At 44.3% G+C, this 72,089-nt stretch overlaps 1 long non-coding RNA gene across 1 annotated transcript; it reads left to right on the forward strand.

The window, feature by feature from the left end:
- Positions 1–3,635: 3,635 nt before the first annotated feature.
- LOC146189029 (uncharacterized) lies at positions 3,636–36,327 on the forward strand. Its single transcript, XR_014707264.1, has 3 exons — positions 3,636–3,826; positions 32,787–32,947; positions 36,222–36,327. It is a non-coding gene; the product is annotated as an uncharacterized LOC146189029 (long non-coding RNA).
- Positions 36,328–72,089: the final 35,762 nt, after the last annotated feature.

Raw genomic sequence — 72,089 nt, forward strand, 5'->3', positions numbered from 1 at the left:
TGCTTGCTGGTCGCTGCTCTGTCGCCCTTAGGTGAGATTTAATATCTCCTTGCAGCCGTGTTCTTTTGGTTTCGTCCTCTTCGACGTACCGCCAGTGCGAAGTTTTTTTGCAGCATTGTATTGCGTTTCTTGGTCTTCGTATGAAGCGCTTAGCGCTTTATAGCAAGATGAGCCCGAAAAAAGAGAGGAAGCGATGCTCTGTGGTACATTGCGGCAGTGTCGACTCAACTGTCGATGTCTTATTACACCCCTTCCCGGCTGACTTTCACTGGTGAGCAGATCTGGAGGTTGCACAGAGACTCAATGTATGTTCTAATTCTCCTGTGTTAAGCATGTTTGTTGATGCTAAAACTGTCTTTACTGGTGCGACCTTGAAATTGTCTGGAAAAAGGGGAAGATTTTAGAAGCTCTTTGCTTGACCTAGGCTGCGAAAGCGAGCATGTGTGTTTAGGGCAAAAGCGGAATCGAACACAAAGAATCTGAAGCTCATTTTAACTGCGAAGACATCCTCATTTTCAATTAATTTTATACAGTTAAATATTATCGGGAGGTCGGGGTGAGTATTAGACAGTATTAGATCAATTACACGTGCGCTCATAATATAAAGAAGGCCTGTGCCTCCTTACATGTTGTCCCATGCACAGCTTCTCTCTGGCGTAAGCCTTCGGTCCAAACTGGGCTTCTTAAGCTTGAAAAAAATTTGTGGTTTCTTTTTCATCTGAGTAAAAAAAAAACACGCTCCAGTCGGTTGCGAATGCATGTGAATACTCGGAAGCAATAATGTACAAATATATGCCTCGTCTTGCCGCCTTTCCGCTAAATACCAGTGCTAGCGGCTGTGATAGGTGTAAGTGACCTCTGAACGTTCAAAATAAAGTGAATCAGGAATAGTGCTGAGCAAATGTAAATTTTACAGGCGTATCGGCAATGCTTTAGAATAGGTACATTTATGGCGTAATGGAGACAACCTGCCAAAGTTTTCCTTTCCGCGGTGCCGAAGTCATTAAGGAGAACACTCGACTACTAAAGTTGCGGCGGCATCAGACAAGGCGTGATGTAGCTTCGGCCAAAAACCCCTCCACGGCCCTCACTGCTACATATTTGCTTAGTCTAACGTTTGCTAAGCGCTTAAAGGCCTGCTCGCAGTGTCGTTTTATTCTACTTCTATTTACCCCTCAAGCAACAATGCTTGTAAAAGGACTTCCAGCAACATGAACAGTCTGGTCCTTCTTTCTTAGTTGTTCTTCCTCGCGTCGTAGCTTGGTCGCCAGCTTCGCCCTATGCCACTTGTTCGTATCTGAGTTGGTGTGTGCGACCGGGAGACCAAAGCCGGCGCTGTTGCCTCGCTAGCTTTCGAGAAAACCACAGAGCCTAAGCCGCTTCCTTCTTGCTTGTGTACTTTACACTCCGCTGTGGGCAACTTGCGAGGTGGAGTGTAGATTTCTGCTGTGACAAAGGCGTTGGGCGAGGATTGTTGAAGCAATACACCCGTCGTCCTTGGTCGGCCGTATCTCGGCTGTACTATTCGTTTTTCTTAAGTACTTGTGCTCTTCTTTCCTCACATTGGATCTTGCTTTTGCATTCCCAGAGTATGTCGGTCCTCCTTGGCTACTGAGCTCGTTTTCTGTTTGCGAAGCGCAGACCTCGCTTTAAGTTCTTTCGGCCTGAACCTTCGTGGATATCATCACCAACCTTGCACAGGTGCTCACTTCCCGTCAAATCCTGGCTCTTCTTTCTTAAAAAAGAAGATGCTTAGTGTACGTCTTTGTACCTTGGTCTTTTTGTAAGCCGTCCTCTCCGAGATAAGGCCGGGAAGAATATTGTACATCATCCAACGCTACTGTTATTGAAGTAGCTTATCACTGTTGTACAAATACACGAATGTACATACACGCTTTCAGGTGATAGGCGATCGCAGATCTCTTGGACCAAGCCACAGTGAGGTGAATCTGGGCAGCTGTTTGTGTTGCCCGCGAGATTCACCAACCCATATCGCGCAGAAAAGTTCGCAAGCGTGTAATTTTTGTTACCAACAAAGAAAAGCAGGCCAAGACGGGGAAGAATGCGGTCATACCGAAGGTCGCGATAAGGGATGCGAAGCGGAATAGAATGAAGTTATATAGGGTGCTGCTATGCGGGCTATACTTCTCCAAGGTCTGCACGAAAGCGCCCGCGCTGTTCCGTTCAGTGAAACTCGGTCCCATATACATAACGAAGTCATTTATCGGCTTCGATATCGGATCCCACCTCTTTTCGTGACTCACTATCCGGCCGGGGTATTTTACATGCACTGTTTACGGGATCCAACTTACAGCTTATGGAAGAAGATTGTTGTCTCCATCCGGCAAAATTCATGGCTTCCCTCTTGAAGGTCACCCACGCACGTCTTTCCGTTTCTGTGTCACAGCAGCCTGCGGGGCGCCCACAGCGAGCTTCCTCGTAGCCGCTGTGAGTCGAGTAATCACCAAGGACTCTGAAGCGTTGTTCTGAAAATATAAAAGCAAGAGCATTCTTTAGAAGAATGCCTAGCGTTGCTAGCCAACCAGTGAGAACTGTGATAGCTTGCAGGATAATAGCGCTCCGCATCTTTACCCGTACTCTCGACGTGCACTAGCGCAATCTTTAACCGAGGGGATGCATTCTTGTTCCACTTCCACTGCATCTTCATCAGATGCTTGTACAGTCTTCGAATCTAAGTTTCTCTTGCAGTGCTTCAAACTATGTCGCTACTTACCGCACCTAGAAGTAACGACCGTAGGGGTTGCGCCCGTAGTACACAGCATGCAACGTCATAGGTACGATCTGAGGTTAAACGTGCGCAGCTGCTATTTATAAACCACCATGATAAAGGTTCTTTCAAATCTTAGTTAAGTTTCCACGCTTTAAACAAAGCAAGCAATTACAAAACGCAAGTGTTCCTAGTACAACATTTCTGACCAATAATAACAATTCACCCCGCCGGGGTGGCGCAGTGGTTACGGCGCTCGACTACTGTTCCCAAGGACGCGGGATCGAATCCCGGCCTCGGCGGCAGCTTTTCAATGGAGACGAAAAGCAAGGCGCCCGTGTGCTGTGCGATGTCAGTGCATGTTAAAGAACCCCAGGTGGTCGAAATTTCCGGAGTCCTCTACTACGGCGTCTCTCATAGCCTGAGTTGCTTTGGGACGTTAAACCCTACAAACCAAACCAACCAATAATAACAATTCCATTACATTAACGCGTCATCGTTCACTTGACCCTATCGGGCACGTAAAATGAGGTCGAAGACTTTATGGTTGCAGCTTTGGCCGTATTAGACACGTCCCTCGTCCGCATCGTAAGTACGCTCCTACCAGCGCCATGAGACCCCTGGCGGTTTTGAATGTATCTCCAGCTCTATATTTAAGCGCGCCACTCGCGCGGCTTCTCAGCGCGAGCGCCGAGAAGAACCGGATGAGAAGGATATTGCTTAAGTCAGGGGAACAGTGCTATGATGAAGCGCGCATAGGCAGAATTTGCATAATGAATGCGGTACTATAAATTCAGATACGGGCATGAGGAAAAGCAGAGTGAAAATGTCACCGCGCGATTCATTTCATGCATAAAAGAGCGCGCACGCACGATGGAAAATATAGTGCGGAGGCACGTACAAAGAAACAATGACGTTTACCCTCCCTGAGTAAGGATGGTCACTCCAAGCTGTGACCCAGCTCTGAAAGCTTGAAAGGTTTACAGAAGAAGGTTTCATTATCTTCTCTAAAACAAAGGCAAGTTCTACAGTGGCAACAAATTTTTGAGTGGCAAGTGAGAGTGCAATGCGAAATGGGGCAGAACGAGAACAAGACAGGTGCGTGGTGCCACTTTTATTTGTCAGAACGGTTTCATCTACACGTTTAGGAAGAAAGAGAGGGGTCATGTGCTGGGCACCTCGTTTTTTATTCTAACACTCGCCGGTTTTGTAATTGCGTGCCCTATATGGACTGATCCTCTTTCTCTCTTTCCACTTTCACTCCCACCTTCCTCCCTTCCCTTACGGCGCGGTTGAGGTGTCCACAGAAAACAGGTGAGACAGTTACCGCGCCTTTCCCTTCCTGTAAATCAATCAGCTTCAATCAATCAGCTAAAGGACAGCGCGCGACAGTTCAACAAATTACGGTCGCAAGCAGCAGTGCATGCTTACCCTGTACCCTTAACCCCAAAACGCAACCTCGACGCTACTCAGAATTATTGAACACTCCGAGGGACGCCACTATTGCCTACCATATCAGGCTTAACAGTCGCGCAAAGGCACAACACCGCCAGGGAGAACTTTAGGCAATCACATTAAGCTTTTCATGGAAGAGTTCTGCACTTCGGCTTGAACTGCTGTGTAAGGCAGATGTATGTGCATCGCCGGTGAGCGCCGATGAGTGTTAGAGCTTGGCCGTCACTCCGTCGGTCACTATAGGGTTCGTTCTTAGTAATTTAGTGATTGTTTTTACTGCATACTGCAAGTTTTTCTCGGATAAAATAAGGAATGGAAGTAATAAATCCAGGCTAAAAACGAACACGCAGTGACGGGGACACACAATTTTTGTAAACAAGTTGTGTATATTAGAAAAATGCCATGGATCATTAGGCAGAGTCGCAAAACCTCATTAGATGCTAAAGGTACCACGTTAGATGGTATACGGTGCTATTTTCATTCGCAGTCAGAAGTGAAAATAAAATTTAAAGCAATCTTTAGCAAACACCTAATTCTTTGTCATGCCGCGATTGCATGCGCAATGTGCACTCTCTGATATACGTTGTTTACCAAAGTGAGCCATTTCATTCGTGATGCAAAGAAAAAAAAAAAGAAAAAAAAAAAAAAAAGCCTTGGAGCTTCAGCTCAACGCAAAGTAGCTGCAGGATGGCTGTAATTTATAACTTGTGTCAGTTAATATTGCCTTCTGAAGAGGGAAAATATCAATATATGCATGCCTCCGTAATTACTCTGATTCGTGCGCTAGCATTTAGTTTTCCGGTTCTCACGCTTTCCTCGCGTACTCCAGCAATGGGCGCACCGAACTTTTGTATGGAGTTTTTTGCTTTATTTGAAACAACCTTCAGTTCTTTCCTGAGGTAGTCAAGACATATTACTAGGCTCATCTATAATAAGCACAACATGTGGCCTACTGTTCATGTTTGAAGTAATAGTTACAATCAACAATGTAAAGAAATTTCATGTTCATTCATATTTATTATGAAAAGCAACCAAATTCTAGTGGTTGGTCTTTCTGGGATATAGTTATGTATGCGGCGTTATTTTGGTTTATTAAATTTTGATACATTTTATGTCAGTTATCCATTTTATCCCAGAAGCAATTTAAAATGAACTGATTCAGAACTGAGTAATCTGCAAGAAGTTCCTATTTAAGTCGACCTGTCAGTCACAATATCATTGTACAGCAGGAATAAAGGCACGAAAAAGGAACCTTACTGTACCGCTGACCCCACTTTGCATATGGCAGATATGATTTCTTCAAAGCATACAAACAATCAGCGATGACTGAGGAAGCTTCCGATTCTCTGTACTAGTGCCAAATTTCTAAGAATACGCATAAACTTCCAAATAAAATTTACCTGGTTTTCTTGATCGGAAGCCTAGTGCAACTAAGAAATATGCTGTCAACGGGCCCTTCCTGACAGGTTATCTTGCTGAATTCATTACTTTTCCCCTGACTGTCTAACTAGTCAGACGCCTTTGAAACTGATGTTAATGTAGATGTATTATAAGTTGTTACTAGTTAGGTTGCGATCCAGTATGCTTAGATATAGCGAGTTTAATGCCATGAAATAAGCTTTGGTAAGTTTGACAGGTCGATATTTACAAATCAGAATTTAATACCCCCTGAAAGAGTAGTATTAAATTCGTGGTTTTATAATATTGTGGAAAGCAACTTGTATAAACACCTTCTCAAAAATCTTGAATAGATGTTTTGCTGTTCAGTCCAGAACACTTTTCGGGAATTTACTTATGCTGTCTACGCCCAATAAAATTCCTTGCACTAACTATTTCAGGTTTTCTATTCCCCAGCTTTCTAAAGTCAACCGGACATCTTTAATAAACAGTAAAAAAGGTGGTCCTGTATACAGTGGCAATTTTAAACTGCCATAAATTCGACTTATACTGTGCTTAACTCTTTAAATGATCTCTTCTCTACTACCAGATACCACCAAACGTCTCTAGCGGAACGTCGAAGCCTAATTTCCAGCCTGACATTATTAATAGTCTATCGTCTATTTTTTTCGGCTAGAGCTTTCTTTTAAAGGTGCCCGCCGCTATCTGGAGTTCCACCCTCCTAACTTCCTTTTCGCTTGAAAAATTTGCACTGTAATCCAGACATCCATAAGGCGCTTTGTTCTTTTTTCTTGCTACAATATAGTGATATACATTTGCGAGCTGAATTTATAAAATCTTACCAAAGCACACTTCGATAAACAGTCTTTAGAGCTTAGTTTTTCATATGTGCAAACAGCTTTTCTGAAAAGTTATAAGCCTAAAGGTGCGTTCTTTTTCAGAACGGTTGTGAGGAGTACTTTCTTTTTAGAAAGAATATCAATTGATGTCTTAAAATGACGGGCCCGGGACCGATTCGAACGATGATCGGCGCTTGTGACTCAACATCCCACTTTTATCAAATACACTTTCACAAACGGCCGCGTTAAGTTCCTTTTGTCCCATCGCGGTCTTTTTTTTTTTTTTTTTTTTGCGAGAGCTACGTTGGCCAAAGTCTCGCCATTTCACCGTGCCTGTCCGTGCCTCTCCGTGCCTCTCCGAAGAGCGAAGAAAGAAGAAGAAAAAGAAAAAGGAAAAAAAGAAAGAAAAAAAAAGAGAAAGGAAAAGAAGAGGAAGAAGAACAAGACGTGGGGGGGGGGGGGGGGGGGCAGCTGGCAGCTGACATGAATTACCACTGACTGGATGTAGGCAGGCCTGGTTTTGACAGGAGCTGCTAACTCGGGCCTCTCCTTTCATATGGGAGGGTGATACCCCAATCAGCCTAGCAAAGCCCTTGCATTCACGTTATCCTTAGGCCACGCAGGCATGTTCATACGCCCCGGTTAAAGCGAGACTTTATATGTTGATTGGTAGGTCGGATATCGTGTCATCACGACGGTGGGAGTGAACACAGAGAAAAAGAGATGCTGTGGTGGAAGCCTTCGGATCCACTGGGCGACAGACCATTTCACCTCATCGCACTTTAGTAGTCAAAAGTGCTCCCTATATGACAAGCTCCCTATATATAAAGCTGGAGCCATGGAGTAAAATACTATGTGCAAATGCCATGTCCTTACTTTCAAGCTGAACCTAAGCGTAACCTAAGCGTAGAGATAGATCTCGTGTAACTACAGGTTTAATCACAAGCTAAACCACACCTAATGCTTTTAAATACACGAAGGACCAAATTATTTTAGCCCCTTCTATCTTTAACGTAATCGGCATCTTTTCTAAGAGCGCCAACACTTTAGTGAAGTTATAAAATTTTCTCCTCTCATTAAACTTTCTTTCCTAGTTCAGTCTACTTAAGGATGGCTAATATTACACTATTAAACTAGTTCTCCGTGTCAATAATGTTAGCTTAAATTTCATTCTAACTGCAGACAGTACTCCGCACCAATATTGCAGTGTCTGTACCAGAATTTATTCCAAGTCGTCAGAGCGGAGGAGCAAAAGGCAAATGCCATCACGACCTCGGGAGTAACTCGAATTAAACAAATTTTATTCAAATATATACAAATGTAATGTGTTTCTTCTCGTATCGCTTGTGGCTCTGATACAGAACGCTTTTATCTAATACTGTGCTCCTTACTTAGGTTGGAGGCGTCTCTCATAGCCTGAGTCGCTTTGGGACGTTAAATTCCACGAACCAAACCAAACTTACTTAGGTTGGAGGTCTCACTTTCAGCTCGGAGACTCGAGCGAGGCCGGACATCAGAAGTCAGACATTAAACAACTTGTGTTGTTCATACATCCTTGTTTGGAAAGTGTCTAACCAATTTCACTAATGGTTTTGCTAGAAACTGTGCCACACAGATTGCTTTCTACAGCAAGGCACCTACATCAAAACGTTCATCACACCGCCTACATTAATGGCAAAGTTTCCGAGACTGCCCACTGACCAGAAGACGCCGCTCATGCTCTGATCCTACCACTCGGCACCTTTCTAGCAGTTTAAGCCTGTTATAGCTTGGCCTTGCAATTACGTGTGTGTGTGTGGGGGGGGGGATTGATTTAATGAAAGGAAAGGTGCTTCCCTCAAGAACAGACGTGGGCGAATACGTGCTCGCTAGTACAGACATCAAGCTCCTCGGGATATCCTACAGGAGGGATATCTTACGGATATTCTACGGCAGCCTGTGCGAACACCATGCCTCATCGCTTACGTAATTTTCACAACAACACGCGTGCCGCGCGAACAGCGAGCATTCTAATCGAGCGCGCGTGACTGTGCATGCTAGCTGCCGTATTACTGTGAATCGCGCATTCATGGCAGCTTACCTTGAAGCCTTCTTTTCGTCATTTCTTTCCTCATTACGTGCTGCTGACCGGCGTCTTTCGTTCTAAGCAATTGTACTGCACCGACGTGCAGCATTTAAATCCGCGAATGCCGGGCCATGTGTTCCTTGTATTAAACGGCACTGAAGTCGAATTTGAATAGGAAGCTTGTGCATCAGCCGACACAGTGATAGGAAATTTTTTTTTATCCCGGGATGCTGTCCTGCTACCGCATTTTCTTTTATACAGGCTCGTCCCTGAGGGTACCGGAGCTTTGGCTGAAAGAACATCTTATACTCATCAAAGCCCAGAGGCACAGACGCAATTTAGGTCGGGTGCGGGTTTGGTTACGAATATATGTTCATATGATGTGAAAATAATGTCATTGTTCTCAAAGTATGGTGTCATTCTCTTCGACCGGGCATCAAAAGCGTAGCAATCTGAGGCAATAAATGCTTAATGTCGTTAAACACGAGGAAAACATCAATATTTTCTTTCTATTCTCGTCGCTCCCTTCCATCATCAAAATACTTTATTTCTAACACTGAAATCACCGCTTCATCAACATATAAATACCTAGTCATTTATTTAACCTGCGATCTGAATAGGTCCCATCATATAACGCAGGTAACAAACGAAGCTAGCGTACTCGGCCAATTTCGGCGAACACTGAGCGCAACTCCCCCATCAGTTAGGTTACTAGCTTATCTAATATTTATTCGTCCAAAATTACAGCACGTATTCGCTGTCGGGGATCCTTACCAAAATAATCGTTCCAACGTACGAGAACAAATATAAAATCGCGCGGCAAGATTCATATACTCGGCTTATTTCTATCATGTAAGTGTCACCGAGCTAAAACAAAATCCTCACCTTAATAGCTTAGTACACAGGCGCAAAACTGCTAGATTTTGCCTTTTTAACAAGCTTTACCATCAACCCACTGCTCAAGTCTGTCATCAGCCCCGACCACCATACCTCCAGCAGCACGCACCATGAAAAGACCTTTTACCCTGCCCCTGCCCGGACATCTGCGCATCTTTCAACTTTTTTTGTTCGCACTCCACGGGACTGGAATGGCTTGCCAAACGTCGTCGTGCTTCATTCCATCCCATCAACCTTAAGATCATCCATCGAATGATTCACGTGCTCGACAATCACTCCCTCCTGTAATACTTACCCTTTAAATTGGGCCTTTGAGGTATTGATAAATAAATAAATGCCCCCGACTGTCACCGCTTCGCATGTAGTTCTGGCGTTAGTTATATCTCATTAGGCTTATCAGCGAAGGTGCAGGCATATCTTTAGTTCAATGTGTGCATGCAAAAAACATGTCACTCTATCTCATCCCTCCTCTTTGTTTGCGATTGTTTAAGACTGCACAGACATTCTGGATGCTGTTCAACATTGACGGCAAGTACTATCGAACCATTCTTTTTCTCCTGCTTGTCCCACAGGCTTTCCATTAGGAAATTGAACCAAACTAGCCCAATACAAATCAGCTTAGCAAGAACTTGCTTGATTAAGAAAGGCCAAATTTAGTTGAAGTGAACTAAATTGATTTCATCAGAACAATTGGAGGGATTTCCGAGCAAAAGGCTGCTTTTTCAGCTTATCATCTAGCGTAGCAGGCGCGCGAAAAAACCTGTGGTCTATCTCGTATTCTGCCATGCGTGATAATGTTATCTAGATACGCTTAGCAGTTCACGCCGTTGTGATACGTTTAATTCCAGTTTATATATCGGTATAGCCAACAACAAATAAGTCTATCTTGCTTTACTAGCAGCAGCAGTTGCACTTCGCATCTGAGTGAAACCTCTGCTTGTAAAACCAAACAGAAGCGCCAAACACATGCAAACCCACCCCCAACCTGTTGAAGCTCGCTCAGCCGACGAACAAAATCGAACGATAGAATTTATATTCGGCACGCAGCAGGAAAATTATTTCCCATTAGAAAGCCAGGAAATGCATTGCAATGTATTAAATGAAATGAAGACAATATAATAATTAAAGAAGAAGCGAATTAAATGAAAGAAGCATAATGTTAACAGATAGCATTACAGATTGATGTGCGTTTCCGTAATTTTCATTTTCACATACTGTAACCTAGCATGAGCATATGGAAGTAAGGACAAAGAAATGCACGAACAATTTATAATCATGCCACATCTATCAAAGAAGACTTTGTATCCAAATAGGAGTGTAAGGAACCTGTGGGGATATGAGGGACGTCGCCATGGTCCGAGTCCTGTGATCTGGGTATATTAATACTTGCTCAAAATTCTACCCTACCTTCCTGATTTGAAGCTGCTTTGCCGATATCATATAGTAGACGACAGGAGCGGTTTAAACAATGTATTTTCATGACACAAAATGGGCCTAAATTAAACCTCTTTTTACTCGAAGTATACTGACGACATACAGGAACGACAAGCCAAAGACAGCTCCATGCGTTCCGTTACCTGACTATTTCTTCGGCCCATCAAACGTTGCTGCAATAGTGCCCGCTGTCGGACCGCTTTGTCCTTCCTTGCAAGAGCGGTGAATACATCGGGATTTCTGTTTTCTCCTCAAATGTCGCAAGTTTTTCCGTACACTGCAGAGGCAAAATTGCAGGAGGGGAAGAAAAGAAGCGCTGCAGAAGAAACTGCGTAGAATTGAATGAAAAGCCCAGAATAACGGTGATGATTTAGGACAACGGACTGCAATAAAAGTAAAAGTAATGGGAGCCACCAGAGGTCTCTGTGGGGAGATTAGTTTATATTTGCTAAGGCAGGATTGCAGTCACAGCCGAATTAGATGTGTGTTCGGAATCACTGGGATACATCTTTGTCTCGCAGAGGATGAAGAGTGGCCGTGATGATGACGTTGATCGCGGACCACTTAGTCGTTACAAGATCCGTCGCGCCACCCAGTGGCCGTTTCGGGAACCAAGAGATGAGGAACGGAGGCTGCCCTGCCATATGTGTTGTTGCTTGTCGCGTCTTTGTCTCGTTCTGCTCTTACATGGCCTCTGCGCCCGGCAGCGGTAATCTGGGACGACCCAGAACGGGTCGAGCAGCGTAGGCCATGCGAAACCGATTGCGAACGCGTGACTGAGGAAGATGACGAGCGTAAAGATAAAAAAAAACGCGCAAAAAGCATTAAGACGCCGTGAAACAAGACAAAACGAACAAAACAAGAAAGAATTTTTGATTCCAATCGCTTCATAGACTACTGCGTTCGGGCTGCCATTTGGCTTCTCGCGCGCCTGGCGAGAAAGGGCGTGATCTAATCGCGAGAGAAGAAAAAAGTAGCCACCGTCGAGAAAGGACCCGCGCTTTTACACTCCAGCGCACCTACGACGAAGAATGTCGTCTTCGGTTCTCCCTCTGCTGTTTGGCGCGTGCGGCTTTTAGCGCTGAGAGGTCGCTGATTTCTTTCTTTTTTTTTTCTGGTATCGACTTCGCTTTCGGGCGCTCCCTATAGGTTTCCTCGCAGCTCTTGTTTCGGTTTCACCAGTCGCCTTGAACACTGCGGGAAGTTGCTTATATTGTGTGCCTTGTATACAGCAACGTACGAAGCAAGACAAAAATTGGTCATGAGGCTTAGCCTTGAGGCGAATGTTGTCTGGCATCTGATATCTCTTAAATTCATTTCACTTCATTTCTTCCAGCGATGCTCTAAGAATTATCAATGCCCGCTTATTCCCTTCTGTGAGTGAGCAAAGCAGATAAGAGAGAGAGAGAAACGAAACGTGTCCTGAAGGCATCCAAAATAAAATGTTAACGAGAAGTCAACAGTGGCTCACTGAATGATTCTCTGCTTGCGAGCTTTGCTCAAATTCTCTTACAGTTAGTAACTGTGTTAACCGCCTGAGAAGGGAAGCCGGTATTCATGAGTTAAATCACAATCGTCATCCACCTCGGAATTTTTCATCATGTATCATATCAGAAGGAAGTTTCCCCATTAGCATAAAGCAGTAGTTAATGACAGGCTGGCGCATAAGCTCAAGCAAACGATCCATGTAGGCATTTGAGTCAGTCGCATATCCCTTTCAGTGTTATGCACAGTCTTAAAAGAGACAGCATCATAGCATTTCCAATTATTAGCTAAGTTGAAATGAATTATTTCATTGAAAACTGAAGCCGTTACAAGCTCCCTGCAACACAGATGGCAGAAACCACTCACACAATATTGGTGTTGTATCGGCAACGCATCAGTCCTATTTAGGATCGGCCATTACCAACCCAGTGCCAATACTGGACCAACGGTATGTGCTGCCTGGGAAAGAGTGTCAAAATTTGCAGAGCTATATAATGAGTCAGTAGAACAGTCTCTATGATCAGTCGGGAATGCTTCTTAATCCAAAATTTGAGCGCAGTTCATCAGCTGTTTCACCTTTTTGATAGATTGAGGTAAAGATTTTGAGCAAGACATGCATGTACAATTACAGGCAACGTTTTCATTTTCATACATTTCCTTCAAGAAACACTCCACTAACAGCTTTTTACTGTCATGATGGAAGCTTTGCGGTCGGAGAAATGAAAAGAGCAATTATATTATCGAGAGGTTGCGGGATTCAGCGCATAAGCCCATAGGAACGTTGCGCGGCGAAGAGGTAGCGGCGACTGACTGATGCCACTGACGCCGCTAGTTAGTCAAGACAACGTGGCTCTGCGTTGTGATGCAAGCACTGTGATCCGCTGATAGCGAGCCGGCGCTTCGGAAACCGAAGAACGCCGTAGTTGCCACGCAAAAATAAAGAAGGGGTGGAAGGGGGGGGGGGGGGGGGGGGGTACACGCAGCGATGAACGGCGGTGGCAGGAGCGCGCAGCAATCGGAGAACACGCGCGGTCGCCGCCACGGAGGAAGAGGGGGGCTGAGCTGGGGTGGCGGAGCTGCTTACGAGGCACGACGCCGACGCAAAATCCAGAATGGGCGCCAAAGCGCTGCGCTCTAAAATGAACAGATACCAGGACGCCTAAGAAAAAAGGCGGTAAAGTTTCTGAGCAAGCCATTGGGAGATTTAGATGGATCATGTAGATGCTACTGAGCCTTCAGTGTGGTAAACCTGTGCCATTTAGGAACACTGACGCGGGCTAACCAGATTAAGTCATTCACAGAAAGTTTCAACGCACGTCGTGTGATAATAAAGGCATAGATTAAGAGATAATAGTTTAATCGAGTGGAAAAGGGAATTTACGTGAACGGTCATTTGCAAAAGAAAACGCCAGACTTTATCAATTAAAACTGTGGAGCTTAAGCGTCGTCGAACATTTTATCTATCCAATCGGTTGTATATAGGTAAACGCATGTTTCGCTCGCCAGACCTTTCTAGCCTATAACAGCTGTGTTTCTGACGAGAGTGGTCTCCGGGTGTTTAAAATACGTTGTCTTAGTGATAAAGGCCCACTTCTGTTGATATTTAGTGTGCTTTTCAGAGCTTGCAACACAACAACGAAGCCCGAGATATCGCAATCAGATCGCATTCGACCACCAAATATCCTATGACGAAAAATACGGCCTAGAACCAACGAGTGAAACTGCACAGAAAACGAAGAATAGATTATTACGCGTATAACTTCTCTATCTCTTTCTCTCTCTCTGTCTCACTCTCATATGTGACGTTTGAAACGCCCATTCAGTTGTTGTTCAGGACCACATAGCAGCGGTGCAACTAAAGCATCCAGATTCTCCACGACGTTAAAGAACACTGCAAAACGACGTCGAAAGGGGCCGTAAAGCATGCCAGCTATGCAGGTTCAACGCATCGTAAGTACCTTTCGCTTCCGCATAAAAGGGCGAAACGCATTGTGTTGCACCCGCCGTCAATTGCTGAGACACGAACTTACTCGGCGAGGCGTTTTCACTTTTTACTCGGACGATCTTTTGGATTTCTCAACCGAGAGATTGCGTTTGGTAAGGAGCTAGGGGGGAGAGTGAGCCAGACGCGCGAAGCACAGTGAGTGAGGGCACGCTTTTATTTATTTCACGTGCAACTCGCTCGCTTCAAATCATGGCGCTCAGAAGTGTGGTGTAATGGCGGGTACGTGGGCGACCATCTTCTAGACAGACTTCCGCACTCAATAATACGCGTTCCGGCCTATCCGACACGCGCGGCTACGGTTGTTGTTTCATGATTTTTTTTTTCTCGGGGACCTTATAATCTTCCTGGCAAATACGAGCCTGCTGAGGAAGGGCATACTGCAGTTGGTCTGCGAATGTACGCACCAATTTGAGCAGACCAACTCATAATTTATTTCCTCGGAGGGGGGAGGGGGGGGACGACGACTCGAATTTCACTTTACTGTGCTCTGGCATATAAAAGGAAAAATTAGTCATTTGTTTAGTTTTTCCTTAACTGCTCAGGAAAAGCTGATTTCTTTGTATTTCGTTCTTACGGCATGCTATAAGGTGGTGAATGAGGAAGCATTGCGCGCTACGCATATGATATGATATGATATGCATATGATATGTCATATGCTTGTTTCAGGTAACGGAAAAGCGATGCAACCATGCTTACCAGCGAAAACTACAGAAATTTCGTAAAACATTAAAGACTTTGAGATTTGGATCCTTTTTCCTATTAGATTATTCATGCAATTGTGTCATGATTTTCACTGTCAGTCATTTAACTGGGAAAGTGCTCTTACGATCATAGAGATAAGCACAAGTTGTGCCTTGCTGATTACCATAGCAGCTGTGATGCTAGTTGATGAAGCGGCGAGTGGCAGCTTGTCATGCACAACAGATAGCTTTCCGACAGGGCACCTCTCTCCCCTAGCGTGTGACATGCTATTTGTGCTGGCATCATCACTAACGGGAGTCCACGCGGCGCGATATTTCCGTTATATGACATGAAATTTGGCATCAGGGTTGTGGCAGGTCAATTCGCTTACCCTTTAGCATCAATCAGCTAGTCAAGTTTGGAGGGTAGGTTGCGATACGAACTCTAACCCGACGAACTAGACGATATATGTACTTACAATCATCATGTGCCTCGCAGTAAAGAGGTGTGATAGCTTTCCAAACTTTGTGCTAGTCTCAATGCTGGACCGCCAGGTGAAATTATGACAAAACATGCCAGGTAGTGCTTTCGCCCATCTTAATCGCCTTAAGCGAAGTTAAACTTGGCGAATCTTTATCGCATATTGTGGCAAGATTTAGTTCCCTCTGTTTGTCTTCCTTGTAGTAGTAGATAGCTAGCTTCAGGCTGGTTAACACGTAATCTACTCTGAAACTGCTTGCCATGCAGGAGGAATGTACGGCAGAAACGGGCGAACAAGAAACCAGAGTGCTGCTGCCATGGGCACCGTTGCTGGGTGGTTACCTTGCCGTAAAACAAGTTATGTCAAGAGTCGAGGAATGAACAAGCGGAGAGTGACTCCCAAACGTTTGCAAATGGCAGCTAGGCAGGCTGGTGCCGACGTATTTTGGCCACATGCAGTGAAACGAATCAGCACGAACGAGCGTATAGAAGCCGCAACCATTGCATCAATAGTACATGGTTGTTCTTAGACGGCATAGTATAATAATTACACTTCACCCGCCGCTGTAGTCAGGGAATAGGTCGCTCGACTGCTGTGCCCAAGAATGCGGGTGCGAATCACGGTAGCAGCGGCCGCTTTTCGATGAAGGCGAATAGCTAGGCGCCCGTGTGCTATGCGATGTCAGTGCACGTGAAAGAACACTAGGTGGCCAAAACTTGCGGAGCCCTTATTACAGCATCTCTCATGGGCTCAGTCGCTTTGCTCACACTATTGTTATTACCAGTGATATAGAGCGGGAGAGCATTATCAGTATAGGATTGAAATACAATCATGCATTCTCGCAGTCACACGAAAACCAGCGATTGATTGATTCATATAGCTCAGCGGTTTGCCATGGTATACCTTACAAAACCATTCTCATTTTGGTTCATTTCCTGCTTCATAATCATCTCTGGAAGAAAGATAAACATTCCACACTAAAACAGATTGCTAGGCTAGATGGTGCATTGCTCATAAAATGAAAGATTAATAGCGCTAATAGGCACTCACAAATAGGCACAGAGGCCTATTTCAGACACTCCTGTGTGCCTATTTGTGAGTGTAAGCAGATAAATGAAGGGGAAATGAGGGTGCTCGGTATAATACATGAAGGAAAGAAGCCAACAGTCCGCGAGGCCAAGGAAAGCATCGGGGATTGTACTTTGTCTTTTTTTTAATTTTCACTTTGATAATCACATAAATTAGTAATGCAGTCTGTTTAGGGGAAAGGTAAATAAACACAAAGCAGAAGAAAAGACAACGTGCCGGTGGTGGGAACCGAACCCACGACCTCCGAATATCGCGTCTGGTGCTCTTCCAACTGAGCTGCATCGGCCGCTGTTCCTCCTGCTACTTTCTTACGTATTAATGTTGTCTGTATACGAACCTTGAGAGTGTTCACCAGCACCACCCTCAACCATAGCGGCGGATGTGGAACGTCCTGTGTTACCGCCAGCGTCACCTAGAACGTGATCAAGAGCGAGGGCGAAAGCTGTGCTAGAACCCCCTTACGCTACCTATGGCTTCAAGACTGCCAGAACCGAGCCCCCTAAGCTACAAGCAAATAAATGAAGTGTCTATTTTTTAGCGCTGTTAATCTTTCATTTTATGAGTTACACACCAAATGCTTTTGAGACCAGTCCTCGTCGAGCGTCATGAAACTTTCCAGGCCTTTGCCATGTGCTGCACTAGATAACAACGATGGCATGACAGGAAACTGTGTCATAGCCACTTTGATTCGCTCCTTGACGTTTATAGCTTTATTACTTGTTGTACTAGCTTTATTTTAATGGTCTAAATAAGGAAACGTTTAAACAATATCAGCTCGACTTTAAACCTGCTTTGAGGAAGGAGAGCAGCACGTGCAACCTTGCTCTGCTAAACGAAGAAAGAGCAAGAACACCGAAAAACAGACCATGCGCTTTACCGGTACTAGTAACGTTTATTAACCCTATGTGTGCTACCTGTGCATGTGTGTGTGTATGTATGTGTGTGTGTGCGCGTGTGTGTGTGTACGTGCGTGCGCGCGTGTGTGCGTGCGTGTGTGCGTGCGTGCGTGTGTGTGCGTGCGTGCGAAGCTGAAGAAGTGTGAAGTTTTTGAAGAAGTTGTAAAAAGCTCCATGGAAAAAAGAAAAAAACACGTTTGAAAATGAAGTATAGGAAGAGAACGTGCAGGCCAGCTGATTGGAAGAAGCGAGGAGCAAATCACGAGAAAGAGCGAACAACGGAGCAGTGTGTTACTGAGAACACACGGTGACGGAGCTCTGACGGATCGCTCTGCCACAAGGCCTACGACTCGGGTGGCCAGACCTGGTTCTGTCTGCTGTCTCCTGCCCTGGCCGTGCTACAGGTCCGGGGTGGTCAGACCTGGGAGGGTCCGACTCTTCCATTGCTCTCTGACTGGTGCACATAGTCGGCATGCGCGTTCGACGCCGTGCTGGGCTCAGACGCACCAGGAAGCCTCGCACTTTTGCTGTGTGACAGAAACCTGAGGTCTCTCGCCTCAAATGGGCCACTTCCAGTGGCCTAGCCACCGGCTGCAATTACTTAGGCTCACTTGGACACTGAGAGTACCTCGCCGACCCAGACAACCAGACCGGGGGCTTCTTCACCGACTCTACTCCCCTCCTCTAGCAACCGGTGACTTCTGACAATGTGTGCTTGTCTTCACTTTATTTGTTACTCCCACTCTCGTCTCGTGAATTCCGCTGTACATAATTATATGTGCTTCTAGCTTGGCCGGTCTGGTTGTGAGTTTTGTTTGGTCCCATCGAAGAAGAGCTTGGGTGGCAATTATGTCATAAAAGAACCTCCTAACACCCGAACTGCTTACTGGCCTAGCGCGACTAAGCACCATGCTAATTGCATCTTTACATGGTAGTCTTCTCCAGCTGAGGTTGTATTATATCTATCAACTGTAATACAGTGGGCGTGTAAAATATAATTAAAATAAATATTAAACTCTCCGCTGAAAAACAGCGTGCTTCTGTTACCGCGATCATTTTTCGTAAGCATAGACTAAAGAGAGACGCTGGTCCTTTCTTGTGCCCCCTTACAGAGCCAGAAGTCTACACGTGACGCTGGCTCCTCACAAAGCCTTCAAATACACAGGCTTCTACGAACACAGTTCGTGAGGCCCTGCGGCATTAAAGGCGAGGTAATCATATCCGCCCGCATTCCCAGCGCCAGCCTATTTATTCTTCCTTCCGCTTCGGGTTGCACGCGTAACGGGTCCGCAGCGGATGACACAACGGGTCAGCCGATTAGGCGTGGGCGAACCGGTCTGCACTAGCGCCGGTTACGCGTGCCATCAAACGCGGTTATATGCGGCACGCGCGGACCTCATTCATTGTTCTAGGTTCGTTCCAATTCGCTGCCGGCAGAGAAGGAGGAGCAGTGTCCGCAGGTGCTCGGCTGGAGATCTGTTGCTATGTTTAGCCCAACGAGCCGCAAGACAATAGCCGTTAGAAGGGCTGTATTTCTACCTGAGCTGGCTTGCCGAGGGCGAAATGGCCTCCGGAGATGTCCACCTGGGGTTCTCTTTGCCATCAGAGAGCTAAACACACAGTTAACATGGCAGTCTAAGGCATGGTCTTTTAGCGTTGAGGAGCTGCCTAAGAGAATACCTTCCCTCCTAAAACGTCCTGGGGACCCTCATGAACGACGAAATACGCAAAAACTGCATTGGTTTCACGTATGTGAAGGCGCCTAAATTAAATGTTTAGGTTACTGTTAAGTGTAAGAGGCACTGGGGCACAAAAGCACAAGTGAAGTACACGAAGAGAGAGACCATTTAGGTTCTATACACTTATTCAGTAGTTACAGGTAACTGGTCGGATATCCAGGCAGATCTTATTCCGGAACGAAAAATATTGTTACGTGGTTTATTTACACGGCGGGTGTTAGATGCGTTGGACGTTAGCACACTCATAGCAAACCAAACCAGCTTCCTCTTCCTCCTCAGCTTCTCCTGCAACAATTCATCTTCCTCCAATACAGGACCGCGGGACGTGCGTGACACTGCCCCCTTCGCTGACGAAGCCCGCCGGGTGAATCAAGGTTCGTCACGCTGATAGCAGTGCTTCATGCGGGCCGTGTGAACTACTTGAATCTTTCGAGAACGATGACCATGGGTGTTCAGGCAAGAGAATACAAAGTTGACTGCGCTGATGCGTTCCAGCACAACGAAAGGACCAGTATACTGATGCAACAGTTTCTGGTACAAGCCGCGCTTACGCAACGGCATCCGAAGCCACACCACGTCACCAGGGGCATAATTAACATCTTGGTGACGCTTGTCGTAGCGTCGCTTGTAGCGTTCTTGGGAGGCTAAAGTGCGAAGTCCAGCGAGTCGGCGAGCTTTTTCAGCTAAAGAGAGAGTATGCGCTAATGAAGTTTCAGCCGGGAGTGAGAAAGGTAAAAATGTGTCCAGAGTACTTCGTGGAAGTCGAGCGTAAAGAAAAAAAACGGACTATAGCCTGTCGTTTCGTGCTTAGCAGTGTTAAATTCGTATGTTATAAACGGAAGAACTTCATCCCAGTTTTTGTGGTGGGAGTCGACATACAATGCGAGCGTATTGCTAAGCGTACGATTGGTGCGTTCGGTACAGCCATTTGTTTGTGGGTGGTAAGGAGTTGAATGGTGAAAATGGCATGAGCAGAGACTAAGTTCTTCTACAACTTCTGCCGTAAACTGTCACCCCCATCACTTATTAGCACACCAGGAGGCCCATGTCGAAGAATGATGGACCGTAGAAGGAATGCCGACATCAGAAGCAGTGGATGACAGTATGGCAGCAGTTTCACAGTACCGCATAAGGTAGTCTACGCACATGATGATCCAGCGGTTCCCGTTGGTGGAACGGGGTAACGGTCTTAGAAGGTCAATTCCTGTTTGTTCGAATGGGGTTAGTGGCGGCGTTATAGGCTGAAGATGACCCGGCGGAGAGCAGGTTGGATGCGCTAAACGCTGGCACTAGAGGTAGCTGACCACATAACGTTGAGTAGTTTTACTCATGTTCGGCCAATAATAATGTTCCTCAGTCCTGTGCAATGTCCTGGCAAAACCCAAGTGTCCAGCCGTGGGATCGCCGGGCATTACCCGAAGAACCTGACACCGAAGACGTGTAGAAACTACCAGAAGAAACCGTGCGCCTACCGACGAGTAGTTCTTCTTCTATAGTAGACCGTCACGAATTCAGAATGAGGTCTCGCAGGGTTCAGGGAACTTGCGGCATCAAAAAGCGGCGCCATCTCCCTGTCATGTAATCTTGAATTCACCAACATCGGGGAAACTTAGAGAGATAGCAACTATGTATTCATCCAAGGTCTCATTCTCGCAATCAGTAGTTTTAAGAGGCAACCTTGATAGGCAATCAGCATCACCGTGCTTACGACCACTCTTAAAAGACACAGTAAAATTGAATTCTTGGAGGCGCAAAGTCCACCGCGCAAGGAGTCCACAGGGGTCACGGAGGTTTACAAGCCAATATAATGAATGATGGTTCATCACAATTTTAAATGCACATCCAAAAGATATGACTGAAACCGTTGCACACCGAAAACTACAGCTAAGCATTCCTGTTCAATTACTGTGTAATTGCGCTCAGCCTTGCTTAAAGAACGGCTTGCATATGCAACATGTTCATTGCCATTATGGCGCTATATGAGAACTGCACCAGCTTTGACTGTGCTGGCGTCAGTGTGAATTTCTTTTGGAGCTGATGGGCAGAAGTGGTGCAGTACAGGTCCTGATGTCAAAATAAATTTTAATTGACGAAAAGCGGAATCACAATCAGTAGTCCACTTGAAAGGCACATCTTTTTGTTGAAGACGAGTAAGTGGATGTGATAGGTCAACAGACTTCGGAACAAAACGCCGGAAGTAGGCGCAAAGCCCCCAAAAAACTCCTGAGTTTTACCAATTTCGGTGGTTTAAAACAAGTGACAGCTTCATTTTTTGGATCAGGCCTGACCCGATCCTTGACTACGAGATGTCCACGTACTACTGTTTGGCGTTCTCCAAAACGACCTTTCTTGGAATTGAGTACCAGACCAGCTTTCTCAACACACTCCAAGACAATCTCCTAATCAACTGTTGTGTTCGCGAAAGGTAGTTACAAATATTACTACATCGTCCAAATAACACTTACAAATGTTCCACTTCGGCCCGCGCAAAACTGTATCCATGAATCTTTCGAAGGTAGCTGGAGCGTTGCATAATCCAAACGGCATCGCATTAAATTCATATAGTCCGTCTGAGGTAATGAATGCCGTCTTTTATTTATATTTCGAGTGCATGAGAATCTGTCAATAGCCTGAATGCAGATCAACTGAGGAAAAATAGGAGGCAGAATACAAACAATCAATGGCGTCATCAATACGTTGCAGACGATACACGTCCTTCTTAGTAACGTAACGGTATTTAGCCTTCGATAATCGACACAAAATCGCCATGTGCCATCTTTCTTTTTGACTAATATCACAGGGGCATACCACGGTCTAGATGATTCTTGAATAATGCCCTTATGCAGCATATCACGAACTTGTTCAATCGCCTGGTGCTCTGGTGGGGATACACGATAAGGCTTCTGACGGATTGGATCAGCAGTCCCAGTATTGATTCTGTGCTGAGTACGGGAAATGGGAATCCGTGGTTGCGAGTACCGAAAGAAATCGAAAGCCGCAGCATGTTTCGACAGAACTTCCACTAAATTTTGACGGTCACTTGGTGGCAGGAATTTGTTAACCATGGCAAGAAATTTGGTCTTATCTGCTTCTGAGCGTGCGGCAGGCTGGGAATTGTCTGTGTTGAGCACTGCTACTGATTCAACAGCTTCTTCGTCAAAGTTGGCAAGTTTTAGGCTACTTGGTAATCGACAGGCTCCTTAGAGCAGTTAGCCATCCACAAAGAAGAATAGCAATTCCTGACAAATGATGCAACGGAGAATCAGATTATTTTTCTTCGTGCAGTTGAGAGTGAGTGGTTCAACTACAGCGTCGAACGCATCACTGGCATAGCTTGAACAAACAACTTTTTATAAACTCTGCTGACATTGCAGGAATGACTGTGTCGTCCGAAATCAAAAGCGTGCTAGGATTGGTCGGCGAATTTGCGCACAAAGCAGATTCACAGCAAGTATTCAGAGATGTGTCCCTAATAATAAATTGGTTCTCAGGAAGGGAAAGGCGCAGTAACTGTCACACTTGCTCTGTGGACACCCGACCCGCGCCGTAAGGGAAGGGAGGAAGGTGGGAATGAAAGTGGAAAGAGAGAAAGAGGAGCCGTAGTGGAGGGCTACGGAGTAATTTCGACCACCTGGGGATCTTTAACGTGCGCTGACATCGCACAGCACACGACGCCTCTTCGTTTCGCCTCCATCGAAACGCAGCCGCCGTGGTCGGGTTCGAACCCGGGAACTCCGGCACAGTAGTCGGGCGTCTTACCACTGCACCACCCCGGCGGGGCCAGAGATGTGTCCCTATTGCGAAAGTCAAGAGTGGCCCCACATTGTTCCAGAAAATCGTGACCAAGAATGACGTTATGCGTTGATCGACCAAGTACTGCGAATTCGGTTCGGAATGTGCAGCCGGCGATTACGAGGTTCACGGAACAGACTCCAGGTAGGTTAAGCGGTTCGCCACCAACACCACACAGTGTCGTCGTTCTATTCCAACCAAACATAACATTACGACCAAGCTAGTTTTGAGAACGAGGCTTAAAATAGAAATAGTTGCACCTGTGTCCACCAACGCCATAGCTCATACACCGTCAACAAAAACTTCAATTCTGTTCTTTAATATCAAAACGGGCAGAGGTATAGGCAAGCTAGAATCATTTGCGATCACACCTGTATCGGCTGCACTGACTAGTTTCCCGAAGGTAGCGACCTTCGTCGGGAAGAAAGTGAGCGTCGTAGGCGCCGAGATGGGGATGTCAGGCCGCGGTCAGAGGACAGGATTCATTTCGGTTCAGCGCCGTTCTGTGTTCTTGTCGGCTAGGTGTTGCTCTGTACTCATTACGGCCAGGTGTTCTTTTATATGGATCAGCATTGTCAGTGGAACACCTTGTACGGGAGTTCACTCACTCTCGGCGACACTGCTGGTATGGAAAGCGATTGCGGCAAAAATGCGAAATGTTGCCCATCATTCCACAGGCATAATACACGGGCAGCTCACATTCACGCTATGAGTAAGGCTCACCGTGGCTTGGTCGAATGCTTCATGGTCTGGATGTCGACGAGGAGGACCAGTGTTCTCGCGGTTGTAGGCGTTGATGGTGGGAGGTTGGATGTTCGGGCCATGAGCAGCAGACCATTGGATGTCCCAAAGAGATGTATCAGAGGGAGCATACCAGGCAGAAGATGGACGATTGTCTGCCGACGTGAGTGCACTGTAGACGGGTCTGACGTGGCCCCCAATATCGTAATGCCTCTGAAGCTCTTCGCGGACAATCTGTCGAATTGTATCTGCCATGCTCGTCGCTTCAGGCTCATCCACACTGGCGACAGTTGTGACAATCGACAACCGACGAAACTTCGGTATGATATGGCGTCTCTTCAAACTTTCAAACTTGCGGCAGTGTCGGTTACATTTAATCGTCCTGGGTGATGAGAGAGCTGTACACGCCTTCCGCTATTCCTTTGAGGAGGTGGCCCACTTTGTCTTCCTCAGTCATCCGAGCATCAACTATTTTGCTTAGCTTGAGGACTTCTTCTATGTAAGTTGTGCAGGTCGCCCCCGGTACTTGCGCTCGCTGAGCTCGAGTCTGTTCGGCGCACTTTTTTCGAGCATCGACATTGCCAAATCCCGCTGTCATTTCTTCCATGAAGCGATCCCAGGGGATAAGGGATGCTTCATGAGTGTCAAACCATGTTAGCGGCGTTTTTTCAAGAAAGAATACTACGTTCGCCAACTTGGTCTTCGCATCCCAGCGGTTGTATTTGCTCACCCGATTGTAGTGGATGAGCCAGTCATCCACGTCTTCCCCGGGCTTGCCATAGAAGTGCCGGGGTTCCCGATAGGGCTGTGTGGTGGTCAGTTGAGCTGCTCACATTGGCTGCATTAGGACATCTGCTTGTGCCATCTCCATCAGTAGAGGGAGTAGCCAAGCTATTCTTCTGCTTCGATGGGGTAGGAGAGGTTCCGTGGTGATCGACACCCCGCACCTCCACCACAGTTGTTACGTGGTTTATTTACACGGCGGGTGTTAGATGGGCTGGACGTTAGGACACCCAGAGCGAAACAAACCAGCTTCCTCTTCCTCCACAGGTTATCCTGCAACACCTCATCTTCTTCCAATACAGGACCGCGGGACGTGCGTGACAATATGACACTCCTGAACTGAATTCGTATTTTGGAATTGATACAATACAAAGAAGCCAAAAACACATACCAGCTTAATACGCATAACTCCCCGGTCACTTTTTGTCGATGCCGGTGTTATTTTCATGCCTTCTCATTACAAATATCAATGGGCGGTAGTGGCAACAGCGCCGTTACTATAAAGCTGGGTGTATCAGTTGTTACCAGTACTTGTAGCATACTTAGCGTATGAGCTCACCACTATGAACTTTTTATGCAGTTCTTGCAGATCTGCACACCTCTCACTAGGCCGTCTATCTGCTAGATCCCCCACAGACATGATGTGGACGTTGTGTCACCGTTGTTAACGTGACCTTTCGTTCTCATCAGAGCTTGCATAACAAGACGTGCCGCGGGAAATGCTTGGGGTGTAATGTATCCCGTGTCATGCATGCGTGAACTCGTGAGTTAATGAATGGGTAGTAGTGGCGAACATATTTATGCTAAAAATTTGCCAAATACAGATGGGGCCTTTGTCCTAATCTGTATTAATGTGCCAATAAAAAGGTCGCTATACATGAAATTCGACCACGTGTTTACCTTTCTCGGTAATGAAAATATGTGCGACATATGCACTTGGCAGCATATAGTCATCTGAGTAAGGGTATGGTTTATCATCCATTCATACCGCTTCGGTTGCATTACCGGCTGTGACAGCCTGTATAGCTTTTGCAAGTGGGTTTTTCTTAGAGGATTGAAAGAGCCTAGTGCAATAATTATGTATTGCGGGTGGAACTGACGAGGTTAAAATACTTGCGGTTCTTTTTTGTTATTTACATTAACATTAAATGAGGAAGTTGGTGCCACATAGCAGCTGCGGCTACTCCTTTTCGTCAATTTATAAAACGATTTGGTCTGAAAAAATACAGAGAAACATGAAATATACACCACTAAATAGAAAAACACAAACACAAACAATAAACAGCTTATATAACAAAGTACAAGCGTCAGTATAAGTAACACTAATAAGCAGTATAATTTTTTTAATGCGTGTAAATATGCAACTCAGTATTGGATAGTACATACTACAGTATACTATCCTATACTATCCTATACAGGTAAACAAGGACATAAGAACAAAAATAAGCTTCTTTGTGCTATAAGCTACAAAGTAAAAAACAAAGCTATTGAAGCGGTCACTAACATTAAAATAAAAAGTAATAATAATCTTGCGTGCACAAAAGCAGGATGAGCAAATTGCAAATATGTTAATACTGTTACAGGGTGGCAAGCCGATGAACACAGGAGAAAGAGAACCGAGAGAATATGACCGAAGACGGTGAAATAATTTTTAATGAATCGCGGCGGGCCTAGTGCAAGCACTCCTGCCCGCACCTCTGCTCGCTTCTTCCTTGTCCGCAACGTTACCGGGAGCCACCGAGCGATCGTCCCCATCATGGAAGACGAAATTTGTCAATGTCGATGAGATACATGGCATGACGATGGGCATGTCTGGATGGTTGAATCTAGAAGAGGAAGAAGAAAGAAGTCAACGGCTTTCCGCCACGATGATTCCTTGATGAAGCTTGGCCCTGGACCCTTTGGGCCACAGGTCGCCAAGATCCGGTGGCCGAGGCCCAAGTACGCCCCGTATGGCATAGGTAGGGGTGATGTGTTCGTGTGTGGTGGCGTCTTGGGTCGTTGGGGTCTTTGGTCGGCACATCAGGTCAGTGGGGTGACACGGTCGTTCGGCTCTCTCGTCATGTCGGGTCAGTCTCTCTTTCGTCGTGTCTTGTGGTCGGGGTGGGAGACGGTACAGTACGAAGAGGGCGCATCGGGTCCATCAGTCTAGAGAACAGCTAGGCGATGCGCTTCATGGAGCTCGCTGCCGTTGGCGCAAGAAGACGCAAGGCGCTGAAGCTCCGGGCCGGGATGAGGAGCGATGATGTAGCACCTCCATCCAAAAACCTTCTTTGTGGATTAAGTCTGGTTAACCCTAGTTGCGATAGCAACGGTGGAAGCTTCTTTTACCTGCTACATTATTCCCCTATCACGCCCTATCAGTGTAAGGTGCTACATTATTGGGGACATTTAAGCTCACCCTTTAAGTGTATGACGCGAGAGCTATTAGTTACCAGTCTTCTTCGTTTTCATCTGCTCCTCTTCCTCGGCTGTTCAAGGTCAAGCGTGGCCTCCGCCAGGACTACGTGACAGCTCAAAACCTGGCGCAGTATTGCTATCACAGTAATATTACGTGGTGGCAAGCCGGTGAGAACAGGATAAAGAGAATCGAGAGAAGACCGATGAAGATGAAATGGTTATTAATGAATCGCGGCGGGCATAGCACGAGCGCAACTGCCCGCACCAGTGCCCGCTTCTTCCACATCCGTAACACAATAGAGTCACTCAAAGGGAAGAGCTCTAACATTGACTGGGCCACACGTAATAAATTAGTAGTTCCCGTGGATCCACTGTCCTCAGAGAATAATATTCTTATCACGAAAATAGTAGTCTCATAATCGCATATAGCAGTGCCTCGTAGTTCATGGCGTACTCGATTGTGGTGTCATGCGCAGTGTACGCCGAGATCGAGTGGTGGGGGAATTATTGAATATTATAGGTGGGATTTGCCTTCATTATTCTGCCGGCAGCTGATCCACCGTAGCAGTATTAGGCACAAACCTAGCTATTACCTGGCGAATATACCCCCCATGAGCACAATCACTAACAGTACTAAGGTCACACCAGCTGTCACATTCGCCCCCCCCCCCCCCACACACAACAATTTCTTCGGTAGAGCGTGTGCTGCTTACATTTACAGTGCAAGTTGAGTCCTCCTCTAACACCAATCCCCGCCTGGCGGTCTTCCCCTACGCACTCTTCGAGTGTTTTACAGCCTCCTACATGACTCTAATGCGAATAAGAGCTTAAGTATTGTGCCACGATCGCTTTCGTGTAAATGTGCCCCCTGCTCGGAACCCAGTGATGAGTGGTACCTCGGGCAACTCGGGTCGTTGCGTGCATCTAAATATGGTAGTGTGACCGGGCAAGGCGAGAGGCGATAACGTGACGTGCTACGCTGAACATGCAAGAATCAAGAATGCTGGGAATTGAGACGTCAGCCCCAGACATCACAGAACGGAACAAAAGTGCCTCCTTTGCGAGCTGTTTCTTTACAGTACTCTCATTGTGTCTGTGGCCCAGTTTCGCTGCACAACTGGTCAATCATTTTGAAGAATTCTTTTTAATATTTGCATTTCCCTTCAGCCGGAAACAGCTGACAATTGTGCCGCGCGGGCTTTATCTTAACTATAAGCTTTGCTGCGTAAGTTACTACAGCTGGATCCTCTTTGGTCATCTTTAACGTCAGCGCCTACGATCAACATGGTTGTAATGCGTCATCTGTGCAAGGATGAATTTCTTGGCTGTTTGTTTCTTTTTCTGCATCTGGCATCCGAAAAAGTTACCATGGATCACGGTGAGTTGCCTGCTCTGTAACCCCTAAGTGTTTGAGCCAGCGTTAAGCATCTGCACCAAAAAGGGAAAGGGCGAGAAATTGGCGATGTGAGAGTTTGTGTCTTGGAAAGAACTCATGATAAGAAGACCACAGGGAAATGTATTCAGGTAGCCTCAGTATGAGTTGCCTTTACGATGGAGCGACGAAAGCTGAGAGAAGGCTGCGGCATCCTGGCGTACAAATAAAGGGGTAATTGAAAAGCAAGCATGTTCCCATGCACACCGGCTGCAGAACGTTCGAACTCCGCTTCAGAAGTGGCGCTCTTCGGAGTAAGCCGTGGGAACAGCAAAAACCTGGACCTCACAATTTCGACCCAACAGAATACCTATCTCACTCAATCTCAAACTCGCACGCACGGTCGAGGTTTGATTTCCTGACCTCATTCATAAACTTTTGTGCTGACAATGACCTCACATCAGCCTCGCCCTGAAAAAATATTATGAGGCAATAACCTCACATTTTCTCACACAGTCTCACTCTATTCACATAAGAAATCACATACAAGTCACATATAATTGCACAAGGTCTCATAGTTTCCTGTGCATTATCATAACTTATGTAAGATATTTTATGATAATGATGCGCACCGCATCAGAATTTATGTGAATTTATGAGATTTTACGAGGTTATTGCCCCGTAGAACTTTTGGTTTCTCAGTAGGAGTCAGTGAGGGTGGGGTCATTTTGAGGTCGAAATCAAACTTATGAGGTCGAAAACTCATTATGTTGCCCACCTCCGATGATGTCAATGAACGTTGAAGCACCTCAGGAGGTCGAAATGTCAGGAGCCATCCACTGCGGTGTCCCTCACAGGCTGAGCCACATTGAGATGATAAACCAATAAACCAAACCTATTACTCACTTTATGAGATTCTGTGTTAAAAACTACATTTTTTCTCCCCTCGTCCCTTCTGCTGGTATTTTTTTTTTTTGGTATTTCATGAATATCCTTCAAGTTCGATCAAAAAATGCCATGTGACTGCGCCCATGCTATGTTACTCTGCCACGCTCCCAATCATATTCCCAGCTAAAGAAGCGCCAATGGCTATAGCAAAATATGAGCGGGCAGCACTTACTTTGACGGACTACGCAAGGCTGCAAATAAACACAAGCTCCCTCTCTTCATTTTGTTGTTGCGTTGTCTATGTAACAGCTAAATAAACCTCCGCCTGAATTGGCAGTCGGAAGCCTGCACCTCATTTATCGCGCATCACGGCCGCGCTCTCCACGTCTCAATATTATGCACTCAACGCAAAATATACGCTGACAGCGGAACCGACTGCTCACTTTGAGCGTCACCCGCGATACTTCTGTGCATTAAACCTTAGATTTCATTAAAAGCGCGTTTGACTGCGCTACAACATTAATAACGCAAGCGCTTCATTCCGTGTTTTATTAAATATATTTCGTGAGCTCCCTTTTTTCGTGTATTAATAAAAGAAAACTTGTCAAGTGCAATTGGCGGGAAAAAATAAATGCGTTGTTCTGTACAGCGCATAACTTATTGAAACGCGTGGCGTTAGCTTATCGAAATCAAGCATGGCCATAATTTTTTCTCTATTAGCTTTATCACCAAATCTTTCCAATTTTGTTCTAACAATACGTCCAGCAAACACCCAATGGATACGAGTGGATAGACCATGTGACCCCGCATGACAGTATTCTCGCTCATAACAGCTAGTATTCTCGTTTGGTATTTTTCTAATTTTCCTGTGAAGAGCTGCAGGCCATATAACAGATATTTTCCGACATTCTTACGTTTCTTTTGCTTACAACTTGCTGAGGCATTTTTTCACGACAGTTCTTATTTCGCATAGATCAGGTGCTGTCTGCTCATCTGCGAAGTCCATAGTATTTAGGAGTAGCTTTTATTCCGCATATTTCTTCATCATCCGATTTATAGGCATGTCTACAGATTAATTTTAATCTTAATTACATTAATGGATTAAACTTAATACACACACCCAATATCGTTGCTCGCTTGTGTGCATAAAAACACTTTATCTTTCAGGCCATCATCAATCATTTATCCTGAAAGACATCTTAGGCCCGTGTTTTTGCCCCGGTCATCAGCCGATTTCACGTCTACAGCAGTGGACACACCCGCGTTACATGTCACAATTAAAGCTTGCGCGCTGTATATCCGTCCCTTTTTCCTCACGACTGCACGTACGGCAGAGGACGCTGCTCTCGCAACGACCCACGAGACAGTCAAGAATAGCAGGGACAACAGGAACAGCAGAAACGTGCCTCGCATCCGTTCTTCGTTGATGTGTAAACGCCCTGCGGCGTGCAACAGTAAGGCTCACAGTGCCCGCTCTGTTCGTTGTGCCACGCCGGAAGGGGATTCTTTAGCCCTGCCCGTAGTCTGTTCTTCGTGGGGGCCTTTGTCTGAAGGACTTTGTACTGAGGCACCGGCTCGGCTTCACCGTCTTCTTAGGACCGCAAGGAGCTACTTCCGAATCACAAGGGTGGGAATCCGGTTATAATGAAGACGCTAGTGCTCCTGTCCGGAAGCAAAAGGGCGTGCTCCAGCATATGTCTGCCATTCCGCCCATCTAAGTGGACAAGGACTACCACACTTCCGGCGTGGAGCACGCTGGGCGTAGCCTGCGATTCGTAGGACTCCAGTTCATTGTGTACGCCTTGGATGCTCGTTCATGCGAAAATAGAATGGCATAATATAGGATGGTTTGGTAGAGAGGAATAGTATTTGGCATACTACACTACTATGCGAAACTTTACGCGGGATTGAATGTCCCAAAAAAAGACGGGTGCTGTGAATGTCGTGTGGTCCGTAGGAAACTATAGTGACATGATGCAGAACCGGAATCATTTTTCATTCCGCCTCTACCTAAATGCTTCCACAACTTCAGAGTTTGCATCCCGCCAATGTTTTTCGTGGTTCGTGGCCCAATCTTCTCCCAAGGAAGTCGACGCAAGTTGTCTACCGTTGTTCGTGCTGTTTTACAATTATGAACGTCTACTAACTTGCCCAATTGAACATTCTGCTTAACTCTGGATGTAATACGTTTTGTGTAGTATCAGACAATTTGCTCCCACCTGATATAAACGTCGGTTGCAGTTTGTTATAGTCCATTCTCATTACATCACTGCTTCTCGATATGGGGCACTAGTACTTAGAAACTCTCATAAAGGTTTGCTATTTCCGCCAAGGCATTTCTACATGGCTCTATTGAAACCACACCTTGGTGATAACAATTTCGTTACTTAATTTATGAACTACTAAGTCAACACTCACGCGATATGGGTCCTCTGCAGCAGGCTGTCGCCAATAATGACATCAAGAACGAAGTAAGAACCTGCCTCCTTTATTCTATCCGCCCATAAACAGCTTTGCTTTTTTTAGTTTTATGCAGTGTACGTACATGATTTGAACGCCTTTTGTATATCACTATATATGTCCTGTCCTTTACGTTTACGTCTCCCGACGTACAAATAGACAGTAGCGTCGGCCTCCCGATTCATGGACCACAGTTTACTTTATATTGACTGCAGACTTTGTTCTGATATGTTTCAGTGTCATCCTACTAAGCAATGCGGTATGTGCGTGATAGGGGGGATTGCCAAAAAACGTGAGTTGTCTTTTATGTTCAATCAGCATAGAGCAAGTTTCTCTGAAGGAAAAGTTTCAATAAAAAACCTTGGCCTGAACTGAGTAACGGCATATGCACTGAGACACCGCAGCTTGGAGAAACCTCGCTTTGTCGCGGCTGCAATTATTATTCCTTTATCATGACACACACTGAAGCTTGCGCTGAACGCTGCTAACTTGATGAGTTTAGCAACGCACTAACTGAGTGCATCTTTAGAAATCATTTATGTACGCCATGTCAGCCAGTGCCAACGACAATTTTCAGGGTGTGCTGATTTTTCCACTCGATGGCTACCACTAAGTTGTCTAAAGCGCTTGCCGCATGCGTGCTTTGAAATGCGGACGGGACGAGGAAGTATAGAGCGGAAGTTTCGTCTTTCTAGTTGGGCCCAAACACACGTGCGACCTGGAATACGCCGACCAAACATCGCATTCATTCCTCGCGTTGTGCAGACGCGTGCGAACGTGCCGCCACGCTTCGGTCGGAAACTAACGTTAAATGAGGTCCCTTCTAACGTCGGCTCAGGGCAAGAGGTGAAAAACGAAATACAGAAGCACTGCAATCGCATGTGTCCTTTTACACAAGAATTGTGGATTTATTTTCACAGCAACTGTCCTGTGTAGGCTCTTTGAGTGATGACGTTGCCAGCATAGTAGCCCATATATATATAGCACAGACGGTCCACCACCTAAGCGTAACGAGCACACCGTGGATCAGAATGTGCCATCTAGGAAGTATAGTCCAATTATTCCGGTTAATCAGTCTCTATTATCCAGTTTTTATCTTCTTTCCTGTGATAGACTTAATCAATGCACGCTTTGCTTTCGTTTTCTTTTCTGGATTAGGTGAAACGCCGCGAGCGTTGTTGCGTGGTTTCATCTTGACCCAACAACAAATGAAGCTCGAAAAACGTCTTGGGGATTGAAAGAGAGCGGTGATATTGTAATGACGTGCACAAATGGGGCTCTGTTACTCCTGCGTCAAGTAGGTTATGCGGGCCTGAATGGTAAGCCTTAGGTAATCTACCATTGCGCTCACAAGATCTAGGTGCCTTAGAAATAGCCATCCCTGTTGGGGGAATTGTATGGGCACGACGAGAAGCGACGAAAAGTAGGAACCCTGCTGGTAGTCTGCATTTTTTTCTGAAGGTTATGTACACATGGATGCTATGTTAGTTTTGTTGTTATTCACTATAGAATTCCCCTCTGCTGATGCACTATTTTACAGAAATACATATGCCATAAAAAATAGTAGGCATTACGCAACTGCGGTAACGAAAATTAGCGCGAAAAGAAATTTATTTTCAAAATTAAAGAACAACTGAAAGAAGTGAAGCGTTGTGCTAGGAACGTGCGCAACGATAATTGGGCAGAGAGGAATAAGCAAAAATGTCATGAACGTACAAAATTACGCACGATTCTTCACGAAACGTATCGAGCGACAAAAACCGAATTCATGTATGCAAGAATGCAATAAATGGACAAATAAAAAAAATAAATTATAGTATTTTACGAAACGCTCTCATTATGCACCAAAAGCTTAGTATCTTCCACTGAATACCCACAGATTCCGCTAACACGTTCCATGCTGACATTGCGCTGGATTCAAGAGAATAAATAGAAGCCCTACTGTAGCTGGTTTAAATAAAATGTTCTGGCATTTCATTCGAAACGGCACCTTAAGCAACAGTGGCGCCATTATGTAAAGCGTTTATACAATCTCTATAACAAACGATGTTGTGGAACAGCACATCAGAACTGCCGTATGCAGCGGATGTCAAAGCAAGCCTTCTCATTAGTTGTGCTGAGACGAGTGCTGTACTCGAATTCATTGAAGCAGGTCGCGCGATTTTGAGTTACTTGGGGATCATTAGGCACATGATATGGTTCCAGATTACCAATTGACATTCCATCTTTTTTTTCCTATGAGATTCAATCGGCGGGGTTACGATAAAAAGGAGGCCGAAAAGAACGGGATTTAGTAAACCGACTGGCTTGGAAGTGCATGCGCTGTTTATAAAAAGGTGTGCTCTTAGCAGGTTAGGTTCTTAGTAACAGTGACAAGCTGGACGCGGAAATCTGTTCCGTATGAGGACATTAGAGCTTAGATGAAGCTGTGCAGCTGTCATCATAAGAACATTAACCTGCAGTTCGAAACTTTCAGTTAAAGTGATCATTACTGCACAATATTTCTATGATACCTATATCGCGCTGAGCACTGCCAGGTCAGTGTTAACAGATATGAATGGGAGAAGGTAGGAAGGGGGCGACAGTAAGGGACGCAGTAGTCCTCAATGAAAAAGAGACTCGATATTATGCCGTTTACAAGATAGATGTTAAATATAGAAGCAAAACTTAATCTAAGCCCAGAACATTGATGAACACCTCATATTGCGTTATTTGAGGCGAAACTATTAGAATATAAATCAGTTTTTGAGAATAAAACAATTAATCTGGCGCAAGGTTAAAAAAAATATTGTAGAAAAGACAATTCAAAGGCATAATATTGTAGTTAATAAACGCTGCTGTGGGGTGGTGGCGGTGGTGAAAACGTTTATTGTATACTTGGAGGTTTGTTTGAGGCGGAGCCTTAAGGGCCTCGGCCTTACAATTGGGTGGAGACCCTAGTCAGGGACCCTATTGTGCGAGCGTTATGCTGTGGAAAGATCATGTAAGATGACATGGGTTTCAAAAGAAGCATAGAATTTGACATGAAGATGTGCAATAAGTTCGTGAAGTTTGCATTTCACGAAATAAGCCCAACTTATTATCATGCTGGTATTTGTTGAACGAATTCAGTGTTCAGGATGGGCACTATTGCCGATTTTATTTTATGCGCTAAAATATCTCAATGCACATTAAAGCAATGGGGCAGTGATAACAGTGATGAGAACGACTGTGCCCTCTGCATAACTAATGACGTTACTTATAGTCTAGTAGCTTAATGTTTTGTTGTTACTGTGGAAAATAATTCGCAGTGTGCTGTTAGAACTGACCTACATTCAATTCACATTGCCAGAAAGTCTAGGTAAACACACATTTTGAAATATTAGTTGTTTATGGGCACAATTCTTTTATATGTCAAACTCACACTCTGACAGCCAATATAACCTCGGATCTCTCGAAAGGTCCGTAGTTTTTGGCATCAAAGTTCTCGGTATCCCAATTTTCTCTATGCAGCTAACTACTTCAAGCGATCCATGAACAGACAAAAAAGAAAGGTATTTTTCGAAGCACCGAGAAATTGGGCCACTCCCTTGAATATTTTCATAAAAATGTCTTAAAACATTTTTAATTGCTTCGGAGTTGAAAGTAGAAGTAAGTCCATGAAAACGGGGCTTGAAACTTTAAAGGCAATTTAACCACTTCCTTCATGAGTGTGAAGGGTCAACGATGTACTGTCGTGAGCAAACGTGGTATACAAAAGTCAGCCAGTGGCGGAACTGGGGAAAACTGCATTTCAAAGCTATCGATTGACAGTTATCTGGTATCGAGACAATTGTGGCAGTGCTCCATTGGATTCACATGTATGTGTCACTGTCGCTTTCTCTATCACTGTTGCTGTTTGGCGTTGAAATGCAGTTTTCCCGAGCCCAGTCTCCGGCTGCGTGTTACATACAACTTTTGCTCACGACTGTACGTTGTATTGCTCGCCATAACACTATTCCTTTAGCTTGTGGCTCTGCTTCCTTACATTGACTTGTTAGCCTACAGTCTTAAGCTGTCACATTGTGTCAAAGACCACCCAACATAGGCATAATAGAGCCCTGCCTTAAGAACATGGCTGAGTTGCCTAGGAGTAACGTGTCTCACTATTGATGCGAAGCGCCCGGGTTCAGTTACTATCTCAACCTACCTAAAACCAGTGTGCGTCGCCCTATCACCTGCCAACCGCCGCCGACCACAGATGTGCGGGTGATGTTTTTGCTCACAATGTTGACGCCGAGTTCTCGGCTGAAATGGAGGCTTCAAAATCTCGCTTTTGAATGAAGAAATTAAGTAATGACCAAAATATCTAGCGACAATGTCGCGGTCCGTTTGTAAACTGTACAAACTTGGCTCCTCACAACGCAAATATTTTCTTGAGACAAATCTGATGCCTCGAATAACCTTAGCTTAAAAGATGATGATGATGATGATGATGATGATGATGATGATGATGATGATGATGATGATGATGATGATGATGATGATGATGATGATGATAGCAATTATTCCGCGGCTTAAAGCTTCAAGCAATTGTTTGTTTTTGACGGGTAAACAGCGATTTTTTTTTCACAGGCGTCACCGACAGAAAACAGACAGCGCGACTCCATGTCTCCTAGGCCGGCGTGCCGGGCGCGTGGAGCAATGTCTCTTTCGATGGAAATAAAATTTGTTTAGTCAGCGATTCGAAAATCCACGAAAATGAAGAAGAATGAGCGACGCGCCAGCTACTGCTTCCGCAGAGAGGACCCTTTTTACTTTAATTAATTGTAGTAACCAATTTCTTAATCAACTGTAGTAATGAGCACTGAAGCTGAGCAGCCGTGCCCAAATGTCGCCTCAGGCAATATTAGAATATTTCTCATAATAATTACCCTTCAGCACGAGTACAAGCGTTTGAGGTTCCGGAAAAGCTCAAATATGGTCTTGGTTCGTCAAATCTACCTCGATCTTCTTGACACAAACGAACTACAAGACAGAAAACTATTCTATGAAGGCGTTGACTTCAGATGACCAGGGAATGGTGCTGATAAATTTATATTAGACTCCTTTTCTATAGACAAACAATCCCCTTTTTTCGCACAATATTATGGCATCGGAATATATGAGAGCGGAAATGGAACGCCATGACGGACGAGCGCCAAGAAATAAAGAAACAGCAGTTACCAGGACATCGTCAAGACATTTTCTAGCAGATATCAGTGCATCATAAGCTAAGGCTAAATTATCAAGAGGCTGCAGATGCATATCGTAAATAGAGATCTTAAAAGATATAGCCACATTTTACTATACCAAGAATAACGTTATTTCTTTTTAAGTTTGCATAACAATATCACCAAGTCGCCAGTATGGGGAGTTGGTTTTTCCTGCCTTTTTTTATTTGCGCTGGCTTCTGCTGTATTTTGAAACTCATACCCGCAAATGTCTGTCATTCGCAAGTTTCACAGGCAGAGACATATGTTTATTATTATTATGAATTAACGCACTGGTATTACTATTTCTTCACCTATTTTCAGTAGCTTGTTGCAAAACCAATGACGTCAATCAAGCAGAAATTTCCTTCATTGCATTCTTGGGTGCAAGCTTGAGTTCATGCATGAAAAAGCATACAAGTAAAGATTTAAAGTTAGGGGTTGGCATATCTGCTGCGAATTTATTCTCCTAACGCGATTGTGCTAAAGACACCGTTCTCCAAAAGAAAAACAAAACAGCGTTGGCGTTGTGGACGTGGTGTGTAAACATTATCATGCTTGCTTTCAGATCAGTGGTAGATGCTAGGTGACATGTCCGGGCATCGGTTGCTCTACGGGTTTTCTGGCATGACAGGACCACAAGGAATGACCGATTTGGCAGGTGGCAAGGGAATACATATATATATATATATATATATATATATATATATATATATATATATATATATATATATATATATATATATATATAAGAAGCCAACAGTCGGCAAGGCCAAGTAAAGCGTAGGGGATGTTACTTTATGTCCTTTTTTTTAATGTTTGCTTGGATAATCACAGAAATTAGTAATGTAATGTTGTTTAGGGGAAAGTAGCAGAAAACACAACGTGCCGATGGTGGGAACCGAACCCATATATATATATATATATATATATATATATATATACACCTTGAGTGGAAGACTGACACAGAAATTTAATCCTACGCAGCCTTTGAATCCGGAGCCAGACAATCGCAGCCACATCCGTACGGCTTGGTTAAAGCAATGCTTTAAATCGACGTTGGATAAGCTTCCACTTAATGAGGCGTTTTACGACTTCACGCTAATGAGCACGCGTGAGATAACAGATAGACAAATTAAGGAATTAGCTATTGATCGAGTAGCACATCGCGCGTAGGTGAATGGGGATCAGCAGGGCCCAACACGGGTACCATTAAGACAGTCGCGCCATAACCTGAAGATAGAGCTCAAGTGCCCCGCAATATTTTATACTGTTCTACGTGTGTATTTAAATAATCAAGACATGATATACTCCGCGCCGCGATATAATATTGAACTGAATTTATCCGACATTTGATTTTCTTTCTTGACTAGCCGTACAAGATGTGGGCACCACTACCGGTAGATGCAATGTTCGCAATCATTAACCGCACTAAAGCCATATGCGCGAACAATCACTAAGATGCTCAAGCCAGAGTTAGCGCTTGATGCAATCCTTGAAACTTACAAACTTACAAGCCAGAGTTAGCGCTGCCTTGAAACTTACAAAATTATTACCTAGCTAGCAAAATCGAGAGCATTTACGTGGCTTCATCGTTCGAACGTTTCAAGGTATTAGGGTATGAGAACTTATTTTCAGTCTTAATATAATCTTCTGAGGAAGGATCAACTTGGGCAGCACACTCATTAGATGAAAAACTGGATAAGGTGAAAACCATATATACACATGCAGGGCTGCTCATGTGCAGGGCCGGATTATTCAGGTTTCAAAGGGTTCAAATGAACTGGACCCTCCGTTTTAAGGGCCTCCGAGAGCTGAACATTTCTGGATTTCGAGATTTGGGCGGACAAATATGGTTTTTGGCTTATGGGGTTTAACTTCCCAAAGCAACTCAGGCTACGAGAGACGCTGTATAGTGGAGAGCTGCGGCATTTCAACCACCTGGGGTTCTTTATTGTTCACTGAAATCGCACAGCACACGGGCGCCTTGATTTTCACCTCCATGGAAAAGCAGCAGCCGTGGCGGTCTGAGGAAATAGTCAAACCATCCTCCTGATTTCCCATATGATTAAACTAGAGCTTATGTATTCCGATTCCGAATGTTTCGAAAGCCATTTGTTGCATATTACGATACGCCAGCATCATATTTGGCCAAAGTACGAAGCTTTCTACTCTCTTAAACAGGTGAAAAAAAATCAACCCGGTTTTAGTTTGTTTGAGCTAGTCGCAACTGCTACTCAGCAAGCATTAACTGGTCCCAGATACTTTCTAGTGGGTAAGCAGCGGATCCCAGGTGCAATCAAGTGGAATCAATGGGTTTAGATAGCTTTCAGTTTAGAGTCAGTTCATACCAGCTGACAAACTAACTGTCCTCTGCCATTACTACAGTTGAGGTCAGTTGTGTTTTTATAATTCCGAGCAGTAAAAGCTGCGACAAAATAAATAAATTATCAGTTCAGATTATGACTGTTCTATAGCTGACAGCCGCCACATCAATTTGTTCTGCTGAGAGTGGAGACGCAGATTTTCGGGCGGACGAACGAAGATCCCATCAGGAAAATCTCCCAGCTAAAGACTACAATATGTAATAGAAACATAAATACCTTTATCGACTTGCTTAAACGTGCAGTGAAAAAGAGCGTACGTGTAAAACAAATACAAGTCTCATTGAAATTTTTTTTACTGTGAAATATTTAAACTTACATTTTCTTCATGGTGTAGACATGTAATCTAACTGTAAAACATTTTGTCGCTTAATGTTCGCCTTGTAGACATGACAGCATTACTTAAGTGTCCTCCCTATTTTAAACGAAAGTGCATGTAAGCGAACAAGGTGAATGGGGAGATGTAAAATAGGAGCCATCCCCATTAACGCAGTTATGTAATGCACATAAAGGTGGAGCTTAAGTGTCTATCCTATTTTCAGTGGCCATCATACTTTTTCCTGCCACCGTCTACAGCGTCGGCGGTATCTCGATGGAACGAGCTGCATACATCTTGTAGAATGTAAATGTATTCTGTAATTGAATGCGGAAAGGCTTATACATGCAAAAGTGCTTTATTCTTATTGAAAGTAGAAATTATGTACCAAATATAAATATACTGCATCTCTTCGTGAATTGGGACAATCTACATAAATGTAAACATATATTGCTCATTATTTCAATCCAATAAAAATTTTGTGGCAGTTCAATAGTTACGTCATTTTCTACAGGCGTACTTTAGGTCAGCATATAAAACATAGTACCGTAATTTCTGTAGGTATACTGCTTCAGGCCAGCATCAATTAGTCTTGCTGGATGAAATCACAAACCCATTAGCTGATTTGTAGTGTATTAGCGGGGGCAATCTGCGAACATTTTATGAACTAGAACCATCTTTGCTTCATCTGTGCACGTACGCAGCCGATTCCTGCCCTATCGAATAAGCCAAGAAAATAACCACTCGAGGAATTTCTTTTCCATGAATGCACGTTTTTATTTTACATGCCAGATGTTGTGTGGACTGCGATTTCGTAAAATAGCTCCGTCTAGATACCAGTCCGTCCATGTGCTCAGCGCGAAAGTAGGTGCTCTAGCGATCTGCATAAAAACTCGGAAGATTCTTTGAGTAAAATGGCGTGTGGAATCTGTACCAAATTCTAAAACACGTCAACTCTCAAACATGACATAATGGGGTGGATTAGGGTTGTATGGCGCTATAGGGGTCTTCTTGAGCCTTTTTCAACCGGGTCCTTACCACTGTTAATCCACCCCTGCTTACACGGAAACGCGTATGTAATTTTTTACGAAAAGAAAGCGCCCTATCGTAGCCAGTAGAGATCTTGTTAACTTCTAACTCTGCAGCAGACTTTTTAAGATCAAAAGTGGGACTCAGGTACACTAATCTGGAGTACCGCACTGAAGTCACTCCGGTTTTCTCTCAGGCTTATGCACCTAAAGCTGTTTTCGCCCATTACTGTGGAGTACTTTTGTTCGCCGCAGTACTGAACACATCTGCAGCTGTAATTACGATGGCGACCGTAACAGCTTCTAGCGAGCGCGGCGTTTGCTTCAAAGGAACTCTATTATGTACGAAGAAAAAACAGATATATAACGCCGTTATAACGGCGGCGAGCACATTATCGCAGCAGAAGAACACAGCGCCCTAAGGCTCACCCCTTCGGAACTGAGCACAAAGAGATGGAACAAAGAAGCAGCATGCGATCATTTCCACACACAAAGGGCCCTCAGTGATACCGAGTAAACGGTAGCGTCACGTTCCCGGAGGTGCCGTGAATAGCCCTGTTTGAGATTTTCCTCAACTGCTTGCGCTTCAGTATACTTTTGTTTCGAGTGCTGGAAGGAAGGCCTGATAGTGTGTACTTAAATGGCCTTCAATAACAAAGAGCTCTTCACCCAAGTGACCAGGCAGTGTAGTACTAAACTCGACGCACTTCTTCCCCAATTCAAAGTTAAATGCGGGACGATGGAATACGTGGGCGGCCAACAGCGAGCCTAAGGACTAGACACGCACACAAGGCAGGAAGTCCAGCCTGCCTGGGAACTGTTCTTGTGGCGGCGGTCATCAAGGAAGGAATAATACGAGGAAAACGGACTGCACGTACCAGTCATCCCACGTACCGTGGTGACAAGCTCACTGGCAAATGTCGTGCGCTCAGAGATAACAGATGCTGCTTCCCCTATCCTTGAGAAAGATCCCTACCGTGCACACGAATAGCTATCTTAGGCGCGTGAAAGAAAACAGGACACGTTACACACGCATGCAGCTGTAGAGAGGTGCTACGCTTTCCTTCCCGCTTAGGGCAGGAGGCCCCTTTCAAGGGGTGCCTGTGCCTGAAGCAGACTGCGTGACTTCGTGCTGAACACTGCCGCTAAGCGCTTATTAGTTCGACTAAACGTAATAGAAGAGCATGAATGACGCAGTGATGAATCGTCATGCCACAACGGTTTACTGGAAGCTGTAATTCATGTTCTGTATAAGCGCGGGCACCTTCAAAACAATCTTCAGTTCCTAGTCAGCGATTTGGTAGTGTGCCATCATTCCTCCGCCTATGCGCACCTTCTTTTTGTTCTTTATCTCATGAATCCTTCCCCTGCGTGCAGAATAGTGCTACCCCCGTATTTTATTTTCTTTCTTATTTTCTGTTGTTTTCTTCTCTGTTCTTCAGTGTTCCGCGAATGCCGGGAACTTGTTATTCCACCTGATGTGTTCATCATCCCCTACCGCCATACTAACGTCGTCCACTTGTGGGAAAAGGCCGCTGCCAATTACCAAATATTTACCCTGCCCCCTTTGACTATTAGATCATCCAACAAGTGCAAGTATCTCCTCCCCCGGTTAAGAGATCTATTGTATTTTTTTTCTCATATCTGTTGTGTTAAATGAACAATGAAGCGAAATAGAAAATTTTGAAAAAATGATATGGTGTACCCCTGGAGAACTGCCAAATATTTACGAAACGGAAAGGTGGCTACTTTTCTGAAAACAAAAATGCGTTTTTAAATTCGTGAAACACAACTGCATTTAAATCACCGCGAAATTTCTTATGAACTCTTTCACGGCATATGTGTACCCCTTTAGCGTGGGAGCAGGACTGCTCTCAAGCGCTTCCCTTGCATGTTGTGCAGTTTTCAAGCGATAGTTTTACCATCCCTATTGAGCGAAAGAGGTGCTACCACATCCGGTGTAACAATATCCTGGTGTTTCTCGACAGCAGTACGAAGAGAGCTGTCGCATGTGGGAAAAAAGAGATGCGACCTCGGCATGTTGAATCTTCGACGAGTGAGCAGTGCGTACCTGGAACGATCGAATGACTCGAATCTGCTAATGGCCGCTAGACCGACGCCAAAGCGTCACCGCTTGCTCCCATTCACTGCACGCAGTGCAAGCTACGGCGGTAACGCTGGGTTGTGTATGGAATGTTTTGAAGAAAAGAGTGCGTTTAGAAGAAGTCTCGGTTCTGGCACCAATGGGGCAGCAACCATTGAAGGCGCATGATGGGACCAACGCAGTATCTCTTCCACATGAAACGTACTCAAGAGCAAGGAAAGAAATAATCGTCAAATGAAAGCACATGTCTCGAAACAAAAATTGGGGGGGGGGGGGGGTCAAGCATTGCTTTATTCCATGTATACGAGCGATGGCAATAACTATTAAAAATGGTTTTGCACGGTTTAACAAGGTTTTACACGACTTCAAGGTTTAAGAAAAGATTCAATGAAACCTTCAACACAGTCATTTCATTATTTGATTTTTAAAGCGTGATCTCCAGTTCACGTACCATGTCTATAAGGTCAATCATCTCAACCACCGTGACCTTGAACCCACTCGGAGCGCAAGCGCTTCTGCCCACGCCCCTTCCCGCTTCTTCGTCTTCCTCGTCCGTAGCAAACACTACATTTGTATGCTTGTAGCACCAGCACAAGCTATAGTATGCAATGTCTGCTAAGGTTATTCATCTCCTTCACGTGACCTGTGAGCACGATCACAGCGGATACTCTGGCCAGTATGACTGACATCGAAATGCTCTATTACGCGACCTGCTCTCTGGGGAATAAGAGCAGATTCGCAGAACTCGCTCCTCAGCCTTGCCATGGATCATGCGTCAGCTTGGCGGCAAGCCACTCTTGCTAAGGACAGAGAACGCAGCACTGACAGAAAAGTTTCCGTCATCCAGAACAATGAGAAAACAGACTAACCGTTGCCGAAAATTTTACCAAGTGCAGAAGCGTGCAAAGATCAAAGCGAGAAATCTGCAGCCTATGTATAGGCTCGTGAAACTTTGTTCAAAGATAGCAGAACCTATTTATTTTTATATATTTTTTTTAAGTAGTACTACCGGAATGAAAAGCGCCTCAACTGTCTCAACTTTCAGTGGATACCTGCACCAACAAATTTCAAGGCCTCATCGCTTTTTTATTCTGCGATTTTTATATCTTGTTAAGATCGTTTTGGGGGAAAGGAGGCAACAGTATCTGCCTCACGTTTCATTGGACACTTACACAGAACTAAAAGTTGCTATCTTTCGGACCCATCGGGGTGAAATCCGGAGTTGCATCGCTAGTATCGTAGACCTTACGCTCTACAACTGCGGCCTATGCTCTATTTGTTTCATGCGTCTCGCTAGCTCTTCACGAATAATGCGTAAACACTTGTTCGAGAAATTCAAAACATTTGACTGCTATTTTGCACATATCCCGTTCAAATGCATTCCCTGAAGCACTTCACTCTCATATAACGAGGTACAAGCGCACGGAGTGCTTGCTTGCGTAGGTTGCAAGCGGGAATAGCGCCGCGCCTCGCAGCTACGGCTGACGTACATTCTTCTATGTTCATTCGTCGGAATCCTCTTCTTCTTCTTTTTTAATCGATATTTATTGCCTGAGGGCATCAGTAGGGTATGAGATGAAGGATGAATAAATGATTAAATGAATGGAAAAAGGTTGGCTGATTTTGTGAAGTCCAGAAGTGAACAATGATGAGGTCCCTGAGTGAAGTGACTGGGGATTACTGCTGGTTTCCCTGTTTTATAATAATGTATTATTTTCCTTTTCACTGCGCTTATTGCTGAATAGGCAATGACGAATACCTTTGCCATGGTATGAGTTGGTGATGTGCCTGTAGACTGCTACGGAAATACAGCGGTTCTTGTGTCGACACGATACGAGTAATAATTTATCTCATCCTTTCACCCTAAGCCCTCTTTTCCGGGCTATTAATTATATATATATATATATATATATATATATATATATATATATATATATATATATATATATATATATATATATATATATTTCGAATAAACGAAAGGCCTGTTAACCGATCTTTAATTCAATTAAGCAAAGCCTTATTTCCTCAGGCGTTCAACACGCGTCCATGCAAGGCAGCTTCTTTAGGACCACTTGCCGCTTTGCGTGTCAGGCTCTCGCACAAAGCGTTTCACAAAAAACACAACAAAGACAAGGTCGGCTTCCCGAATGTTTTTGCCTGAAAATCACTGCAAGAGAAAGCGATTAGTGAATTATAGCCCGTAGCACAATAGCATTAACGTGAAGTGGTTGCGTCCCGTGTTCTTTACCTTTACGAACTTGTGCCTAAACTTGTTTACTTATGTGCACCCCCTTTCCAGTAATAACGACGTATTTTCTACGACGTAACATTAGCTTTAAAACGTAAACTGACTTCATCGTACGGCTGTTACGAATCGATGACTGAACATATTAGAGGAAGATAGTGTGGAAATAAAACACCTTTACGAATTAAGTACAGACACACACAAGCAAAAAAAGCTCCAGTGTGTGTCTCCTCTTTATTTCTCTAGTTTATTTTTTCTGCGCTCTTATCTTCTAAGTATCTTAATTCCCTGCTTCACTTCAGTGTCCTGAAAAGCCGATTTTAGCTCATCGCCGCGTATATCATGACACTTGTGTGTTTGAAATGCCCAGAATGCAGCCAGCCTACGGCTGGAAGTGGACAACTGTCTCTACGGCTCAACAGCTTCCGTGAGGCAGTATTCTTAGTTATCGCTAAACGGCGCCATTATTCTTAGTTAATTCTGAATTTATTAGAAACACGTAGGCAAAATAATCGGCTGAAGCTATTATTCTAGATGCTTCAAGGACAGATAAATATTCAGAAGGAAACATACATGCAAGAACCAGGCAAACGGTGTCCTAGAAGAAGTATTAGTCGGATGATTCAGCCGTACTACGTCCGTAGTGAAACTTTCAGACATTCCTTTTTCCCCCATGTGATCGAAATGTAGAATGACTTGACAATGAGTGTTGTTCAACAGAGTGATCTGCATGAATTCGAATGATCTCTGGATAACCATCTGCTGGAAAGTGCCATTTGATTCTTGACTGAATGTACCGTTTGATGCTGATGTATTCAGTGCTTGTACGAAATGCTGTTTTTCTATGAAGTTCTTCACACCCTCTCTGCAAGGACCCTCGCATGAGAGTTAACAGGATTGGTAAATAAATATATAAATAAGTAATTATAACAGTAAGTTTAACTATAAGAAGCATTCAGGGAAGCGTCACATAACGACAGGCAATTCGCATTAGGTTCATCCACCAACAGTGCCCCGCCTTTTTTAATCAAGTTATCCGTAACACCCTGCCCGCAGCCGTCGTTATTGTCGTAATAAGAACATATAATTGTACCATGATCAATTTTGTCGTAACAATTCTTAACAGACGGAATTTAATTACATAGCTCCTTTCCTAAGATTGAGATATTCTTTCTCTCCTGAGGTCTAGTATTCGACCTCAGTCTTCAACACGGTATGAGGTTTAAGTGAGGTTGAGTGAGGTCGCTAGTACTATCTGGAAATTGAGGTAAGGTCGCCTCAGAAGACCTCAACCTCAGCTGGTGAGGTTGAGTGAGGGCATGAAATTTCGCTTGACTCTGACGTGAGGTCGATGTCATTGAGGTCAAATTTTCTCCTCTGTAAGTGATACAATTTTAGCTTGTCTAGCAACTAAATATGAGAAACAAACCTTTTACAGAGCATCTACGTGGCTAGCTCGGCCCACCACGGCCTCAAATCATTGCCTCTCTAGAGTACTATGAATGCCCCAACGCGCTTCTTACATGCACTCACTACAGATAAAAATCTGCACCAAAATTTAACAGGCAACGTAGCATCGATGTGGCATCAGAGATGCACGTACACGTGCTTTAACGCTTATTGCGACATTCACAATAACACAAGTAGCGTTGGGTTATCGAAGATGGAACTATACTAACAATATGCCTCATAATAACTGGGACCAAATGCGTGATATCGTTAAAGCCGATGTTGGTGTAACATGTAGGTAGAGGTTCCGGTGTCAAGTTGAGTCATTACCTAGAGAAAAATATAAGCTGAAAGGAAAACCAGCTACTGTTTTTTGTTTCTCCTATCACCGAGAATTAGTATAAACAAGCAAAACATATGCAACCGGCTCCGCTATGCAAACAAGCGCAGACTGAGGCTAACATATATGTCGAATTTAGATTTTATCGCACGCTAAACGTTAATCACCACGAGGCAAAATAGAACATGATCTAGACGACGGTTAAAATCACTCTTCACTCAAATGCGAGCTTATTGTTTTACACGTTTCAAATATCTTGTTGTATGTGCCGGCGCAATTTACTAAAGGAGAAGCCGTATTCAGTGAGCTATATACGGCCTCCTCGCTGTACGTAGCTCACACGACACATGACATCTTGTCAGGCGTAATACATAATAAGGTGGGTAAAAGCGCAAAGGATATGATATATTTCCTGCACCCTGAAAGACGTCGGTGAAACGGTCTTTTTAAGAATAGGATGTGAAATGATATATACGTATGAGCGAAAGAATTTTTAAAAATCCACAAAAGAATCTCATACAAATCATAAGAAGAAATTAACTAACACATAAACCCCTCCTGATATTATTTGCTCACAATTGATGTGAATTCAATTTCGAGAGTATTGAAAAATAGCTTCAATGTCCTCCTTCAAAACTATTTCAGCGACCGTGGTAATTTCCTGCGCCTCTTGCGCATCATTATTAGCATAAACTCACCCCTCATCGACATGAGCGCGTCATGATTCTATGCATACCGGCCATAATATGAGCTATTAGTTCAAATTTCTACCCGCTGTGCAAGTTCGACGACGACGGCGAGGGGGCGTCTTCGAGCGCACAAATCATAATTCATGTTATTGGTTCATATCTGCCGCAATTCAGTAATTTGTACCATACCTGTGAGGTGTAGTTCACTGCATTTATTGCCTTTGTATTCTAACACATACTGAATTGCTGAATTTGCTGAATTCTGCTCCATCCTACTCAAAAACGCAATATTGCTCCAAAAACTGCTCCAAACCGGCTGCCTCGACGTTTTGCCATCAAACTTTTGCAGAAGGCGGGTGTTTTTTTTACACAGTGGGCTATTATTAACATTTCCTTCAAAAATGTGATTCTATGCAATTTGATTGAGGTTTGGTTTGGTTCGAAATTGGAGTTTAACGTCCCAGAGCAACTCAAACTAAGAGAGATGCCGTAGTGGAGGACTCAGAAAATTTCAACTGCCAATCTACTCCAAATTGGCTTTATTACTGCTCCCTCAGCTGCTCCAACATGCTCGGGCCTGATCAACTCCTGTCAAAAGCATGCAGTAAACGTTGGTACAATATAAGAAAAAAAAAACATACTACACAGAGTATAATGACCTGCTTTAACCAAGCCTTTTAATGGGCTTAGGTAGGCATAGAGGGCCTAACTCTAGGTCCAATGACCCTGGGTTCGATTCACATGTACACTGCAGTAAATTCTACTTGCGGCGAAATTCATCCACTTTTGAGTTTAGACGCCAGGCATGTAACGAAAAACGGTTTCGGCTAATCCAGACTTTCTCGACAAGCCATGCGCCGGCGTCAGTGCCACCGAGTCCTCCGCTTTCACAACCGCCTCACTGATGTGGCGTTAAAAACAATAGAGACTTAGTTTACCACTATCGCTTACCGCTTCCGTCTACCGCCACCGCGCAAGCGTCAGTACACATGCGCAGATCACACCGAGGAGACAGGTGGCGCCACGTTCCTGTCAAATTCCGGCGGACTCCGCACGCAGGGGCCAACCAGCGCGTGCTGTACAGATTGGGCGCGGTAGCGGTAGACGGCCGCGGTAAGCGGCAGCGGTCAACTAAAAGTATAGACTGACTCGCACTGTCATGTCCGTGTCACAAGAGAAGTGGAGGCTTGGGAAATGAAAATTGCGCTCTTACGGTCCTTGAAATGTTCCACCTCATCACATGAACCCGATAATCCTATATTGGCTCTGTATTGCAGGTAAACTTATGGTTGGGGCTATTTGGCTCATGATTTTCCTGAGGTAACTGATGAGTGCAAAGACTAGACGATTTACAGAAAATAGAGGAGACAAGGACAGGCGCTACACACAAGTTGATTAGAAATTCACTCAGAAACTGCAAGTCTTCTATCTCTGTACAAGTATCCCAGTAAGAGTAACCGTCTGATAGCTTTCTCGGGGCAAAATTCGAGCTGCGTTTAAACAGGCCGTTCAACCACTTCCGCAAAGTGACAAATGGCTCCAGGCCTGGCGTTGATTGTGTGGAAACCACAAGCAGTCTCACAGAAGCAGGGGAGAGGAATGATCTTCCTCTCGGCGAATGCAAAATTTGCATACTACACAACTGGGTTTGTGCGAAGACCATCGTGCGAAATACATAGACTTTCAAGACCGTTTTTCATTACCAGGGTTGAATAGAAATACCTTGCGATAAACATTCCATTGTTGGATAGAATGACGAGACATTGTTGTTTTGGATGCTTATCTACTAAAAATGTAAATTAGGTTTTCCTATATTCCTATATCCTCATTCACTTATATGCACATATAGAGAAGGAGATGTTATATGGGGTTAGCATGCGAGTATTGTTAGGCCCACCATAATTAATAAAGACATATCCGTCGTTTCGCAGCATACGCTAACGGTATCAGTAGAATCGAATTGTCTAAATGAAGTAGCTCCTTTTGTTGTATTACTCGTCACCAGTACGGATGGAGACCAAATATATTGGTAGACTAACATGTAGCTCTGTCCTGTCCTCGTCTCCCTAGTCTTGCATGTCTTAACGCTACTTTTTTCCTTAAACTATGTCTTACCAACCGGCCCCAGAGTATGCTCTGTTAAAAGACTGAAATATCAACACACGAATCTGTGAAAAAACATTCCACTCGGTTAGCTATCCGGCATATTTCAGACCACCGACCTAGACTGCTAAACACAGCATAAACAGCGGACTCGATTGTAGAAAATTACGGGGTATCTTTGAAGCCGACAGGATGTCAAATCTCGACAGTTTATAAAACAGCCGTATCTGTGCTCACAGCAGCCACTTGCATGGTGTGGCCACGGAACGCAAGGACAACCGGCGTGCAGCCGACAGCACAATACGTTGTCGTCTGCGAAAGCCAGCTAGCAGACGGCGATTTTGAATAGCTAGGCCTAGAGGCCGCGCCGCTCTGCGAGCGGCAATTTTCAAATTGTCGTCGTCCGCGCATGAAGTTTCGTAAGCTCCGCCGTCTAGCCAACCGTGCCACGCCTGTGTCCTTCTTTCTTCGCGTGCGAAAAGGCACTCGTGATATTTTCATCGCATTGTGTGTGAGTCTTCTGTGTAGACCAGCGCAGCGCAGCCGTAACCAACAACACGCCTGCCCTAGGCACGCCCCTTCCCTCACAATGAGACGTAATTTGCATTCAATTACGGGCATACATGCCGACACCATGTGTGTCGGCTTTTTTTCGCTCTATTCCACCACTGAGCACACAAGACACGTACTAAGATAGATATAGGCCACCGTCTGGGTTAGGTATGTCGTCAGCAATATCAAGTCTCGTTATTATCTAGCCCTTATTGCTCGCACAAAAAAAAAAAACCACTATACCCATATGGTACACACAGTCGCAGAGCACCTTTAATGCGTCTCTACACTCACTAATCAACACGCAAGTGGCATTGTCCACATTGCATGAACATTACTAATACCGCTAATTAACTGTCGCATCATCGCGGTAATGTCTCTCAGCATAGGCAGTGATAGATGGCGTTGTGGTCCTCAGAGCTTTGCAAAATAATCTGGGAAGGCTTTTAGCGTTTGAAATCACTTGTTGAATGGAGGGTTTGGCTAAGTAGAGAATGCTGCGTCACGTAAATGAAGCACAGAAAATGCCCTGTAAATTTATGTACCATCTTGCGTTGTCGTATCCTGTGTCTAATTCATATCGTACCATTTACTGCTCGCCTGCTTCTGTTTGAATACATTGAATACAAAGAAAACACCCTCTGTGCCCTAAACTGTTAGAGAAAGTAATTTACGCGTTTTATTTCTACACGCAATAACAGATGCTTGACTGATCCTTAGATCACTTGAGCATTTTGCACTTTACCTCAAATATTATCCCACAAGCCCTTTTATACAAGTAGAATATTCAGGGAAAACCTAGGGAATGCCAAAGTTAGCATTCGTAATTAAAGGAGGTCGCCGAAATAAAACAGAATTTTTCTAAAGATCATGGCTACGCCTCGATGCAAATACTTTCTTTTAGCAATTACCATAAGTCGTTATTGAAATTCGAATGCTATTTCAGATAGACTTGGCATGCTTTATGTTATCATGAAATGATTATTGTATAAGAGAATATTTAAATTAATAAGAATTTGCTGTTTTGTACATGTATCCATATTTCCCTTTAATAAAGCCTCTTGATCGAAAACTGAATTTTTCTTCATAGCTTTGCGACTCTAAAACTGCTTGAATTCCTAAGGGTAAAGAAGAGAAGGAAGACATATACACAGTATGAAAGCGGCACTGAACAAGGGTTGGGATTTGCAAGCCAAGCCAACGTTTCGACCAGTGCACCTTCATCTGGGCCCAGACAAAGGCAAGTCCACTCGTCGAAACATTGGTTCAGCTTGCGAACTGAAGCTCCCCCTCTACCCTTGTTCAGTGCTCTTTAATAAATCCAGTCTTAGTAATACCAAAGGAGACTGTAGGCCTCTCAGTGAAATCTACGTCAACGTCCGCTAAAGAAACGTCTTGGAGGCGTATCGTTTATTTATAGCGATAAAACGCTTGGTATATTTCGTAACATTACTTTATGTAAATGGCACTGTTGTTTGTTTAAAATAACTTTTAGAATTACTTACAAATCGCATAGAGATTTCAGAAAAACTGACGAATGCGCTTGCTTTTGTCGTGGTTATAGCAAAAGTAGCAATCCGGTAACCGAATAATATAGTAACTACAAACGCACAATATCAATGTAAGAATAATGTTTCATCAGAATATGTTCTCACTTTCCCAACTCATCATGTTGCAATAAGCTGAGCTCGCACAATGCTGATATATAAGCATGAAATAAGTTATATGTTTTCACTAAGGGCAATAGTGCGAATTTGTCTTTCTTGCATAAGTACAAAATATACATATATGCTGCATAGTAAATTCAGGACGTTAATGCTTCGGAAACCGTTTATGTGCCCTCCCTTTCCGTCGACAGAAATGTTTCTGTCATTTTGTGTGTAATTTCCGCCAACACGCCTGTTCAGCAAGCTGTTAGCCCAGCATTTTGGCTATTGTGGAAACATCCACTTTACTTTTGATGTACACGTCCAGTTAGTGGTTCAAATGCCTTATACGGCTTCACGTGGTTTCTAAATGCCGAAATTAATTTCCAGTGTATGTACATAACAGTTATTCTCTGCCATGCGTTCAACACGGTTTATGTTCGAACGACTGCATACCAGATACGCATTCCTCGTACTATGCCTCCCGCCTCTCGCGCCGGCTTTCCGGCACCGGAAAAGGGTAGTGGTGAGGCGTGCGGTGATTGCATGCTATTTTCATCCGCGTCGCGAAAACGGTGTATGCCTCTACAATACAACACAGCTCGTATTGTGCGTTAAAGAAGATAAACTACAAATAACAGGCTAGACAAAGTCTCGCAATGCTTGCCTAGCCACGGAAAAACGAACAATTAGGTCATAAAAATTTCACAATGCTGTTAGCGGAAACGTTAAACAGAAATATAATTTTTATCTTCAAGAAGCTCTGAGTGCTTTTTTAATCACATGTCTTGCGTTCGCGTATAAGTCGGGCGCAGATAGTTTCTTCTTCTGCATTCTTCCGTGTTCTTCTTCCGTATTTTGCTCCATTCTTAGTCGCCACCCGTTGTTCTCTTGGTCTTAAACAGCACGCTGGGGTACAGCGTATATTGTAATCGCTGCCCAAAAATTGTTTAAACAAGGTAGTGCCTCTCGATTTCGGTAAATTCAGCACCACAAATAATTATGTATCTTTATTTAGCAAAACTAATGATTATGAAAAGTTTAATTAGACACCGACATAGGTAAGGTGAAAAATAGCCAAAGCGGAAACAAGGGAATCTATCAGAGACAATGTACATAACGCACCTCAGAAGAAAAAATACAACACGAATCACATCAGCCACTATTTCTCTATAATGAGAAATGGCCTACTGGTGATGATATATACAAAATATAATGCAGTGATGGGCATAAAAGTATACAGAGCCTGTATTATGTTAAACGTAAAATTACAGAAACATATACAAATATATATTGTCACATCGCTGTCCATCTTCTGGCACCACCATGTGACCGAATGTCTTGGCACATGGCTGAGCGTCGTCTTCGTCTCTCGAGCTTCGCTTCATTAATAGGGCCAGCTCGGTTGTTCTGCTGCTGGCTACGTGTGTTGGTGACAATATGATGCAATGCGTAATGGAGTTGAGTTTTTTTTTACATGTATTTTTATGTATAGACCTGTGAACTGTGTGACACAAATATGTTAATTAAATCGCAAGCCGTTGTTGAGAATAAGGAATGCAAAATTGAATTAGTGGTAGGACTCCAAATGATGGTACACTGGCCATAAACAGTCAAAACAACTCAGTGCATTTTAAACTAAAGCTTAGACATCAGTGATTCGCAGAAGATTGGCATGAGATACCGCATAATGTGCAATGCAGAGGGAACCGCGCGAAGTTTTTTATGAAATAGATAAGACAAATTCGAGTTCCACAAGAGTTCACTGTCAAAGCGTAACCCCTTGTGCTTCCTTAATGATGCTTATTTAATTCCATTGCAAATACAAGCCAGCAGTCAAATGTAACAATGAGTAATGATTTGAATGGAAGGACTTCATCATGGGGATACTGAAACATACCGGACTTGTTTTATTAGAGTTGACGCAGGTGGAATTACCTGCGGCCGAGCTCACAGATTTAGTTAGGTTGCTTTGCAGAGACCTGATTGCATCACAGTATTTAGTTGCACGAGTTACAATAGCAGTATTATCGGCGTATTGATACAAATAACTGTGTACTGCATTGGATATATCGTTCATATAGATGGTAAAAAGTAAGGAACTGATCATTAAGCCATGGGGAACTCCTGATTTAATAGAATAAAAAACACTCAAAGTATTTGCAGTCTTCACACACGTTTTTTCTGCACAACGTTGGTGGATTTAGAAAGGGCCTTCGAAAACCTATTCGAGACAGTCTGTGAAACACAGCGACATGGCAAACGCTGTCAAACGCCTTAGTGGCATCCAGAGAGAACGCGCACATGCTGGCCAACTGCGATCTGGTGAGAAAATTAACAGGTCGCAAAAATATTCTGTGTTTGCGTACATTTCGCCTGTACAAATCTATACTAGTTTGATCATATCTCACTATGCCTATCTAAAAAATGTGTGATCGCAAGAGCCACTCTACCGTTTCTTTTTTATTTGCGCTATAATCAGGATTACAGATATAGGTCATGTAAGTATCAACATTATTTTGCAGGTGTGTCTTATGAACAGAAATTACGGTTGGGGTTTTCCTTTCGATTGGAATATCACCAGAAATTTCGCCTGTACAAATCTATACTAGTTTGATCATATCTCACTATGCCTATCTAAAAAATGTGTGATCGCAAGAGCCACTCTACCGTTTCTTTTTTATTTGCGCTATAATCAGGATTATAGATATAGGTCATGTAAGTATCAACATTATTTTGCAGGTGTGTCTTATGAACAGAAATTACGGTTGGGGTTTTCCTTTCGATTGGAATATCACCAGAAGCCATGATAGATTAAAGATTAAGCTTAAAAGAGATAGCAACACATGTTAAGACTTGAAGAGATATCAGCACTTTTACTTTCAGTTCTATGCCTGAGATAAATGCTTTGTTGGTTGCCGTTATGTCAGTAACCATGCTGCCTTTAACGCAGATATTAGATGGGCTTAGCAACTGCTTTCTTACACCAGAATGGTCCACAGCTAGCGGTCTCGAAAAATCACACGGCGTGTCCTGAACAGCAATCGGGGGCAACATCTGAAAATCCGTGAGAGAGCGAGATATGTCTATCGTGATCGAAGTACAATTCAGGAGCGAAACACAAGTCACTCATGATAATGCGGTTTAATAATTAAAAAAAACATGCCATTTGTTTCGGATCACAGACAAAAACAAGGAAGTAATCACACGATTTTGTTTTGAAGTTCTTCTGAGTGATCGTCCAATTCCAATTTGGTTATAGTGAACGATCGATGCTGCCGAAATTTTGCGCGGACTAAAGCGGTGATTTTTCTCCTCAGCGACGGCAGCCGAGAGGAACTGGCGCTATCACTGACGCCTCGTTGTTCAAATCTTTCTGTGAGTGAAAGCCATCCCCAAAATCGTTTTTCTTCGAAGGTTGTCGTTTTCTTCTTGACTGCTATCGCTATCGCCGCCACGTGAAACTGTACGGACGTTTTAGGTTCAGCCCTCTCATTTTGACCAGCAGTTTAACACCTCTTCCTACCAAAAAGCCAAAACTATCGCCCCATTTACTTCGGGATGGGTTCTTAACAGAACAAAAGAAGTATTTATTTCATGCCTACACTCTTTTTGCAAGGTTATCAGTACATTCCAGGTATGCAAGGTTATCAATACATTCTAGGTATTCAAGTTAACCGTTCAACTGGTTTTACTGCCCTCATTTTGAAGACACGAAATGTTTTGATTGAGCTCAGGTTTCGATTCCCGAGTAATTCAAAATTATGTTCTCCGAGCAGATGCACTCGACTACAGCTATCAAAGCTTTAACACGTGTCGCCATCTAGCCAGAAGGAAGCGCATGCTTATTTCCCAGGTCACGCTTGCGGCCGCCAGGTAGCGACGGCATTAACAATAAAACTATTACAACGTTGTTTCTCTCCAGTTATCTGCAATACAGAAGAAGCTACGAGCGCAATGATTCATGTTTCGAAGGGAAATACGTAAACGTTTTGCTGAGTCTGCTGAATGGCATTTCAATCGAAATTTTATCACGTCTTGCCCTCTATTGGTGGCGAAGCGCACTTTGTTCTTGAGGTTATTTTGGAGACAACAAGAGGGCGCAGACATCTAAGTATGCGATTTTGCGTACAAGGTCAGTAGTCCGAACACTGTTGGAAATTACGAGGCGTTGGGTTGGGAAGCTTGCATTCTGAGCACGTGGAAGTGCGCCTAATCATAGCGTGTGAGGCGACCTGTAGTCTTTATTGGAGAGCAGGGAAGCAAGCTGCAAGGCTGAATTTGAGCAACATTTTAAATAAATATCGAAAACGCTTTGGGATCTAAAGAATTCAGTTCTTTAGATGGGTTCACACAAAATTGAGAAAGCTGATCAAATATTTCCGTAGCAAATGTCTGGAAAGCTCTAAGGGAACCAACCAGGAATGACTGGTTAAAAAAGATTGAGGAAGCAGAGAATTCCCTGTGGAAAAACAAGCATGCCGGCAAATAATAACAAGGAATGTACGCGCCATTATAGAAGAGCATTGAGAAAGAAACCATTTACTAAAGTTCTAGGGGCCGCTCATTATTTTTCGAGGCTATGTGACAGAAGTATTGCGCTCTAAATGTACAGAATTGATTATCAAAAAATAGACACGTCATTCGGGATGTACACACAGGATGATAAAAGGGCTGAACACTTGATAATATTCTATACTGGGCTCCGCTGTACCTTTCCAGCCAACAGGGTTGATTTAGCTAAAGCAATAGTGTTTAATAAAAGGGCAGAAAATCACCGTTTGAACGGATGCACATAACCAGTGGTTATCGGGTAGGTGGCTAACCTCACCGCAAGAATAAGTACAAAATATATTACTATTCACGGCTAGGCGGCGGTGCTGCAGCTGCCTGATTGAAAGCAAAAATTGAAATAAACTCAAAATTAAAATGATTCAAATAAATTAAAGTAAAATAAAGCAGTCCACGGATCGCTGGATGGCTGACGTACACGAAGCCACTAGAGGCGGACCAAGAAATTCCTGGAACCATGTAATCTGCCCAGCTAAAAAGAATCAAACAAAGCAGGACAAGATTCAAGATAACGAGGAAAATGTATAAAGGGAGACAACGCAGTGGACTACATCATATCAGCTGTAGCCGAGTCATTTAAAAGCGACGATAGGGTAATCTCCGCAAATCAGGAAGGAACACAAGATAGCAGAATACAAAGCAGCTTAGAACAGACTAATCTGAACTGGAAAAAGGCAGAAAAAAATATTCTTAAAAACACATCTACAGGAATAGATGCAATTCCGATCAAGCTGATTAATGAACTTGGTCAAAGGAGTAAGGGAACATTGTTAAAAGCTTTGGAAACAGTCATAACGAATAAGCAAATTTCGGACAGCTGGCGGCAGAGTAAAATGGATTTGATCTATAAAGGGGAAGGAGAAAGGATGCACATAAAATCCTACAGGCTGATTACCATAACATCTGTTATATACAGGTTGGCAATGCAGGCGGTGAAATTAAAGATGCAAGCATGGGTAGAACGTAACAATATACTAGAAGAACTTCAGAACGGCTTTAGAAATAGTAGGCGCTTAGATGAGAGCCTGTTCGTGCTTACCCAATATGCAACGAAATATCTAGAGTGGAAAATAGACCTTTATATGGGGGCCTTTCTGGACATAAACGGGGTGAACGACAACTTAAACAGGGAACTCCTGTGGAACATATTAAAGATGGGAAGGTATCGCCCACGAGATAACAGAGTTCCTACAGGAAATCTACCAGGATAACAAAGTAGAAATTACATGGGAAGGGATAAAAAGTACGGAAGCTGTCAAGGTATGCAAAGGATTAAGACAAGGTTGTCCTCTATCACCGCTGCTGTTCATGCTTTATATGATAAATATGGAACGGAGGATATAAGAAACTAACCTCGGTTTTAACCTGCCATGAAGATTAGGCGGAACGACGGTAGAGCAGCGCCTCCCCGATTTACTGTATGCAGACGATGCTGTGCTGCTAGCAGAAAGTCAGGACGAATTGCAAACTCTGGTTAAGTATTGCAAAGACGAAGGGGACGCTCTATTCTTCAGTTTTAGCGCAGTTAAGTCGGGTCTGATGATTTTCAATGGTTCAACTGAGGAGGGCCTTAAACTAAAAGGCCATGAAATACCCAGAGTGGCAGAATATAAATATATCGGGGTATGGGTAAATGAAGGATTGGCATACATTGGAAAAAATGAGCAATCACTTAAGGAAAAAGGGGCGAAGAAATGCCGGGATAATGAAGCATAGGGCATTGTGGGGATAAAACCGGTATGAGGTTTTGAGGAGCATTTGGAAAGGAATTATGGTGCTAAGGCTTACTTTCGGAAATGCAGTTTTGTGCCTAAAATTAGATGTACAGTCAACATTAGAAATAGATCAGAGAGCCGTCGGACAATTAGCACTGGCTGCCCACGGCAAAACCACAAATAAGGCGGTACAGGGAGATATGGGCTGGGCATATTTCGAAGTACGGGGAGCTGAGAGTAACACCTGAGAAAATTGCACAGTAACAGCTCGGCAGCCAAAGTATTTAAAAGCTATATCTAGAAAGCATTGACTCAAAATGGAAGGAAAAAACTAGGAAATTAACCAGTAAGTATGCTGATCACAAGAACGAAGAAATAAATAGCGTTAAGCTGAAAAATACAAAAGGTAAAAATTGGATAAATTTAATGGAAAAGAAACAGAGTGTGGAACTATATCCAAAGTGGAAAAGGCAGATCAGGAAGAAAGCTTTCTTTGATAACTCAATAGCCAGTGCCCTACGTTTTGAAGCTAGATCAGGGTGCCATAGAACAAGCAGCTACAGAAAGAAATTTAACAATAAAGATGACACATGTGCAGTATGTGGTAAATCCACAGAAAAAATTAACCATATTATATTCGAATGTAATGGTAATCATTCGGAAGTCGATGCAGGCGCAGTCACTGTTCGTGAAGCTCTGGGGTTTAGAGATGCAGTGGCCGGGTGAATGAGCGGGTGGTGGAAGCTAGCTAAAAACGATTGGAAGATGGGTCGCTTAAAAGCAGAAAATTGACATAATGTCAGTAATGTAGAAAGAAAAATTCAATAAATAGAAGGATGGTATAGTTAACCAGTCTAATGTAATAATTAAGATATGGGGGAAAAATGATCATGATAGCAACTGCCACCACCCCGTTTCAAAGGGGATGCTCCTGTATTTCATCCATCCATCAAAGCGTTCAGCCTTGTCCACCCACCTAAATGAAATTCCTTTGTGCTCCATCTAGCACGCTGAGTTTCGTAGTTTACCTCACTAGACATATGTATGAATGGTGGCTTGACTTCGGTGAACAATGTATACTACCGTCCGAAAGCATCCAAATTTGGAATGCCCATCTATGTTTAAAGACGCTCCGAAATAATTCCGGGGTGAACTTTTCTTTTCGTAATCATCCACTCTTGGTATACTTTTCCCACTCTGAGAAAGGAGTCTGCAATTACCCTGAAAATTTTCACCATGTGTTCTTCAAGGTTGTTTGGTTTGGTTTTTGGGGTTTAACACCCCAAAGCGAGTCAGGCTATGAGAGAGGCCGTAGTGGAGTGCTAAGAAACTTTCGACTACCTGGGGCTCCTTAACGTGCAAACATTTTTCATATTAAATAAAAGAAATGCTGTAGGGATCATTGATTGATTCACTGTAGTTTAGGGAGTGGTCCAAGTTCATTACCATGTTCAATACTAAGTATTTCACATTTAACGATATACCGCACATTAAGCGGGCAATGCGATAGTGGAGTGTATGGATTTATTTCGGCCGGATGGATCTTAAGACGTGACAGCTCCGAGGTTCCTTCCTTCACTAAAGATTTGTAAAATGTTGCGAGTGACACAATGTGACGAACGGAGACACAGGGCACAGTACTTTTATGTCCTTGTTTAGTTAGCGCTACGCCCTCTTACAAATCATGTTGCCAACTGGTAAACACTCCCTCTTTCTCAGGTTTCGTTGCTTGCTTTCCACGAAAAATGCCCGAATTCGATTCGCTACGCTCTGAACATTATTTCTTTTTCTCAGCTTCGTAGTGTTCACACAATATTAGTGTTTGTGTGAGACGGAATTCAGTGCGTATATCTTTCAAAAGCATGGAAAGGAAACCGAGTAGTGGGAAGACGATAGTGAGAAGCATTCGTTCAGGCATATTTTGACTCCTCCAGTTATTAAAATTCTGTATTTTTCAGTTGATACTATTTTCAGACCTAATCTAAGTACAGCTGCTTTGACACGGAGTGCTAATCGAAGGACAACAGCTTTGATACAGAGTCAGCTATTATTGTAGCTAAAACTTGAGTCATATTAGCCGAACGGCACGAAACTGAATTGAATAAGAGCCGCATACTTTGCTAGTTACGTTCGTACAGTGTTGCGTTGAGTGGGAAATAATAAATGTTTGGATTGCTTTATGACCTTTAACGTTCACAAGTGACTCAGGATATCAGGGATGCCATAGTGGAGGGTTCCAGAGCTAATTTTGACGACTTGCAGTTCTTTAACCTGCAGTGACATCGCACAGTAAACGAGCCTCTTACTTTTTCTATATTATATTCAGTTAAACAAAATCTAGTGCTCACTCATCCCTAATATATATTAAATAGGGAATTATAGGTACCTGCTTAGAAAGAAATCGTACGTCAAAAAAGAATCATAGGATGAAAGGCAAAAAAGGGTTATGTATGTGTTCCCTCTCATCCCAACTTATTTTATGCGGTGTGATTCATTTGCAATATGAATACCAATAGGGCCGTTAATCTCTTGCGACATCAAGCTACTAGTATACCTGGCCAACATTAAAGTAAAATTTTGCTCCCCTGAATGTACATCTGCTAAGCCATCTTGCTATGTGCTCTAAAATAGTAGTTCAACATTTATTCCGGCCACTTCCTTTTTATTCCTCAAGAGGGAAGCCAGTCTCGGGAAGTTCTTGACCAGTCAGGCTCGCAGGTTTTAAAATGGTAGCGCTGCCGGGTGGCTTGTAAAAGTTGGGAGCAAGAATATACAGTTACAAAAATTCTTGACGGCATTACTGGCAGTGGAAATTTTACGACAAAATTTTATTTCTCCGCACCACTGGTTATACAATCAGTATAACTTCCTCTATGCCAAGCGGTACTTTAGATCTACCCTTTGGTAATTTGTTTGTCCTGACCTTGCTATACCATTGGCTAATTTGAACTTGCTTATCTGCTGTAGGCAACTTCCTTAAAATTGTAAATGAGCATAGGGACATGAATTTTCGAAACTTCAATAAGTGGTACAATAAAACAGCCCATAGGCATTGCAATGGACCTCGTCCATTAAATTCCATTAAAAAAGCCCTGCTTACTGTTCTACAAAGTTGCACTTCGGCAGTCCCGTAATTTCCATACTCTGAGGCAAGAGCTGTATGGCAATACAGCGCACTAAAATTATTTTAAAAACACGCTTAGTGACCAAGGAGCTGAAAAGCTGGGCAACGTACAAATGTATACCGTCCCTTTAAGTAATACATGTCCCTTGCGATATCAGATGGGAATGGATGGAACAGGTAACGTTCCCTTTGAAAGGAGGGGTGGCATTCGCTACCATGCTTGGTTTATTTTCTTTATATTTATTTATTCGCCACCCACCGTGGTGGTGCAGTCGTTTAGGAGCCTCTACTGCTGAGCTCAAGGATGAGGGATCCAATCCCGCCCTTGGCGTCCGCTTTTATATGGAGACGAAAAGCAAGGCGCCCGTGTGCTGTGCGATGTCAGTGCACGTTAAGGAACCCCAGGTCATAGAGTTTCTTACAGTCTTAACTAGAGGGTGCATGTGCTTGGGTATCGTTACACCCAAGTTACACCATGAGTTACAGAAGGGTCGAAGTAAAGCCAGAGTCAAAACATTGGAAAAACAATTGTCTAAAGACGCGGAAGTTGTCCACGTGGACGTAGGGGCTTACGGCGAGCCTAGCAAGTTCACAATAGCTGCAGTTGACCACCAGAAGAGGCCAATTATTCAGGCTTCGATCTATGCCAAGGATCCTGCGGAAGCGGAATCACTGGCAATAGCCGTCACCATAAAAACACAAGACCACCAAAAGAAGTCATCACACGTAATGACGGACTCCCAACCAGCCTGCAGGGACTACCTGGCCGGAAAACCTCACAGAGGAGCATGTGCAATATTACGTTCTATCTCCCAGAAGCACTCAATTACATGGACACCCGGACACGAAGGCCTAGAAGGAAATGAGGTAGCGAATGATCTAGCCCGAGCTCTCACAAACCGGGCGGATCCCCATCCCTACCCCACCCCTCTCCTCGGACCCTACGGCGACAGGCTGGAACACCTACGGTTAGAAAGCAGAATTTTCTCACCACCACACAAACAACTTCCTTCCTCGGACGCTATAGACTGGAGAAAAATACAAACAAACACATACCCTAATCTTCACATTTTAAATAAGATAAGCCCAACAAAATACACGAGTTACTGTCCTTGGTGCGGTGCAAGCCCCACACTCTATCACATCTCTTGGGAATGCCAGGACAAACCTGACCCAACGTTACTAGTGCCATGCCCGACACACGAGTAGTGGGAGGCGGCCCTGACCAGCGACAACCTGGACCAGCAAGCCTGGATTATCCAGCTAGTCCGCAAGTCAGCTGCTGCCAGCGGAGCCCTGGACTAGGGCACCGACCACCCAGCTCCTGCGAATTCTTACTGATTATTATGCTCATCAAAAGTTTTCTCTCTCTCTCTCTTAACTAGAGGGAAAGCTGAGGGCGCTGCACCTCAGCCGCCATGGGCGCGCTAAGGATCATGGACCGGTGTGCTACTTGGTATGGGACAGTCGGTTTTTCTCGGGTCGTCGTGATGATTCCGAAGCCAGGCAAAAAGCTGCAGACCGAGAACCTCAGGCCGATATCTCTAACGTCGTGCCTGGGCAAGCTGTACGAAAAAGTGATCACGAAAAGAATCCAGTCGCACCTGGAAAACGAACAATGGTACCTGGACAGCATGTACGGGTTCAGAGCCAACCTCTCTACGCAAGACGTGCTGCTCCAACTCAAGGAGGAAGTGCTCGAGGCGATGCCGAAGGCGGGCGAATACGTCGTCATGGCCCTCGACATAAAGGGGGCTTTCGACAACGTAAGCCACGCGGCCATCATGGAAGGCATCAACAACACCAACTGCGGGAGGAGAACGCATGATTGCTTCAGAGCTTTCCTGAGCGACAGAACGGCGACCGTGGGGCTGGGCGAGCTGAGAAGCGACGTCTTCCCCACGCCGTGCAAAGGCACACCCCAAGGATCCGTCATATCGCCCGTCCTCTTCAACGTGGCAATGATTGGACTTGCAAGACGGCTCAAGGAGATCCAGGGCATCCAACACGCGATGTACGCCGATGACATCACGATATGGGTCACCCAAGGATCACTCGGGGAGAAGCAAGAAAAACTACAGGAAGCGGCAACTTGCGTAGAAACTTACACCAGAGAGAGGGGCCTAAGATGCTCAACGGAGAAGTCGGAACTCCTCAGAGTCGGTAAGCATCCCACCCAAGCGACACTGGAGGTCGTTCTCGAGGGACAGAACATCCCGGAAAAGAACATGATAAAGATCCTGGGCATGTGGTTGCAAGGAAGCCGGAAATGCGGCCACACCATCAGCCTGCTGAGTAAGGCGGCAGAGCAGGTGGGCCGTATGATCAACAGGGGCATACGGCCCATCAGCCTGCTGAGAGGCACCCCCACGAGACGAGCGCTCCTAAGAAGGTTGGGTCGGGACACGAGCGGACTGGTAGACAGATACGCGGACGTACCGGACCTCCTTAGGAAAACCATTAACGTGGGACCATTGCCGAAAAACATGGACCCCAATCTTCACAAAAACAGACGAAAAGCGAGGACCGAGTACGTTGAGAGAACGCTAGCCCAGTTAGACAACACCGTATACACGGACGCTGCCGTATATCCGCGCGAGAGAGAACGCGTAGCCGCGACGGTAGTGGTAAGCAAGGAAGGAAACATGATCACGTGTGCCACGGCAAAGGTCGCCGGCACAGCGGAGGCCGAAGAAATTGCCGTCGCGCTGGCGGCAGCAGAAGGCTACAGAACAGGCTGATCTCTCAACATACTGACGGACTCGAAGGAGACGTGCAGGAACTACACGAGGGGCAGGATCAGCAGAACAGCCCTTAAAATACTCAGCGGGGCCACCTCCGCCGAGGAGAAACCCAGGCATAACCTAATCTGGATCCCGGGCCACACGGGCATAGGGGGGAACGAAAGAGCAGACAGCCTAGCTCGAGGTTACGCAGTCCGAGCAGGGCAGTCAAATGCTCCGGAGCTCCGCCTACAGGCTTGCGAGGGGGGATTCGCAGAGATCTTGCACTTGCATAGGGGAGCTAGAATTAGATATCCACCACCACACAAAGCCCTAACAAAGGAGGAAGCGACCGGCTGGCGCAGAGAACAGACCAACTCCTTTCCTAACCTACACATACTTAATAAAATGTTCCCGACACAATACAGAGCCACCTGCCCTTGGTGCGATGCCACACCTACACTTTATCATATCACGTGGGAATGCGAACGCAACAAAGCATTCCACCAACACGAAGACCCGAGTGCGGAGCAATGGGAGAGTCGGCTCACCAGCGGCGAGCTCGCGACCCAAAGGGCCTTAGTGCAGCACGCGACTGATGCAGCACGACTCAGTGGAGCCTTGGAATAGGGGCTCACCCTTGCTGACGAGAAGTCTCAAGTCGCCAGCGCCAGAGAAGACGACGGAGACTTCACAACCGCGAAACCCTTGAAATATTCAATAAAGTTTTCACTCACTCACTCACTCAGGTGCGCGAAATGGCGTCAGTGTGATGTTTATTTTTCATCATCATCACCATCTTGAGGTGCATACATAGACCGCAAAAGGCGCAGTAGCGAAGGCAAAAAGCAGACATCGCAAATAAAAGGTTTCTGTTTCCCGAACTGCCACTAAAAACTTCCTTAAGTGATTGCGCAACCATAAATATTTCTAAAACGTTTTTTTCCTTTCAAAGTGTGCCTATTAAGTGCGAAATATTGGTATTTGTGCTGCTCAAAACTACGCCAATAGGAGAAAGAGCCATAGCTTAAATGGATAAATTTCATACTGACATGTTTCTGTCTTTTTGCAATTTATAGTCACAAAATTGAATGTTAGAGCATTATTTATGATAGAACAACGTTTATCTTTGCATTAGTTTTGGCCAAAAGTTGTAGTTCTCCCCTCGGCAGCTCTCCGGCCCTTAATGCTTTGAGCACCCATGGTAGCTGAACCGGTCGTCGGGAAACTCCATGTAAACGCCCATAGATGGCAGCACAGCTTTCCCTCTGGGTAAGAGTAAGAAACTCTATGCCCCAGGTAGTCGAAATTTGCTGATCGCTCCACTACGGCGTCTCTCTTGGCCGGAGTCCGTTTGGGACGTTAAGCCGGGCCCATAAGCCAAACCAAACCTATTTATTTCCCACAAGGCCATGTGACCTCGAAGTGGGACAGGGTACCCACAAAAGGAAACAAGACATAAAAGCAGTGTCAGCCACGGAAACAAAATTCTTAGAGTAAAATGTGTTCCAGTTTAAAATCTAATTCACTTTAAGTCTAGAAATTTAAAATTTCTTTAATACTGTTACAAATGAGTTCATTAATTTCTCATTTACTTTCATATGTTTGTAATATTAAACTTCTAACTTTATGTAACCCCTGTTTTAGAGTGAATCTTCCGAGTGCTTTTTTTTGCTAACTTCCACCGCTGATTCGTTCACCTGATCATTGTTATGTCTAAACCCTACGGTGTAAGGGAGAGAGAGTGACCCTCCCTGCATCGAGTTCCGGGTGTTTACTATGACTTTAGAATATAATGTGGTCAATATTTTTTAGAGGTTTACTGCACACTGCGCTTCTCATCTAGTTTTATTTATTTTTTTTTTGCGGCGCGTTATCTTCATTTATACCGCAGGAAACCGTCTATTGTGTTATCATAAAACGATTACTTCTTGATCAGTCTTTTCCAATTTCGATGTAGTTCTACACGCTGCTTCTATTTCCTTGAATTGAATATATCCAATTTTTACTCTGTGGTTTTTAATTGGCAAAAGTGTAAACTCTATATTTTTTAATATCTCTGTCTTGCATACTTACTGCTTGGCTTGCTATAACTGTACCATCATTATAAATCAACCCTTCCTCGGCACAGGTACTTAATACTTTACCTACAAAGTATTGTTCAAGCTCATCGGGCGTTCTTTCTTCGTATAAAATTTTATTCTTAGCTACCTATATACAGCTGCACTGCCTCGTTTGTGGCTTTACCGTGGCATCCTACTGCAATATTTCAACAGCTGTCTGATTTATTTCTGATCGTGACTGTACATGTGCCCTTTCACTCGCTACCGCATTATCATAGGTAGGCCAAGCAACATTATCTTTAACAGAAACTTTTCAGTACGTCGAACTTATTTTAACCCCCTCCTCCGCCCCCCCTCCCCTTCCCTGAGGCCCCTAGCAAATTTCCTGCTTCATCACCTGAACATTTATCTCCGATTCATATGTACCTGTGGCGGCACCTATCCGAGCTCTATTTAAATATAAATGCGTTCAACCGCCAGCCGGAAGATGGCGGGTTGCTCATAGAGGCTTGTTTCCCACAAAGCGGAACAGAGGGCGCACCGCTCGGTGATCGAAGCACAAGTGCGCAAGTGGCTCGTATGGCGTGTTTGAGGCCGAGCCGAGAGGGATTTCCTAGGGGCCACTCGGGACAGATCAGCAGGACGGCGTTCGCCCCAATTGAGACGAATGCGTCGCCGTTCCAACAGAATCGGCCGAGTGTCGCGCTGCCTGCTTGCTCGGCTTGGCTAGCGACAATCCCCCAGACGGCTCTCTGAACGCGCTGCGGGCCACTTCCCTAATTGGCAGACGACACGTGTTGGGGCCGGAAGTCGCCGTGCTTCCTCTTCCGTTTAACCCCTTTGCCCGCCCTCAATCAGGGCTGCCCATTTGTTTCGCTGTAATCAGGGATTCCGCAGCGATCCTACTCCTGAGAATTCAAATTTTGACTTGGTAAAGCATGGCGCATTTCTAATTTGCTTGAAAAGAGATGTATTTTAAAATGTATCATTCACGTGCAATTTGATAATGCATTGTTGTGGTTGCCTGTGGTTGCCTCGGATGGATCAACAATTGAGTGTTTTGACGCAAATTTCATGTTTACAACTGGAACTAATATGCTTATTTAGAACTAATTTGAAAAGAAATAAAAAAAAACATTTTTTTTTTCGCTCAATTTGTCATTTTTTAAATGTTCTGTATGTTGCTACTGTCCGCGCATCGTGCAGAAGATGAGCGGCTAACGATCCCAACTTCGCATGGCTTGTGCAAAACTAATCGAAATACTTCGCTCATGGAGCCATTCACGGCGCAGCTACTTTGTAGTTTTAACCGAGCCGTAACCATCTGGACTGCGAAGTACACGTTGTTGTCGATGTGGGTGCAATTGATGTCTCGCGAAATTGCGACTTTGGTCTGGAAAAAGTGTTATGAATTACTATGTGAAATGTGCCAATGCTTATGTGATGTTTATTTTGCTCAAGCTGCTTGTTTACTGAGCAGTTAACATCATGTACTTAAGCTTTGTAGCGATCTCGGCCTCTAAACTTTCAAAAGGATTGGAGGCGCCAGTTAAAGTGTCAAATTATTTCAAAGCATCCTAGTAAATGTACATTCATTTTGCCTTCGGCTACGTCACATGCAGTCTTCACTGATGTCACATTTTCAGTGAGAAGATGAATTGAAGTCAGGAACGTCTGCATGAAATCCATTATGCAATCATAATAACTTCAAGGCATAACGAAAATGATGTAACAAATAGAGTGCATGTTATGTTTCATGACGCAAATCAAACAGAAAACGATTAGCTTCTAGAAAGACTTCGCAATCCACGCTCTATAGCAATTGAGAAATAACAGCGATGAAAGCGTATTTTCATAAAATGTTTATGAAATATATAGTTGCAAGTGGTTAATGGTATTTTAAGAAATTAAACTTTATGGCATATAATATGTTCCACCGCATAGAAGAAAGAATTCAGCATTGGTAGGTGACGAACATAAGATAACTAAACACTACGTGGCACGTAGTATTGCTTTTTAGGTAAAAGGAACCAGATGCAAGATAAATCACCAAGCGTTATTCGTACCAATATTCCAAGTAACATCTCCCGAACCAGAGGTCATTGGCAGTATTAAGGAAATTACTGCTTCTTTCTACATTATTCATAACCGCCAGATATGGGTCAAATCACATTCAGGGGAGGCGTCTTTAATCTATAAAATAGCGGTTAGTGAAAACGTATAGCGCAGATAAAAACTGAGCCTTTCCTGCATCACGAGGTAAAGGTTTTCAGCTGTGGTGCGAAGGATGATTTAAAAAGACGGAATTATAGAAGATGCGGAAGACGACGCCTCGTCTCTCATTGGTCCTTGTGCTCGTCGGTGCCTCGGCGAGACGAGAAGCCGAGGAAAGTGGCGCCCAAGCAGATTTTACTTGTTTGAGTGGATACCAGAGCAAAATTACTCGTTTTCCGATGAATTGCTCAAGAGCAGGTTGATTCCTTTAGTTTCTTGAAAGACGCATCCTGTTACCGCCTGGGTAAGCGCAGCTTTAATGTATAGTGAGTGCGTTAGTTATGAGAAAAACTGAACTAAAATTGAATTGATAAGAGAATCAACGACGTATTCAATGCATGCAGTTAGATATGAACCAATCCGCTTAAGTTAAATGCTGGAAAATATTTTAATTAGTGGAGGTTGGAATAATTTCGCAGCTACTTTTTTCCGTTCCCGTTCTCCCTTTTCTCGACCGTAAATCCACCATCATGAGGAAATGACTATCCTAAGGAAGCAATATATATTCAAGAACCGGTCATAAGTAGATAATATTGATGCGAACTTTTTCAGCAAATGAAAGCAAAGAAAGTGAATCAGCTGAAAACGAGTTGAGTCCGCTTGGATTAGGTTGGAATCGAGCCCAGAACCGTTGTTTTGTTACACGTTCGCGCTACTCATAGTCACGAAGGCCTTTTTCTACATGCCAGTCATTTCAATGAATCAATGTCTTCCCTGGTTCAAATTGATTATAAGTGAACATGCGAATACGCGACGTGTAAGGGCGAACCGTATGTCACGAGCTTGTCCAACTCTTCAGCAAGAAGTTAAAAACGCGTACGCCTTACAAGTAGGCGAATTTTATTTTTTTATGAAAGAATAATATTTTCGCCACATGTCCAAACATAGGTTTCTTGAGTAATCGCTTTTTAGCATTTTGGAACAGGTGCACTCTTGTTGCGTTCCACTACGCGCTGTTAGCATACCTCGCGCTTGTTTTTGTGAGCGCTAAAGGTATACATGCCAGCAGTGGCCGCGTTTCCTTTCTTGGTGCGTGATGGTTTTCGTGTGTCTGCTTGACTCCCCGCATTCAAAAATTGTTTGAGTATTCGTATGCCGACGCCATAGCGTCCTCTTTGCCTGCATCTGCCGGACCTACTTCACGTGAAATAGGTGACACAATTCGATAACAAAGAAATAAAAATACATGCTTCCGCCGAGGCGCCGATCAAAGGCGAGGGTTTTATCTCGTACACTCTACGTCATTGTTCCTGCCATGTGGGTACTTACAGGTGCACTAACATGAATTGTGCATAAAGGCTTATTTATGATTTAGGATATTTTTGCGCCCTAGTTCTCGCATTACTGTATTTGATTTAATTTAGCGCAACCAATTTGACTCACCAGGAGGTATATATTCATGAGGAACTCATCGAGTTGCACCTGCGCACATTTTCTTGAACATGGGCGCCCTAAGTACCACTGAAACCCGATTTCATGTAAATGCCGCTGCTGTCACTTTGTTGTCTTCAGCCCGGAGTATACGAAACTGTTTTATCATTCGTTTTTTTTTTCTCATGTCCTTTTAACCAGTATTGCACTTTATTACATTGACATGTGCCAATGGGTTAATCTGTGCAGACACATGCTGACAGACATTTACATTATTTTGTTACACTATGACAGACACTGTTCTTGCTAACAGCAAGAAAAAGGGAACAAGCTATATTTCTTACTATGAGTAAAAAAAAAAACACTGTTCTAGCTATACCTCCTGTGCCGAAGCATACTGAAACATCAATATTTAATTGTAAAGTATTACGGTACACGCAACCTTGAGGAGTGGAAACCACATGAGAAAGTTGTAATCATAATGAGAAACCTTAATCTAGTCCATACTTCAATTTACTGCTGCATTCTCGCAGCAGCCGCGGTGAGCGTACCGAATAAGATGGAGTACACCCATATTAATTTTTTTCGAGAGTTCCTTTTAGCGAGACGACGTTAAAAGCCTCGCTCTCCGATAATATGGCATTGGCATGGCCTTTGTAAGTGAAAACGCAAGGCCATGCGCCTGGATTGCGAAAGCGCTATATATAGATGAGAATGGCCTCAAAAGGGACCGACGGGCACAACGGATTAGCACGGGAACTCGGGGAAAGTATGCGGCTATGAGCCCAGCTCATCTTGGTAGTCCGTAGCATGAGTGGACACAGGTACTGCGCAGACAGGAGGGCACCACGAGGCACCTGGCGAAGCACGCAAAGCCATTTAGGATGATGAGCGTTACGAGCTGAGTGGCAGTCAGTGAGTCCTCGAAGCGGGATATATAGACGACATGGTGAACACCAGCTTGCACGTGCCGTTTCAACCCCGCAGTCACAGGTGATACACACATTCACGCGGGCACACGATGGAATGCGGTGGCGAGCGACTAACAATAGCACTGCACTTTCTTTTTTGTAGCAATGGTACTCATTGACTCGAACGTTGCAACGGCCAGGTGAACGGCCAGGTGTACCGAGGAATGTAGGGAGGACGTGACCTTAGGAGTTTTGCTTTTCCTTTTTTTTTTCAATGAGAGAAGGCTTAGTTCTCTTAAAGTTTAAAGGGGAGCTGGACGTTGGAACCAACCAATCAGGTTGGTGTTCGTGGTGATTGGACATTGTGGAAGTTATAGCTGGACTTCAGGGGGTAAAACTGAGCCCGAGGGCCCAGTCCGGCGTTCTGGGCTAGGTTTAGATGCTCTGCATCGTCGACTATACCGTGGTGGGAATATTTCTCGGTTAGCCAGTTCACCTTGCATCTATGTTGTAAATGTTGTTGTAAATACTGTGTATATAAATATTCAGTTATTCTTCTGGCAACCTCCTGTCTTCAAGTCATCGCGACATACCGTCTCCGACGGGGCGCTTCTGGCGCAAAGAATCTCCGCTGCAACACGGTATACCGTCTCTGACGGCGCACTCCTGGTGCACAGAGCAAAAGACCACACAACGGAATTTCATTGGCCTGCTGGATGTGTGACTTCAGAGGTGAAATAACATGGCTGAGTTGGCAGCAGCTGCCAGCTCGGGTAGCTGATTGAATGGGAGAGTGAAATAGAAATAGAACTGTAATTTGCCCTGAAACGCTGTGCCGTATATAGCGACACTTACAATATATTTCAAGTACTAATTAGGGCAGCCATCTGTGGCCTAGCCGATGCGCGCCTCCATGTATACGACGTCACCTAAACTGAACAACTGCTGCTATTACCACTTTTAGTCCCTTTCAAGACTCCGAACCCAAATTTGGAAAATTGCTGCACAATAACAGGACTTTTACTCGAATCTGAGCTCAAAACTTTTGCCCGTATCTAACGTCACCCCGTGAAGGAGAACCTTCCGCAGAAAATTTTGAGTCAGCTGGTCGTTGTTGGCCTCGTAGACTTAAAATTACGATCGTGTACCTCTGACATGTGGTATATAAACGGCATAGGAGAGATTTTTCGGAGGCTTGCGTGACGTGATGAGGATCAAATGACATCGACTTGCCAGGAGCTGCCAACTCGGGTAGCACATTTGAGCATATATCAAAATCTAGTCTTGGATGATCATGCCCCAGACAGGTAGTCGGTCGTCAGCGATCGACCTGGGCTTTTGCGACGTGACGAGATAAAATTACAATAAGCTAGAATTTGCGGTCGCTACCAACTCAGGCAGCTCCAGTGTGATTGAAGCGGAGGTGGGGATAGAGCCCGGATCCTTCGATGTCGAGTCAGATGTGCTAGTCATATGCCTCGAAGGCACGCTGGTACTGGTTGGAAAAGCGTAAATTTATGTCTGTGTTGGGTGGCCCTTCACATATAGTGCCAGGTTATAGCTGTACGGTAATGTGGAAGATGATACCGCCATACATTATGCGGTTGGTGACTGTAAGCGAGTTGCAAAGTCCGTGTAA

The sequence above is a fragment of the Amblyomma maculatum genome, chromosome 5 (assembly GCF_055883805.1).
Source record: "Amblyomma maculatum isolate TAMU_Amacu chromosome 5, ASM5588380v1, whole genome shotgun sequence".
NCBI lineage: Eukaryota > Metazoa > Arthropoda > Arachnida > Ixodida > Ixodidae > Amblyomma > Amblyomma maculatum.